Source organism: Littorina saxatilis, linkage group LG1 (genome assembly GCF_037325665.1).
Source record: "Littorina saxatilis isolate snail1 linkage group LG1, US_GU_Lsax_2.0, whole genome shotgun sequence".
NCBI classification, from domain to species: Eukaryota; Metazoa; Mollusca; class Gastropoda; order Littorinimorpha; family Littorinidae; genus Littorina; species Littorina saxatilis.
Window position 1 is genome coordinate 42,987,309 of NC_090245.1, and position 71,802 is coordinate 43,059,110.

The 71,802-nt window shown below is 42.5% G+C and overlaps 4 protein-coding genes across 5 annotated transcripts in view; 3 read left to right on the forward strand and 1 right to left on the reverse strand.

The window, feature by feature from the left end:
• Positions 1 to 8,168: 8,168 nt before the first annotated feature.
• Positions 8,169 to 15,454, forward strand: LOC138964198 (neuronal acetylcholine receptor subunit beta-4-like). Its single transcript, XM_070336127.1, has 5 exons — positions 8,169 to 8,481; positions 9,753 to 9,881; positions 11,860 to 12,144; positions 13,971 to 14,193; positions 15,116 to 15,454. Exons 1-5 carry the CDS (start codon positions 8,338 to 8,340, stop codon positions 15,379 to 15,381), a joined length of 1,047 nt encoding a protein of 348 aa, XP_070192228.1. The 5' UTR covers positions 8,169 to 8,337; the 3' UTR covers positions 15,382 to 15,454.
• An 8,980-nt stretch (positions 15,455 to 24,434) lies between these two features.
• Positions 24,435 to 36,970, forward strand: LOC138950543 (acetylcholine receptor subunit alpha-like). The gene is made up of 6 exons (XM_070322263.1): positions 24,435 to 24,931; positions 27,099 to 27,266; positions 28,671 to 28,799; positions 32,295 to 32,594; positions 35,046 to 35,268; positions 36,021 to 36,970. Exons 1-6 carry the CDS (start codon positions 24,707 to 24,709, stop codon positions 36,269 to 36,271), a joined length of 1,296 nt encoding a protein of 431 aa, XP_070178364.1. The 5' UTR covers positions 24,435 to 24,706; the 3' UTR covers positions 36,272 to 36,970.
• Positions 36,971 to 37,379: 409 nt separating this feature from the next.
• On the reverse strand, positions 37,380 to 60,333 carry LOC138970429 (uncharacterized). The gene is made up of 6 exons (XM_070342884.1): positions 60,218 to 60,333; positions 56,721 to 56,929; positions 45,733 to 45,898; positions 44,904 to 45,130; positions 44,172 to 44,475; positions 37,380 to 41,665 (listed from the first exon to the last, which is right to left on the reverse strand). The coding sequence occupies exons 2-6, from the start codon at positions 56,907 to 56,909 to the stop codon at positions 39,024 to 39,026; spliced, it is 3,528 nt and encodes a 1,175-aa protein (XP_070198985.1). The 5' UTR covers positions 56,910 to 56,929; positions 60,218 to 60,333; the 3' UTR covers positions 37,380 to 39,023.
• Positions 60,334 to 63,935: 3,602 nt separating this feature from the next.
• LOC138970438 (phosphoenolpyruvate carboxykinase [GTP]-like) overlaps positions 63,936 to 71,802 on the forward strand; it is a 19,216-nt gene continuing 11,349 nt past the window's right edge. Inside the window, exons 1-3 of one of the 2 annotated variants that reach the window (XM_070342896.1) lie at positions 63,936 to 64,050; positions 66,159 to 66,334; positions 70,182 to 70,303. In XM_070342896.1, coding sequence (XP_070198997.1) covers positions 66,182 to 66,334; positions 70,182 to 70,303 — 275 coding nt within the window. In that variant the 5' untranslated portion in view covers positions 63,936 to 64,050; positions 66,159 to 66,181. Of the gene's footprint in view, positions 64,051 to 64,700; positions 64,800 to 66,158; positions 66,335 to 70,181; positions 70,304 to 71,802 lie in introns of those variants that run through there. The other variant, XM_070342903.1, reaches the window with a different exon arrangement.

Below are 71,802 nucleotides of genomic sequence, written 5' to 3' on the forward strand. Positions count from 1 at the left end.
TACTTGCGCCCCAACATCAGTGGATACTGCTGCTGCATGTATATGGGTCAAACCGTCTACCAGGCGTGAAGTTATTCTCCCGTGCGGCACAGCTCCTGTTGGTATTCAACATCCTGGTGGGACGCTCGACTCAGCAACCACGACACAGAGAGCTGATTGTTCCAGTTCATCAAGTCAGGTGTCAGTTGTTGCCCATCAAGATCAGACATCTACTTTCAACGGACGATGTTGTTTACAAGATGCTACCCCGTTCTTTGGTGAAATCGTTCATACAAGCGTCGCCTCAAGTAGTTCGCTCTCTAGTGTTACCTCGTGTGAGGATTTTCCTTATGCTTCTTCGTCCACTAGTGACGTGGCTCCCACTATCAATAAATCCTGGGATAGTGATGTTGCAACAACAAGTTCAACCTGGCCGAACTCTGACGTGAATCCGGTGCCAAGTCACTGTGCTACTTTCTCCGAGGTAAGTTCCCTCACTGGTTGTGATTACCAAGATGATGTTGGCGATGTCTCTCCTCAAGGCGCAATTCAACCAACTGAGGCCGTTGTCTCCGCTGAGGTCAGTTCAACAAACTCCTTGCCCACTGGCGGTGATGTCTTGTTGAGTGTAGAAATGACGTCAGCAGAAGCAGTGCCCGGACAGACAGAGGCGACTGTGAGTTCTTCTGCTGACACTGAAACAAATGTCTGTTCATCTGTGACGAGCAGCGTGGATTCAGGCGTCTTCCTATCCGAGAAAGACTACTTTGACCGCCCCGTTGTCTCGTCATCTGACGATTCCAGACCTGTTTCCGAAATATTCGCTTCAAGGAATGAAAGCAAGTTTTCTTTCCACGCAAAGACCCAGAGCCTTGGTTCCGCTGTCCCCGTCTGCAAGTCTGACAGCCTAGTTTGCGATGTGTCCTTTCAAAAGAGTAACAGCTGTGTGGCAATCACAAGTTCTCACAAAGACGATTCGTCGAGGTCAGAATCCGAAGCTGCAGACAACGGTACAGGTGCCCCTTACTCCGTCACTAACAGTCATGTTTCGGGCGACTCTCTGTCTGAGACGAACAATGATATTATTTCTAAGGAGACAAAAGGCTACACTTCTGATGTCAAATGTACGACAGAGCGATCACTTGAAACCACCAGATCTCGCCATGCCTCTCGTGCTGATTGGAGCCTGTCAGCGGGAAGATCTGAAACCACGGCTGACATCCCAATGACGAAGGAAGACTTCTTAATCTCTCTATGGAACTTCTTGTTGCAGTCTCCTTTGACACAAATGAAGAGAACTGGAAGACCAACTTCCATCATCAGAGGACTACCCCAGACACGGGAGCAATTTGATGCGTGTTTACGTTTGATACAGACTTGGGAAACTACCTTCTTCCCCAGAGAATGTCAGCCATTTGAGATTATTGAGGATCCCCCAAAGAACTTTGGCTTGCTTCTCCGGGAAGAGTCTAAATGTCTCGTAAAAGTCGACCCACTCTGTCGGAAATGCTGCACATGTAGCGATGAGGGAAATCCGAATAACCCCCTGTTGATGCCAGAAGACAAGGACAACCAGATAACGTACTACGTGATTATTGGCAACCCTGGAACAGAAGAGGACATAAGGAAAAGCATGTTGCTCATCAACAGACCTTGCACGCAGGTCGTTCTGTCTACCAAGCAGCGACCTTTCCGGATAGCCAGAGTATCCAAAGTCACTTCCACCCAGACAGGAGAAACATCACCACAGCGTGAGAGGTCACCTGGAAAAGACGAGATGGGCGTTGCTTCCTCGCGTAACAGATACGAGGTACGTCAAGAAGAGACGGTTGGACAAGCAAATCTGAGACAAACCTCCATCAACGTCCAGGAAGCAAAGGATGAAGCACCGGAAAACCAAACTGTGTCAGACAATGCAAAACCTCACACTTCACAAACTCACGAGAATGCTTCGGCTCAAACAGATTCTGGTGCATGTCTTAAAGAAAGTAATTCCCACCTCGACAAGAGTGATCTTATCGGCAAGAGGACAACTGAATTCACACTGAAAACCAGCGTCCATCCTGACAACACTGAAATGAGTTCTGATGACGCAAGTGCTTGTTCCAACAGAGTCATTGACGACTCTGAGAAAGACTTGACCCATTTCCAGGAAGTTGAAAAGCATTCGCATGAAGTTGTTGACGAGTTTGGAAAATCACAAACCCGTCCTGACAAAATCTTCGCCAAACCTGAAGACAGCACCGTTCCGATGGAACAGAGTACCAATTGCGATTTTACCCATTATCATGAAAGGGTCATTCGTCCCCTGGACCCGCGTACTCATTCTGATCAAGTCATTTCCTCATGCAACGTTTCCAGAGACGTTGGTGGCAAACAAAGTCAGTGGTCGACAAAAGAATCTGTTTCTTATCCCCAAAAAATGTGTGACACCAAAGAAGAAAGCAAAACACATTTAGAGCTTACAACACTCCCCACACCACTGCAGAACACTTCTGCTCAGGCATGTCCGAGTGAAGGTACCCACCCCAACTTTGTGGAATCTTTTGAGCACAGTGAAATGCACCAACATGTCGGAGGACTGTCAAGCGTCAAGGAAATTAAAGACAACATCTGTGGCACCAAACCTCACAATTTGCTCCTTGGAGATGCACCTCCCAGGAAGAGTAGATTCAATTTCAAAGTAGTCACTGTCGAACCTGAAGCACCGAAGTATATCTACCCACATGCCAACAAGGCAAAACAACTGCCCGCAGGGAAGCTAACCACGCCTGAAGATGGTTGTCAGCTCAAAAGTTCTGCACCTAATGCAACAAGCAACACGGCTGACTTGCAAACTTCTACAGAGGATCTTCGACTTGCATCTGGAATGCAGGCACGACCACCAAGACAGTCTTCTGAAGCTGCGCCTGCATGCACAGAATCTGACTTGTCTTCATCATACGCAGAGAAGACAGAGTCAAATGCAACCTCAAAGGAGGCAGGATCAATCTTGGCACCTTCGGAGAGTACTTCACCAAAAGCAGTACAGCGGGGAACCTCAAATGGCACGGACTTTTCCGACCCGCTTTTGAACAGTGGATTCAAGAACCTCGGATTGAATCTGTTGACTTCAGAAGATGCAGAGAATCTTCCACCACAGTCGCCCACGACACCCTGTACTTTGACAACAATTCAAGAAGAGTCTTACATCGCTTCCCCTGAACCACATAAGCCCACGGAAGATGTGAATGACAATATCTCCCCATCGAAAATATCACGGGAAAACATCACCCGTACGCAGTCAAGTGGAAAGGGACCAGAGGATCTGGAGAAAGCATGTGCTCAACAGATGGACGGTATTGACGAACCAACTTCAGTCAAGTCGACATTAGTTCAGCCCCGAGCAAGCAATACCAGTCGCCTTCCTGTTCTGGTAAAGACAGCTGCACAAAAACCAAGAGATGGACTCCCATCGTCCCAGCTCAGCCAAGCACGCTTACCTACCGATGTAAGTGGTTTCGAAAACTTAACTTCTCAAGCTCAAAATAACACTAACAAAGTCAAGAAAACTGGTCCAGCAGGCTATGTTCCCACTGGCAAAATTAACAAAGTGATGATTATACCTGCTGTCCAAGATGAAACAGAAACGTCAGATTCAACAAATGTTGATCGACTTACTAGAACAGAACAAAAGCAGTCGACCACTACATGCGTCGATGGTATGTTAGTGCCATCACGGCAGCGTATTTGCAATGCACTTTCAAACACAACGGCGATGCCTTTAACACAAACGATCGGTACTAAACAATTTGTTCTTCCTCCAACTATCAATCCAAATTGTCCACAAGACACTAAGGAGCTCACATCTAACGCTTCAGCCACAACAGAATCTCTTCAAAGATTGAAGGGCACTTGCATTGGATCGCAGATTGGTTCTGGTTTTGGGCAAAAGCCTGATGCTGCTGTGAGCAACTCGGTGACAGTGAGCAAAGCAGAATCTTCTGAGAGTATCGATGCTGATAGGCAGAAGCCTGGCATTTTCAAAGATAATTGTATTGCACCAAAGACCACTACAAAACTGTTTCAAAAGTGTGTGCCAGACAGTGTCACGAAGACTGGCACGATATCAACACCCCCAAAACCACAAGGTCCGTGCAGCCTTCCACTGACTAACCCAAAGACAAAGTCAAAACTCACGCCTCTGAAAATACCTAAAACCATACATACATCCGCATTAATTGATTCAGGAAACGCGGGCAGTGCGATCGGTCCGATGCCTCAGCAGAACTGTTTTCCGTCCAAACCTGCGAGTTGTGTCGTTGCCATGGAATCTGGACCCCAACTTCCAAAAGGTGTCCCCAAAGCAGCAAAACCGGAGAGCGCGGTACAACAAAAAAGTGGGCATCTGAAAGCGATGAAGCCCGTTGAAAAGCCTCAAGCGTGTGCCCCAACAGACGATTGCAGTAGTGTTAAAACCAGTCTAATAACCACTCGCTATGCGTGTGGTCTGGGTTCAGTGAGTGCCTCAGCTGCTGTCGCACAAGAATCTCTGCCCCTGAAGGACAGTAGGGGTAAAAATAAGATAAGCGCAATCATTCAAACAAAGGGTTTGCCTGTGAAAAGCACCAGGACTACTGACAAACCAAGCACACAGATTGAGGCTCGCGGAACAGTATCTTTAGCTGGGGCGACGAAAACTAAATCACCACCGTTGCAGAGAGCCCGGGGACCTCAGTATCACAAAGAAATATGCGATGCCACTACCACCAGTCCAACTAGTGCTTCAAAGTGTGATAAGAGCTCAAGAGCGATCTGAAAGTTGTGGAACTGGGACACGATTTAGAAAATTGACAGCGGATAATTATAAGGTCCGAACAACCACAAGTGTGTATATTTGTAGATTTTCTGATGAGTTCGACTGCGCAAGAATGTTGTCGTAATGATATACTTACCTTACATTTTCAAAAATGATATTTATTTCTACGTTAAAAGAGGGACAGTTCTATATTACGTACGAATGACGTTGAGAAAAAACGTTGATTTTTCATACTCATAGGTTCAGACTTAATTTGGCTGACAATTTAAATTTGGTATCTGTCCATTCCTCGTATGACCTCGTTCAGAAGGACGTGGAGTATTTCACACCAAAGTTTATCTACTCCAGTAAAAGAAATAAAATGCAGAAGCATACATTTTTTTCAGCATTCTATTTCGTGAAAACCAGACTGCAAGGTATTTTGGGAGACTCTATTACAGCTGTATGTACCAGTATTAGTTTTGTATCTGGCAAGATGGACTGAATGTTCAGTGAACAAGATTTTACCTTTTGTACATTTATTTATGGGCACTGATCTTTCACTATTTCGTATACATTTTTTGAATACTGCATTATTTAAAGCCTTGAAATGGTAAATGTTTCCTAATTTTCATCATTAACATTTACTTTCGGTGTCATTTTGCGTTTCATTCTGTACCCATTTCGGCGTCACAATTTGAACGCTTTTTCGTAATCTGATTCTTTTTGGCATCTTTTTCGAAACGTTGTACTGCCACTTTTGTTTGAATAGAAAGAAACCGATAACGATGACTTTTTCTGATTCAGATTTCAAGTGTGTAGGATATGTATATATTTCTGATATTTATCTCAATGTACTGAATATAAATCCAAAGACTACGACGACTCTTTAAATATGAGAGAAGTGAGTAAACCTCTAAGACATTGATTTTATTCGATCAAACACACACACACACACACACACACACACACACACACACGCGCACACGCACACGCACACACACGCGCGCACACACACACACACACACACACACACACACTATCTCTCACACAAACACCGGATTGCTGTGGTGAACAGTTGATTCAACGTCTTTTCAACCTAATTGGGTATTCGGGACCGTGTTGTGAATAAAACAACAAGTATTTTGCTGAACATATAGGTGTACAATTTAGACTTCGTTCTTCTGTTAACATGATTATGCTAGTGGCAAAAAAAGTGGAATGAAAATCCTTTGCTGAACATAATTAAGTGCTCTCCAGAATTAATATACGTTTCGTGGGTCTGGTCACGTTAAACTTTATTTATTTAAAAAAAGATTTATACATTTGTACTTGTCCATATCCTCATGGGTTATTTTCAGAATTCTTACACATTTTACTTGCACTGAGTTCAGTGTTCTACTTTTTGAATAAATTTACATTTTGCTATGATAATTTCTTATTGTAATTTGTTTATGCTCTCATTCTCTCTCTCTCTCTCTCTCTCTCTCTCTCTCTCTCTCTCTCTCTCTCTCTCTCTCTCTCTCTCTCTCTCTTTGTGTGTGTGTGTGTGTGTGTGTTTGTGAAGAGTACACCATGTACCATGGAAGAAAAGGCGTGCCCGAAAATGCATCGCTAAAAGTTGTGATTTTGTTTTCACAATCATTTCTCTCGATTTCAAGAATACAATCACACGTCAGCACTCACGACATTACATATTTATTGACTTTTTGGAAAACAGACTAGCTCTTTGGAAATGGAAATGAATTGCTTTCCGGCGAGACGAACAAATACCAGATATCCCAGAAGGGAGGTTAAAACAAATTAAGTTAAGTGATCGCTGTTATCAGTGAGCAAGCCGTGCCAGATTTGGACTGCACGCCAAACAGCAAACCAGAAATGTTTGCCCCGCTAAAAGCTACGAAGCAAAATGCAATGTCAGTCCTACTTTGACGTCTGCAGGTATGCCCATCGGATATGACGCCACATTTACACATCACTCCACTCTTTCGTTTGTGAGGGTTTTTTTCTCGCCCGTTTAGGAGAGTCATAGAACTGTGTGCTGCAATGATAAACGAATGCAGTTTTACCAACGTCAAGCGATTCCCTGTGACTCGACATTCGTGTCGCTGATGATAGCATGGTCTCGCTCGTCTGGAAACGTTTTAGCTGATTAGTCTCAAGACACGGAGCTTCATGCTAAAGGAACGAATATGCCAAACTGAATTCTTAGTTAATCATGTATTGCTGTTTTCAACCAGTGAAATCCCTTGCTTTATCGGTTGAAACATCATTTGACAATTATCGACACGCGATTACACGTGAACACTATTTGCCAACAAGCTTCATCATTTGCCACACCTTGTCACGACCCAAATCCAGACCCCCTTTTTCACTTGTTATGTAGTAATCCGCTCATGTAGCCTTTGCAATCGAAATCAACGTTGCCTTCTGACGAACTGGACGGTCGCATGTTATCAAAATTACCGAAGAGTTACGAACTCCTCTGTGGCTTCTATTGTGCTGTGAAACTTGACATAGAAAGTCAGATTTTCAAAACTTAGAAAAAAAGGCATCATATCGAGCGGACACAACATAACATACACTCCGTAGTCAGTTATTCGCTGCGATCGTGGGTTGGACTGGTCGCCCACGTGTTTTGGTAATGTCACCATAAAGCGGAGCGCAATTCTTATAAATTCTGAGTTATTTCCGAACGTCGTCAATGGAGAACTCCACTGTGACTTCTCTGGTGTTGTGCAACTTGACATTTTAAGTTAGTTGCATATGTTACAGCAGAGAGCATCACACTAAGAATGTTGATACTGCCTCGGCCTCATGTTCATCTCACACACGCTGCAAAAGCCAACAAAATGCGAGCAGTGCCCCTTTGGGTAGTCTTGCTTCTTGCATTGACTGACACAGCTGTAGCAGGCGATGAACCTGTTTACCGGCATCGACTGGAAGCCTTGAGAACAATGTTGCTTAGTAACTACAGCGGAGCCTTTGCCCCATATACTCAAGCTCAGGAATATTTTCCGGTGAACGTCAAGTTCAATCTGATCGCTATTCGCGAGCTCAACTCTGTGGATCAGGTATGCTTTCTTTGTCTTCTTCTACTAATCGTGATGTGTGCTGCGAACACGAAAAACAACAAACACGTTTGATTACTGCCTTACAGCTACTGTTGTTGTTGTTGTTGTTGTTGTTGTTGTTGTTGTTGTTGTTGTTGTTGTTGTTGTTGTTGTTGTTGTTGTTGTTGTTGTTGTTGTTGTTGTTGTTGAAAACATTCTGCAAAATGGTTCAGTAACGCATGACAAAAGCAATCCAATGTCTGGAAATGAGCAATTTTGTTTGAATTCGTTGACAAGTTGAAAAAGATCTTTGATCAGGTACAACTTTAAAAAGCAAAACAAAGCAGAAACCAACGTATTTTCGTCTTCTGCCTATCGTGCACACTGTGCTATGCGTTGTGCATTGAAACTGGTGCTTGCAAAATAACTAGTGACAAACATGAAGATCATTTTATACGACCAATTATTGGGAATAACTTGGTGTGCTTTCGCTGTTTTCGTAAGGTCCTGTCCACACTGGCTTACGTCATGGTGGACTGGAAAGACCCAGACCTGTGGTGGGACCCATCAGCTGTAGGGTCACCCGGCGATGGCGTTGATCATCTGCAGCTCACCTCAAACGACATCTGGACCCCCAAGCTCGTCCTGCTCAACAGAGCAGAGGACGAGCAGGTAGATCAGCATGATGGGCTGTTTGCTTTTCAACTTGTTATTGATTTGGTGTTAAAAGATTACCAAGACCTTCGTCCGTCCGTCTTGGTAGTTTCATGATGATGTGAAAGTTCAAACGTGTCTTAATTCCACTATCTGATGACTTTTTTTTTCCTCATGGCACATCATCATCATCATCATCATCATCATCATCAACATCAACATCAACATCATCATCGTCGTCACTGACTTCGTTTTCATCTCCAGAATGTGTCTGTTGGAGGATTAATTCTGTTTGGTCTATTTCCAGATTGTACTTCTATTCCCAGAACAGCATCACATTCTCAGAATGTCTACTTTGTCTGTTCTGTGTGTAATTATTCTATTAGCGCCCTAGTATAACGTTGTGCTGGAGCTTGCATATGCGTTACTGCGAGATATTTGTTTAAGATAAGACAAGATAAAATAGATTAAAAAAACTTTCATGTCCATTTTCATTTTACACGAACATGGAAATGTTTCTTTTGGCACCACATCGCATTTCTAATAACTCAAAGACACAATGAAAAAAAAGCTTAATCCAGCATAAATACACTACTAAGATCAACTTATTGCATTATCATTAAGTAATGAGCAACATGTAAATATATCACAGTACCACACACACACACACACACACACACACACACACACACACACACACACACACACACACACACACACACACACACACACACACACACACAGAGTATAAACAGCTCAAGTGTACAATTGGAAGATAAAAATGTGTTCTCAGCATTTAAAATGGTTATTGCTGTAGGAATAAAGGAGTTTTTTTTTAAGTCGCCAGCCTGACGGCATTGCTTGAACTTAGAATGAAGATTTAACACTTATTCGATCCACTCCTTTTTGCTAGCTGTATTTGTAACACGCAGTTTCTGTCGTTGGGGATTGATGGATGTCCTTTGTTAATAATAAGGGTATTCATATGGCGCAAATCCTGACATAGTTCTATGCGCTTTACAATGATAATACATGTAATAATAATAATAATAATAATAATAATAATAATAATAATAATAATCCACAAATAAACAAATACACAGTCATGTGTAACATGATGAACATTTGAATAATTTAATTACTCTCCATTACAACACATTACAAAAATTGTTACATCTGCATTAAAAACAAATTAAAAAAAGACGGTTCTTTTAAAGTAATCGTCATTGCTGATCAACTAGGACGATGTATTATTATATAATAATACGTATTTCTACTTTGTTTAACAGATGATCAGCCAGTATGACACCATAAGTGTTCGGAGTGCAGGGCACTGCAGTGCTGAACTACCCATTAGACTGGAGACTACCTGTCAGGTAGACGTCGCCAATTACCCCTTTGACACACAGGTGTGTCAGGTGAGTACACAGTCCACGCAGTCCACTCGAAAATTGTATGGATTTGGAAAACCAGCACTCTTTGTCGTCCAACCATTGGTGGCACGAAATGCCAGATGTGATATGATCAATGATAACCGTTGACAGTTCAGAGATCAGACTCATTTTTGACCTCAATTTAAAGATGCATGCCTTCTCGTGTAAACGCCAATGCACACCACCGCAAATCTGTCCAGGGTAACAGCATTTTATCCTACACACGTGAGAGAGACCATGTCATAACCAAAGCATACACTCACAAGGGGTGGATATCATGCAAATCATGAGGTCGTGTCAAACTAGCCTTGCAAGGACCTAATTGTCCACTATTCATGATGACAAAGTAGCGGAGACACACATCATTCTGGACAAACTGTTGTGCTTGCTGTTTCCTCTGGAGGAATTTTGAGAACTTACGTTACACGTCGCACTATACTTTCTAGACTGACGTCGTTTTGCTCGACGTCAAAAATTCCACCAGGCTTTGGGATACATCGAGGTTCCTTAAAACGCGTCTTCACTTAGGACGCTTCGATTCCGGGACGTTTGTAGCAGAAGGCACGCACGCACAAAATGTAGGATAAACAGAATAATAAATGGCTTGCTGTGTGATACCAGATTTATACTCGTTGTTTTTTCAAATATTGAAAAGCTCGCTTTCACTCGCATTTCAATATTTACAACTCGTGTAAATCTTGTATCAAACAGCAAGTAGTATTTTCTATGGTCTACTGTGGCAGCTTTCTGGGGTTTGTTTAAAATGCATTCATATTTTAGTATATTGTTTATGTGTTTTTGTGTGTGTGTTTTTTCAATTATATTTATTTATTTACTTTTTTCGTTGCTGAACTATCTCCAAGGATCGACACAGCTGTAAGATTCAAAATCAATAGACGTTTTGAGGAAATAACTCTGTCAGGATTGTTAAGTGGTGTGGCAGAGCAAGCGTCCCAGACGGCATCGAGGCAAACTTTTCAAAGCGAGCCAAAGCAACAGCACGCTGCAGACGGGCTTTAACCTGCTATCGCGGTGGACAACTAGCTCTGATTTGTATGTCTTGGAGTGTGTGCTTGATATAATACCCTTTCCTTTCGAAAATATACTCATCGGAGTTCGTGGCAGCAACGACTAGTGGCCCGCAATGATCGGTGACAATATAAGATGTATGGCGGCTTGTTGTCAGACCAGCTTTTTTTGTCAATCCGAGGGAAGCATAACGTCTTTTGTTTCATCTTTATCGACCAAGGCTCTCGGGCAGAATGCAATCCACGCAAAAAATACGCAGAACTGGACAGATAGTACTTGAGAAACTTTTGTAAGCGGATTGTTTGAAGCAGTTGAAATTTGATTTAATATACGTATTACCTCTTAAAATTAACGAAATACCTCCCGATGTTTACCGCTCCTGCGATCGACACCTGCACCAGTAGAAATGGCACAACACAAGAACTATACAAACGATAACCAAACAAAACAACCTGTTCTGGACAGATAATGTGGTGATGTGGCTTTCTTTCATTATGTAAAATTTGCAAAGTTGTGCGTATTCTGATTTTTAGTCGAGTTTTGATTGGTACCTTTCGTTTTTGTCCGGTCGATTTTGGGGGTACCCTTACTTGAGCGGCGGTCACGTGACCCCAGTAAAAGAAATCTTTGTTCCAAAAGGTGTGCCAAATTGCCAAGTGAAGTGCCTTTAATGGTATGGAACGTTTGAATAAAATGATACGGGAATGAATGTTTTGTCGGGGTACGAAATGTATCACAATGTTTTGTTGTTGCTAAGTTTAAATCACTATTATTCACGAGGAACTGATCCTGTAGAGGGTATCAGTACCTAGTAAACTCCCACCCCCTACTTTTGAGCAAACTTGGTGCATAAGGGGGGTGGTCGCTTACAAGGTACTTCACGGCATAACTAAAACACACGTGATCTGAACCATTTCTTGTTGCGGTTTTTCAGGTGATTTTTGGTGCGCTGTACCAAGACAGGCTGAGTCTGTCGGCCCAAGTTCTGGACGCTCCTCTCCACCAGCTCTTCTCGGTGTCCGGAGAATGGGAGATACAGAACATCACCGTCAACCCTCGCGACATCAGTTTTTACAAGTTTGTGGAGTTCAGACTAACCTTAAAACGACGTCCTACATTCTACCTGTTCACCGTCATCTTCCCCATTGTTCTGCTGTCTGTCACGGGGGCCTGTGGCTTTTTGCTGCCTCTAGAGTGCGGAGAGAAAGTGTCTTTTCAGGTAAACGTCTGTCAATGCCCCCTGTGTGTTTAACATTGTTCCGTTCATTCGAAAGCAAATTTTGGAGGTTATAGGAAAGCATGGTTGGTTGGGTGGTTTTTTTGTTCGTCTCTTCAGCCAATTGCTATCCGAGATAACTGCAAGTTTGTTTCTGTTCTTATTTCACATTGCAATCTCCATCCTTAAAACTATTTACATTAATGTCTGTCGCCGTAACAATCAGGTTCTACAAATCTCATGTCTTTTCACATTTTTTACTTCAAATGTTGTTATAGGAAAGCTTATCTTCCACAACTTCACTACCGACGTCATGCTTAGATCATCTTTAAAGTAGCCTATTACAGCCCTGAAAGTGGCGAGTAGTTTACTCGCCATGGCGAGTGGAAACAACTAACTGGCGATTAAAAACGTAAAAATACTCGCAAAATGCGAGTAAAGACACAACCTGCCAGGATTGTACGTTGGCTAGTGAAATATTTGCTTTGGCGAGTAACATTTCAGCATATGTGAGACTTTCAGGGCTGTATTATATGAGCCAATAACTAATGATAATAATGTTAGCCTTTTTTATGATTAGATTTCTAAATCAATTTCTTTGTTACAGATTGCAGCATATATTATTCTCGACCGGCTTCATCATCAAAACCTTTCTTTTTCATCTTTGTGATCGTAGAATATACGAGAAGCGGTATTGCTGTCACATAACACTTCCTTTTTACATTTAGTCAAGTTTTGACTAAATGTTTTAACATAGACAGGGAATCAAGACGAGGGTCCTGGTGTGTGTATGTGTGTGCGTGTGTGTGTGTGTGTGTGTGTGTGTGTGTGTGTGTGTGTGTGTGTGTGTGTCTGTCTGTGTGTCTGTGTATAAAGTGATTCCGAGAAAACTACTGGACCGATCTTCATGAAACTTCACATCAGAGTTCCTGTGTATGATATCCCCACATAATGTTTTTCTTTTCTTCGATAGATATCTTTGATGACGTCATATCCGGCTTTTTGGGGAAGTTGAGGCAGCACTGTCACACCCTCATTTTTCAACCAAATTGATTTAAATTTTGGTCAAGCAATCTTCGACGAAGACCGGACTATCGGATTGCATTTCAGCTTGGAAGTTTAATAATTAGTTAATTAGTTTGCTCATTAAAGATGGCATTAAAATCGAATTTTCAGAAACAGAGTAAACAATGATTGCATTGCATTCCTCATATTCTCCTGATTTAAAAAATATATAGATATGTCATTTTTACTCTAAAAGTGTGCTAAGAATGAAAGAAAATACGTTCAGTAAGTACTACGGACGCGCGCTTCGCGGCGGCGAGCGTGACCCGTCTCGGTCTTCGGTATGGTATAGCCGAGACTATCTGAATGTAGTCTTGGCGATGATTGGTTTGTGGTGTTGATCTTGACTAAATGTTTTTATATCGCTTTACGCGACTTGTTTTGCATTGTTCAAGTAAGGACCGGTGACAGGGCTGGATCTGGTAGGGGGAGGGGGAGGGGGGGTCCTGGGTTCCGGGAGGCGCTTTCCCCCTATCCCAGCTAATGTACCTTTTTCTCACCAAAATACCCCTTTCAAATGCTACATTTCGTAGCTATTACAGGCATCTGAGGGGCACTTTTCATATCGTAGACTATAGTATACTATAGTACTTTTGCTACAGTATTCTATAGTAAAACATTGTTTACCTGAATACTGACAATGACAATGACAATTCTTTATTTGACGAGGGTAATAGAGTAAGCAGTGGTCTGGTTGGTTTTTTTACATCTGGCCCTCCCCCTCGCCCTAAAGAGGGACTCATAAATAATAATACTGTTTACAGGTAGCCATCATGGTGTCCCTCGCCGTGTTCCTCAGTTTCATCAACGACTCCATGCCCAAGACGTCCTCGTCCATTTCCCGCCTGGCCATCTACGTGGATCTGCTGTTGCTGCAGAGTTGTCTATCCTTCCTGGCCACGCTGACTGTGCTTAGGGGGCACCACCTGCGGGAGAGGCTGCGCAACAAAGACAGGGAGAGAAAACACGACTCGGCCATAGAACCTGGTACGTAAGACAAGAGAGATGATAGTTAAAGCTGTGATCTCTCTATGACAATCCGGGGCTAGATGTTTGAAAGATAGGGCGGAGAATGCTGTACAGAATTCTTTACAGCAAAGTCGGCCTGAATTTCGACCTACACTCTACGCATGACCTTGACAGCTTCATTCAACGCTTGACTTTTGCACAGGTAACTTCCTGTTTGCTCGCTCAGGGTTGAGTATACTTTATTTTCAAGAGGGAGTGAGGGGGGAGATAAACGCCTCGACAGAGACTCAAACTCAGGACCTCGAGATTTCTGTACATGCTTCTCAGTCCTGTCTTATCAAACACTTTGCCCCTGATAGTCATAGTTAGACCACAGCTGCTGTAAAGGCCAGCATCACCGGTGCGGGCGTCATGCTCTAGCAACGCTACATTTCTCTCTGTGGCCTTCTACAGAAAGGCTTTGTCTCCTTGAGACGGATGTTCGACTTAAGGCCTCGAAACTTGGACTGTTTTAGATCGTACCATTGAAACGAATGCTTTTTGCAGACGAGTGTGGGGTTTGGAGTTGGAATGTGTGTATTTTTTTGTATTTTGTATTTTTTTTTTGGTGTGGGGGGGGGGGGGGTAGTCAGTCGATGAGTGAGATATATTTTAAACGAAACTGTTTTTATAAAGCCATATTTTGTTAGCTGTCAGCAGACGTTTTGTTATCGAACAGCTGAATTGGCACTAACACAATTTCATTGGACGTAAATAAAGGTCTGAAGACAAGAATTGATTTCTGAATTTGATACCGTGTTATTACCGTACTTCTCTCTGTTTCCTTGTCCTGATAAAATGTGTGACGTCGAATATGACTCCTAGAAATTCCTAAAATATAATTTCTGTTTGTTTTGGTTTTGGTTGATCTTTCTTGTGTGTACTTGTTCACGTTTTATAGCTGACCAGGAGATTGCCAGGGACAAAAGTGCGACTTCCACGAACGAACACGGCTGGCAGAGGGTCAAGGCTCTCGGCAAGCGACTGCTGCAGTGTGTACGTCGCACCGTACGCCGAATGTACTGCTGCTGCTGCTGCATCCCCCCTGGCATGCTGGACACCTTCTTCTTTGTCGTCTTCATGACGTCGTCCTTGTCCAGTCCTGCTTTATTCTTCATGCCAAATATGCCATGGGAGAGCCAGATTCTGAACGTACAACTCATGTAACTCTTTCACTTCTCTTGCTTTTCACCAATGTTTTATGTACACCGAATATAACCGGTGTAGTATCCCGTTTAGTGCCCCCCCCCCCCCCCCCCCCATGAGAAGGGCCCCCAGGGTACCTTTTCAAAGCTAAAAAGGGCCCTCGGGGGACCTTTTCAAAGCTAAAAAGGGCCCCCGGGAGACTTTTCAGACCTATACAGGGCCTCCGGGGAACTTTTAAAGCTCTAAAAAGGTCCGCCTTTACCGATCAAGCCTCGTTTTCGATTGCCCCCCCCACCCCCACCCCCCTCACATCCCAGATGGTCTCCCCTTTGAAATGGTCCTCCTCACCCCCTTTTTGACTGCGGCTCCGCAGTACTACATCTTACTTTGCGTGTTTCATGTGGGTTTTTTCCCCACGTTCAACTCATCTCCACATTTTGTTGTAAAAGAATAAGTTTTATCGCGTTTGTAGTTTTCAATTTCAGCAAACAAGCTGTCGTCCATCTTGAATCAACTTTAAGTTTGGAACAAAGTGACGTCACTATCTGACGTCACAAAGGCGTTGCGAAGCGATCGAAGTCATGGACATGGTCCCCGAGTATAGATCTATGGGTCGAAGTTCATATAATTTTTTCTTGACTCAATTTTCTCTTAGAGGACATCTAGGCCACGTGATGATACAGTGTAATAACTAGTCCGAAATTGCTTTTTTTTTTAAGGTGGGGGACTTTTCGGGGGGGGGGGACTATCTGGGATGCGAGAGGGGGGGGCAAACTTGCTGTAGGGGGGGCCACTCGAAAACGAGACTTGGTCAGTAAAGGCGGACCTTTTTAGAGCTGAAAAATCCCCCGGAGGCCATGTATGGCTCTAAAAAGTCCCCCGGGGGCCCTTTTTAGCTTTGAAAAGGTCCCCTGGAGGCCCTTCTCAGGGGTGGGACGAATCGGGATGTTACACCGGCATGCGACAACCAGAGAGCGACAATCGAATGGCGACAGCGAATCTCGACTTTTGTCTCTCGCCATTTTCAACTCTGTGTTCGTGAAAATCTTATTAATCGATTTGAATCGGTTTGGTACATGTCACTGGATTGCTGTTTTCCTGCACAGTGCAAACTGAGTCAATTGGAAACTGTAGGGAGGAAAGTGTCAGATGTCTTTGCTTTTGGCTGAATACGACGTTCATATTGATGTTAATACGCGTGTAGAAGATATTTTTGTGTTGTCTGTTTTGTTTCTGAAAGTTATTTTGGTCATAATAATATTCACCTGACTGGAGATTGCTACATTTGATATGTAACTTATAATTCAAAGATTGCCACATTTAACAGGTTACTTGTATTTATCATGTAATTCATGATTAAACTACGTTATTCACATATTATTAGTCACAGTCCAAAAAAGCAGACAAGTTAACATTTTCATATGGTTTACTACCACTAAAAAAAAAACCAGAAAAGATCTGAGGGTAGCAATAGGCTATCATACCAGACAGTTGACGAGCTATATACATTACTTCAGGCTCGGCAAATGCTATAGTACATGTTCGTTACAAAATACATTGTTCTGTAGAATTTAGAGATATTTTCCAAACATTTTCAAATAAAGTATTCAGGTGATTTCAGCGTCTGAATGATCGTGCACTGTGTGATGAGCAAATGATTCCACAATGGATCTCTCTATCTGTCTCTCTTTGTCTCTCCGTCACTCTCTCTCTCGGCAGCAGACTATTCCATCATGTCTGCAAGCAGCCGACCTCGTGCAGTTTGGTTTTCTAGCACTTATTTCGTGTGTCTGCCCATTTCACTACACCCCTATAAGCTTTGTCTGATGCTCGCAAGGGAAATGAAAATGAAAGCAAATATTCTCTTCTGTTCAACTGTCAACAAAGCGTGCATTTCATCAATCTTTGTTTGATTTGAACAACAAAATAAATAGCATCGCGCCTCATCAGCGGCTAGGGTGTTTACCCCACGTGAGAAGATTTGTTATCATTTTTCGTTGATTATTTTTAACGACAAAATACAAGATTTAGTGTTCTGTGCTCGGGGCATTTTCTGGAAAAATAATTTCCATTGTTTTACGTTGGAAGTTTTTCTCTCTGGCCAACTGCAGCTTTCGTTACAGTTTTCTGAAATCTTAACCTTACCCCAGTCGAAAGGTACTACAACCAGTCAATTGTGTGTGTGTGTGTGTGTGTATGTGTGTGTGTGTGTGTGTGTGTGTGTGCGTGCGTGCGTGCGTTCGTGCGTGCGCGAAAGTGTGTGCGTGCGCAAAAGTGTGTGCGCGCGCACGCGCGCGCGCGCGTGTGTGTGTGTGTGTGTGTGTGTGTGTGTGTGTGTGTGTGTGTGTGTGTGTGTGTTGTATAGTCTGACATATGTGTGTTATTCATCAGTGTAATATCGTTTTAGTATAATAACTTACTGTTACCTTTCGACTGTTCGGCGACAAACCTCAACGGACTTCAGCCGTCGATTCATTATGTTTTGATCCATGACTCTTCGGAATGGATGTTTGAAGAAGGAATGAAAGCAATCATCCTTATCAGTGCGTCGGGTGCGTTTCATTTTGAACAAAACGCCAAAACTAAAGAGCAAATACCAAATGTTTGTCTCGCTAAAAGCTAAAATGCCGAATGTTTCGCCGTTCCTACGTCGACAAATTACATGGTTTATAGGATAATTACTGTCACGCGTTCTTTGAGTTTCTGTAGTTTTTATATTTAGTCAAGTTTTGACTAAATGCTTTAACATAGAAGGGGAATCGAGACGAGGGTCGTGGTGTATGTATGTGTGTGTGTGTGTGTGTGTGTGTGTGTGTATGTGCGTGTGTGTGTGTGTGTGTGTCTGTCTGTCTGTCTGTCTGTCTGTCTGTCTGTCTGTCTGTCTGTGTGTGTGTGTGTGTGTAGAGCGATTCAGACGAAACTACTGGACCGATATTTATGAAATTTGACATGAGAGTTCCTGGGAATGATATCCCCGGATGTTTTTTTCATTTTTTCGATAAATGTCTTTGATGACGTCATATCTGGCTTTTTGTAAAAGTTGAGGCGGCACTGTCACACCCTCATTTTTCAATCAAATTGATTGAAATTTTGGCCAAGCAATTTTCGACGAAGGCCGGATTTCGGTATTGCATTTCAGCTTGGTGGTTTAAAAATTAATTAATGACTTTGGTAATTAAAAATCTGAAAATTGTAAAAAAAACAAATAATTATAAAACGATCTAAAATTACGTCATCTTATTCTTCATCATTTCCTGATTCCAAAAACATATAAATATGTTATATTTGGATTAAAAACAAGCTCTGAAAATTAAAAATATAAAAATTATGATCAAAATTAAATTTTTGAAATCAATTTTAAAACACTTTCATCTTATTTCTTGTCGGTTCCTGATTCCAAAAACATATAGATATGATATGTTTGGATTAAAAACACGCTCAGAAAGTTAAAACGAAGAGAGGTACAGAAAAGCGTGCTTGTGCAACTACTACCCCGCTCTTCTTGTCAATTTCACTGCCTTTGACACGAGCGGTGGACTGACGATGCTACGAGTATACGGTCTTGCTGAAAAATTGCAGTGCGTTCAGTTTCATTCTGTGAGTTCGACAGCTTGACTAAATGTTGTATTTTCGCCTTACGCGACTTGTTGTTTTGTTGTTGTAGTTTTTAAATTTAGTCAAGTTTTGACTAAATGTTTTAACATAGAGGGGGAATTGAGACGAGGGTCGTGGTGTGTGTGTGTGTGTGTGTGTGTGTGTGTGTCTGTCTGTCTGTCTGTCTGTCTGTCTGTCTGTCTGTGCGTGTGTGTGTGTAGAGCGATCCAGACTAAACTACTGGACCGATCTTTATGAAATTTTACATGAGAGTTCCTGGGAATGTTATCCCCAGATGGTTTTTTTCATTTTGGCGATAAATGTCTTTGATGACGTCATATCCGGCTTTTTGTAAAATTTGAGGCGGCACTGTCACACCCTCATTTTTCAATCAAATTGATTGAAATTTTGGCCAAGCAATCTTCGATGAAGGCCGCACTTTGGTATTGCATTTTAGCTTGGAGGCTTAAAAATTAATTAATGACTTTGGTCATTAAAAATCTGAAAATTGTCATTAAAAATATTGTTTTATAAAACGATCCAAATTTACATTCATCTTATTCTTCATCATTGTCTGATTCCAAAAACATATAAATATGTTATATTCGGATTAAAAACAAGCTCTGAAAATTAAAAATATAAAAATTATGATTAAAATAAAATGTCCGAAATCGATTTAAAAATAATTTCATCTTTTTTCTTGTCGGTTCCTGATTCAAAAAACATATAGATAAGATATGTTTGGATTAAAAACACGCTCAGAAAGTTCAAACGAGGAGAGGTACAGAAAAGCGTGCTATGCAGCACAGCGCAACTACTACCCCGCTCTTCTTGTCAATTTCACTGCCTTTGCCACGAGCGGTGAACTGACGATGCTACGTCGACTATACGGTCTTGCTGAAAAAATTGCAGTGCGTTCAGTTTCATTTTGTGAGTTCGACAGCTTGACTAAATGTAATTTCGCCTTTCGCGACTTGTTTGTTCTTCGGGGATGACTAGCGGAGAGAGGTAGAAACAAGTCGCGGAAGGCGAAAAAGCTGTGGAACTCACAGAATGAAACTGAACGCTCTGCATTTTGTCACAATGACCGTAGTCCGCCGCTCGTGCAAAAGGCAGTAAAATTGACGAGCCTGTTTAGCGCCGTAGTGGTTGCGCTGAGCTGCATAGCACGCTTTTCTGTACCTCTCTTCGTTTTAACTTTCTGAGCGTGTTTTTAATCCAAACATATCATATCTATATGTTTTTGAATCAGGAACCAACAAGAAATAAGGTGAAATTGTTTTTAAATCGATTTCGAAAACTTAATTTTAATCATAATTTTAATATTTTTCATTTTCAGAGCTTGTTTTTAATCCGAATAAAACATATTTATATGTTTTTGGAATCAGAAAATGATGAAGAATAAGATGAACGTAATGTTAGATCGTTTTATAAAAAAATAATTTTAATGACAATTTTCAGATTTTTAATGACCAAAGTCATTAATTAATTTTTAAGCCTCCAAGCTGAAATGCAATACCAAAGTCCGGGCTTCGTCGAAGATTGCTTGGCCAAAAGTTCAATCAATTTTATTGAAAAATGAGAGTGTGACAGTGCCGCCTCAACTTTTACAAAAAGCCGGATATGACGTAATCAAAGACATTTATCCAAAAAATGAAAAAAACCATCTGGGGATATCATACCCAGGAACTTTCATGTACAATTTCATAACGGTCGGTCCAGTAGTTTACTCTGAATCGCTCTACACACACACACACACACACACACACAAACACACATACACACATACACCACGACCCTCGTCTCGATTCCCCCTCTATGTTAAAACATTTAGTCAAAACTTGACTAAATGTAAAAAGACCTTGGCTGTTGTCATCGCCGAGTGGGGTGATATATTTTTATTTTACCTATCTTTCTTTTTATATTTAGTCAAGTTTTGACTAAATATTTTAACATCGAGGGGGAATCGAAACGAGGGTCGTGGTGTATGTGCGTGTGTGTGTGTGTGTGTGTCTGTCTGTGTGTGTGTGTGTGTGTAGAGCGATTCAGACTAAACTACTGGACCGATCTTTATGAAATTTGATATGAGAGTTCCTGGGTATAAAATCCCCGAACGTTTTTTTCATTTTTTTGATAAATGTCTTTGATGACGTCATATCCGGCTTTTCGTGAAAGTTGAGGCGGCACTGTCACGCCCTCATTTTTCAACCAAATTGGTTGAAATTTTGGTCAAGTAATCTTCGACGAAGCCCGGACTTCGGTATTGCATTTTAGCTTGGTGGCTTAAAAATTAATTTATGACTTTGGTCATTAAAAATCTGAAAATTGTAAAAAAAAAAAAAATATTTATAAAACGATCCAAATTTACATTTATCTTATTCTCCATCATTTGCTGATTCCAAAAACATATAAATATGTTATATTCGGATTAAAAACAAGCTCTGAAAATTAAATATATAAAAATTATTATCAAAATTAAATTGTCGGAATCAATTTAAAAACACTTTCATCTTTTTCCTTGTCGGTTTCTGATTCCAAAAACATATAGATATGATATGTTTGGATTAAAAACACGCTCAGAAAGTTAAAACAAAGAGAGGTACAGAAAGGTGTGCTATCCTTCTTAGCGCAACTACTACCCCGCTCTTCTTGTCAATTTCACTGCCTTTGCCATGAGCGGTGGACTGACGATGCTACGAGTATACGGTCTTGCTGAAAAATGGCATTGCGTTCAGTTTCATCCTGTGAGTTCGACAGCTACTTGACTAAATATTGTATTTTCGCCTTACGCGACTTGTTTTTTCTACGGGGGGTGAGTTGCAGCGAGGTAGAATAAAACATGTTTTTTTGTCAGTTTTCATGAACATCAAGTGTCTTTTAAAGACTCAGCATATGAATGTTGAAAAATTCAAAGCTGGACTTATTCTTAAATTTAAAGGTGTGTTGATGCATTGTGAATCAAACCCACGTGATGGCCTGACATCAGGACGACTGCACTAAACACAGAGAGCTCAATCATGACCAATCCTCTCAGGAGGTGCTTCAGTTCTGTTTGATGTTTATATTGCATTTTCATTTCTCCACCGCTGGTGCTTTCCTTTTCAAATTATGCTAACTCTCTGCAGATCAGTCTCGGACAAAATGGGCGTCTGGGTGTTAGATCGTTACAGCAGAGACAGATGCGAAGCGCTGTCGTTATCTTCGCCTACGGCAGGGGCAAATAATCCTCCCACTGGCGCCAAGCTGGCAATTGTTGTGTTTTTAAAGAGTTATAACTGTTTCATTGAAAATCATAGATAATAAAACATGCAAACTGTTAATTATTTGCACTCAAGAGAAATAGAAAATCACAAGAAGAAGATTATTGCATCATTTGGTGATTAGAAGATGAATCCTAAAGTAAGCAATTTCGCTCATTTCTCCTTAAAAACTTTTTATCCACACGCCAGTGTAAGTGCGAGAACCACTTGAGTGAGACTTAAAAGCATCAAATTTAATTACAGCGCGTCAAAAATTATACAAACAGATTAATGTATACACCAGTAATGCACTTACCAGTTAAGGGAAAGTAACGTTGCGCACAAAAGAAAATATTAGCTCCCAAACATTGCCTCCACGCACAATGTAAGGTATGGACTTAAAACAATGGCCGCAAGAACCGAGGGAACCGTGTTTTTGACTCACTTCGGGAACCCAATCCTCTCAAATTCGTTCGTGTGCACACTATTGAAGCAACAGAATATGAATCAAGTTTACTTACCACTGATATCTCTCGTCTGAAGCTGGATATATCCAAAGAAATATGACAGAAAAGCACTTCAAATCGGTGTCAGAGAGCAAGCGAACAACAACGTAGTACGGGATGATGGCTGACAATCGCGCCAGGTCACGCTGACCGAGCGCGGTACCCCAAGAGTTCACGCGAGCGGCCTCCGCTTCGCATCTCTTCAATGTACTGAACTCCAAAAGAAACGCAAGTTAAGAGTTATTTAAGGTTTTGTTAAAATTCATGCACTAAAGGTGGGTTTCAGGGGAAAATTCTGCACGAGCATGAGTTAGCATAGTGTCCTGCACGTAGCCTGTGAAAATCACGTGTGCAGCGCCCAGAGTGCGCTCTCTGCAGCGTGCTGAAGATTGAGACTGTTTTTCGCTCGCGCAGCCCACACAAAAGCTGCCAGACCGGATTTTTTTCGTTAACAGTACTCAGCTCACACAAGGAACAAAAACCTGTCTCCGTCCACTGTCTGAAATCAGCCATTTGTACAGTAGAAGCATGCCAAGACTGAGCGCCATTGACCGGGAGAGAGCAATCGGGCAATTGCAAGCTGGAAATCGCCCAGCTGCCATTGCAAATGTCATGGGCGTGGCAACCTCGACCATCTGTCGTCTGTGGACCCGATTCCAAGCCAGCGGCAGCACCCGGGATGGCGCTAGAAGCGGACGACCTCGTGTGACTACTGCTCGCCAGGACCGGGTCATCTACCCTCAGCACCTGCGCCAACCGTTCCTCCCGGCTACAGAAACCTCCAGGAACACCGTTGGAACCCATGGCGCTCCCATCTCGGGCACCACGACACGACGCCGGCTGTCAGCCAACCACCTGTATTGCAGGCGCCCTGCTCGCCGCACATTGCTTACTGCACAGCACAGGCAGCAGCGACTGCAGTGGGGACATCAACACCTCATCAACACGGCCGCATCAGGGTGTGGCGAAGACGCAACCAGAGGTACGCCGCCAACAACATCCTGCAACACAACGCCTGGGGAGGCCCCAGCGTCATGATCTGGGGTGGGATAGGCCTCAACCGTCTTGTGGGCCCCGTGGTCTTCCAAGGCATCGGCCCTTGGCGCGGAAACGGCGTGAATGCACAGCGGTACATCAACCAGGTCCTGGGACCCACAGTCGTGCCGTACTTCCAACTCCACGGCAACCTTACCTTTCAGCAGGACAACGCTCGCCCCCACACCGCGAGGGCCACCACGGCCTTCCTGGAGCAGAACAACATCAGGGTGATGCCCTGGCCCTCCCTGAGCCCGGATATGAATCCCATTGAACACTTATAGGACATTTTGCAAAGGGAGCTGAATGCCTTCCAGCCGAGGCCAACAACCGCACCCCAGTTGGAGCAGGCCATCAGGCAAATCTGGACCACCATCAACATGGCCACTGTCAACCGCCTGGTGCGCTCCATGAGAGCCAGATGTCAGGCCCTTGTCAACGCCAATGGGGGACACACGCGTTACTGAGCCTGGCGGTGAGAACTTTCTTTCGGTAACGTATTTTTGTTAGTGACAATCAAAGAACATTGCCCCAAGATGCTTTGTACCAATTTTCGTGAAATTCGTTCGATTCGATCTCGTCAAAATGAAATGCCAAAGAATGAGATTAAATTTCTTGAAATTTCAACTTGCGTTTCTTTTGGAGTTCAGTATATGTCTCTGGTTTCAGACTGCGACGAGTGGTGAAAAGTGGTGAAACAGTTTTCCCATAGCGCATAACATGCGCAGTCTCGTGTCAATGATAACTGATTACTAATGCTGCTGAAACACTGCAGTGTGAAAAACCGGATGATTGATAGCACGAAACGAAGGCTGTACAGTTAGATTTCTACAGTCCTCTCCTAACGATAGTGTTGATATTTTGGATGGTTGTACGTACACATGCCTTGACATTTGGCAGAACAAAAATAAAAACACTATAGATCGTGTTGGTGAAACCGTGTTCTTCGTATTTGCCTCCAAAGTCAACAGCATGAGAGCGGTGTCTCTTTTAATGGCCGCCTTGCTGGTCGCGTTGACAAGTACAGCTGAAGCGGACGACGGGGCTGTTTATCGGCACCAACTGGAAGTCTTGAGAACGTGGTTGCTTAGCAACTACAGTGAACGTTTTGTCCCATATAAAAGCGCCGGAGAATCTTTTTCTGTGGTCATTAATTTTAACCTGATCGCTATTCGGGAGCTAAACTCTGCAGAGCAGGTAGGGTTTTCATTCTTTTTGTTAATACGTTGATGCTGATTTATTTTTCTGACAAAATACCTGATACAGTGAACAATTACGCACGCACGCACGCACGCACGCACGCACGCACGCACGCACTCGAACACACACACGCATGCACACACGCACACACGCACGCACACACGCACGCACCCCTGCCCCCCTCACACACACTCACACACACACACACACACACACACACACACACACACACACACACACACACACGCGCGAAAAATTAGAAGCGATATGGTCAACCCAAACTAAGCTTTTCTCAGTCTTTAAGCTTGCAGTCGTTGCCTCTTTTTACATTTAGTCAAGTTTTGACTAAATGTTTTAACATAGAGGGGGAATCGAGACGAGGGTCGTGGTGTGTGTATGTGTGTGTGTGTGTGTCTGTGTGTGTGTGTGTGTGTGTAGAGCGATTCAGACTAAACTACTGGACCGATCTTTATGACATTTTACATGAGAGTTCCTGGGAATAATATTCCCGGATGTTTTTTTCTTTTTTTCGATAAATACCCTGGATGACGTCATATCCGGCTTTTTGTAAAAGTTGAGGCGGCATTGTCACACCCTCATTTTTCCATCAAATTGACTGAAATTTTGGCAAAGCAATCTTCGACAAAGGCCGGACTTTGGTATTGCATTTCAGCTTGGTGGCTTAAAAATAATGAATGAGTTCGGTCATTAAAAATCGGAAACTTGTAATTAAAATTATTGTTTTATTAAACGATCCAAACAATTCCATCTTATTCTTCGTCATTTTCTGATTCCAAAAACATATACATATGTTTTATGTGGATTACAAACAAGCTCTGAAAATTAAAAAGATGAAAATTATGATTAAGATTAATTTTTCGAAATCGATTTTAAAACAATTTCATCTTATTCCTTGTCGGTCCCTGATTCCAAAAACATATAGATATGATATGTTTGGATTAAAGACAAACTGAGTAAGCTAAAAAAAAAAATAGAGATACAGAAAAGCGTGTTATCCTGCTCAGTGCGACCGCTACCGCACTATTGTGGCTTGTCGATTTCACTGTCTTTGCCACGAGCGGTGGACTGACGAAACTACGAGTATGCGGTCTTGGTGAAAAAAGCAGTGCGTTCACTTTCATTCTGTGAGTTCGACAACTTGACTAAATGTTGTTATTTCGCCTTACGCGACTTGTTTACATTTAGTCAAGTTTTGACTAAATGTTTTAACGTAGAGGGGGGAATCGAGACGAGGGTCGTGGTGTATGTGTGTCTGTGTGTCTGTGTGTGTGTGTTTGTATAGCGATTCAGAGAAAACTACTAGACCGATCTTCATTCATTTTTTGATAAATGTCTTTAATGACGTCATATCCGGCTTTTCGTGAAAGTTGAGGCGGCACTGTCACGCTCTCATTTTTCAACCAAATTGGTTTAAATTTTGGTCGAGTAATTTTCGACAAAGCCCGGACTTTGGTATTGCATTTCATCTTGGAGGCTTAAAAATTAATTAATGAGTTTGCTCATTAAAGTTGTCATTAAAATCGATTTTTCGCAAACAGACTTAAAATTGATTGCATCGTATTCTGCATCACATTCTGAATCTAAAAATATATACATATGTCATGTTTACTCTTAAAATGTTATCACAATTAACGAAAATAGATTAATTAGTCTTACGATTAAAATTAAAGAAATCGATCCAAAAATGATTTCATCTTATTCTTTATCATTTCCTGATTAAAAAAACATATAGATATGATAGGTTGTATTCAAAACAAGCTCAGAAAGTTAACAAGAATACAGAAAAGCGCGCTTTCCTGCTTAGCACAATACGCTACCGCGCTACTCTGGCGTGTCAATTACACTGCGTTTTACACGTGGGAGGTGAGCGATTTCCTTCTCGCGGGGATTGACGAAGCTGTATTGTCTTGGTGAAAAAATACAGTGCGTTCAGTTTCATTCCGTGAGTTCGACAGCTTGACTAAATGTAGTAATTTCGCCTTACGCGACTTGTTTCTTTGTGTACTTGAGTGCTACAAGGTAAGACTGCGCGACAGGGAATGAACCAACATTATCAGCTTTTAACTTACCGTTTTCTTCGTTACATATCTTATCGTTTTAACTCACTTTGCCTATTGAGTGTTACATGGATGAGATCATGCAGGTTCTGTCCACACTGGCGTACATGACGGTGTACTGGGTAGACCCAGACCTAGTGTGGGACCCATCAGAGGCGGGGTCACCTGGCGAAGGCGTGAAGATTCTGCAGCTCACCTCCGACGACATCTGGACCCCCAAGATCGTCCTGCTCAACAGGGCGGAGGAAAACCAGGTACGGCCGGGACTGGATGTTTAAATTGTCGTCAGTTGTTTTTTTCATATTTAATTTTCACTGGTTAAAGGCGTCAAAGGATTCACTTTTCTCAGGGACAATTTTTCCAGATATTTCCAGATATTTGGTCTGTGTCATCTGTTGGTTTATGCAGTGCCGTTGTTTTGTCAGTGATTCTAATTTCTTTCTGTTCTATCGTCTTTCTTTTTCGTTTTTGTGTGTACTTGTCTTTTAGTGCCTGAAGAAGACCAATAGGTCGAAACGTCGCCGTTATTTGTTCCATGTTCGTCATTTTAACGTAAGTACAGTTTGTTTGTTTGTTTGTTCGTTTATGGGCTGAAACTCCCACGGCTTTTACGTGTATGACCGTTTTTACCCCGCCATTTAGGCAGCCATACGCCGCTTTCGGAGGAAGCATGCTGGGTATTTTCGTGTTTCTATAACCCACCGAACTCTGACATGGATTACAGGATCTTTTTCGTGCGCACTTGGTCTTGTGCTTGCGTGTACACACGGGGGTGTTCGGACACCGAGGAGAGTCTGCACACAAAGTTGACTCTGAGAAATAAATCTCTCGCCGAACGTGGGGACGAACTCACGCTGACAGCAGCCGACTGGATACAAATCCAGCGCGCTACCGACTGAGCTACATCCCCGCCCTTGTAAGTACAGTGATTTTTGGTCTTTTTGTTTATCAGATATCGGCAGAAAGTGACGGCTGAATTTTCAACTGACTTTTCAACAGTACTGTACCTACGAATTGTGGAGATAAAAACAGTGCAAATAGTATGGTTCATATCATGAATTGGCTGTGGGTGGAGTGGATCGGAGGATGGGGATGAGGAGGAGTTTGTTGCATTCACTAGGTGTTCGTTCGTTTACTCGTTTGTGCCTTCGTCAATATGTACTCAAATCGCATGATTAGCTCAGAAGATACGAAATTAATCTTTTCCTTCACGAAAACCACTGACCCCACAAAATAAAGGCAGTATCTCAGTTCCTAGAAGACCAAAATAACCCAGATTTGCTTCACGCACCCTTCAAACCCGACCACACCCCCTGTGACTGTTGGTTGTTCCCCGTCTTAAAGAACAGACTCGATGCCAGGAACTTTCATCGCATCAGGGTCTCATAACATCTGTTTAATCAGAGCTCTAATTAAGCCATCCCCAAAAAGGACTATTGGAAAGTCTTTCTTGACTGTCTCAGGCGCTTGCAACGTTGCATCTAAGCTAAGTAAGAGGAGAGTATATATTTCTAACTTCTAAGGAATGCTATTATCTGGTCCAAAATACTTCAAATAGTTTGAAATCTGATAATTTTATAATTTTGTTTGGATCATACATCGTAGTTACAAGCCAAAGCTAAACGTAATGCTTGCTATATCATCTTTTTATCATACAGGTAATCCAACAGTATGACGTGGTAACTGTTGTGAGTCCGGGCTACTGCACTGCCGAGCTGCCCATCAGACTGGACACCACCTGCCAGGAGGACGTCACAAAGTACCCATTCGACACACAGGTGTGTCAAGTAAGTACACATCCACCCACACGCGGTGGATATGCATTAGGATCTGACAGGAGGATGTTGCACAAAGGTTCTCCTCAATCTATACCACGCGAGGGACGAAGTATCAGCGCATATCACAGCACTTCTGCAACCCAACACACTCAGGTAGTATTGATAGACTTGTGAGCCAGGCGAAAGCACAGCGACCATTAAATAACTTTATACAACTCCTGCAATGCAACCGAGGGGTGGATTAAATCTAGTTGATTATTTTTAGACAAGTGAGAAATTAGAACGAACTACTTTGATTAAACCCAAAAATCACACGTGGATTATTCGAAGTAAGAATAAAGAGGGCTAAAAAATAATCAACACTAGAATACGTACACTGTTGACTCATGGGTTTTATGAATTTTCTTCTCTTATTCTTTTATAATTATTAATTAATGACCTATATGTGCTGATGACCAATTTAATTTCCTTTGTTGGATCAATAAAATGTTATGAGTTATGAGTTAAGTTATGAGTTAATTTATTTTTAGAACATTTGAAACCCAGACGATTGGACCCTGTTGCGGAAGAATACGTACACTGTTGACTCAAAACTGAAACAACAATGGCTGACGTGTGTTAAAGACAAACTTCACTCAGACGCCAGCATGTGGTCTGCTTCCATCTTTTATTCAGCTAAAGTTCTCCTCCCCTTTCATACCATTCAAGGATAGGCCATTTACTGATAACGGTCAAAGGGAGCTAATCTACAACTGCCACATCTCTCTTTTCATAATGGAATTGAAACAGTTAAACAAATAAAGAATAATTAAATTTAAACATAATACTTGTTAGAACCTGCACTTAACAATTTCAAATTAAAATGTTAACCCACTGCTTTCCTTCATTAAAATAAGAAAAAAATTAGCACTTTAAACATGAAAAGAAAAACTTGCTTTGCAGTTAAACATAAGTAAACACTTTTCTTTAGCTTGTAATACTAAAATAAAATAAAAATTAACGAACAAACAAAGTTTCATTCATCCTGTTCAATTTTCACTTCCTGAAATTGTTTGGTGTGAATGAAAATGTTTGTATGTCTGTATGTGTAAGTAATGTCAATACTTGAAAATACAATGTTTTGTTTATGCAAGGAAAAAAAAAAAAAGTCCAATTTCCTTGAAAATTGTTTTAAACGCGAGCGTTTTTAGTTCACTTGTTGTTTCTTCATGCCAATTAATCCTCTTTATACCGTGCTGGTAGCCTGACTTCACGACCTGAACGAGTGACTGTCACAGATTGTTCTTGAGATTTGACAGGCTGATTTGACTGGTCCTCTTGGATAGGAACTTGGTCAGTATCTTTGACACTTTCATGCTGGGAATGCTCGGTATCAGGTTGCACACTTGTCTCAGGGGCGCGCCTCAGCATGACACTGTTTCTGCGAAATGTGGCACCCTCTGGAGTGCGAACCACATAAGAACGTGGTGTTGGCGCTGCTGCTACAACGGTGGCTGGTCTCCACGTGCTGTCAGGTCTGGTCTGCATACGGACATTGTCCCCGGGGTGCAAGGTTGGGCGTGGCTGAGGTCTCGCTGACTTGTTGTAATCGCTTACTTGTCGTTCACGTGTTTTGGCTTTGGCACGCTGAACAACAGTCTGATCTGGTACGCAGGGAGTGAGGTGAGCGTCAGTTACTGGAAGTGTTGTTCTCAGTCTGCGGTTCATCAGGAGCTGTGCTGGTGAAAAACTGTCTGGAAATGGCGTGTTTCTGTACTGAAGCAGTGCTATGTAGGGGTCTTGTCCACTGGCCTGCGCTTTCTTGAGCATGTCCTTCATTGTCTGAACACTTCTCTCGGCCAACCCGTTTGCTTGCGGGTATCTTGGGCTAGACGTTGTATGCTGAAAACCCCATGTTTCTGCAAATTTGGCAAATGCAGAACAACTAAACTGAGGTCCATTGTCACTGATTAACTGCTTCGGAATCCCATACCGTGCAAAATGAGATTTCAGTTGTGTGATGATGTCTGGTCCTGTTGTGCCTTGTAGAAGTCCAACCTCAAAATACTTGCTATAGTAGTCAACAAGTATCAAAAATTGTTTTCCGTTGAAATCAAGGATATCAGTTCCCAGTTTCTCCCAAGGCAAGGACGGTTCTTCATGGGGAATCAATGGTTCTTTCTGTTGAGCATTTTGAAACTCGCCACAAACTGAACAATTAGCTACAGTCTGCTTTATCTGACTTGACATGCCTGGCCAGAAAATCACTTCTTTGGCTGCTGCCAAACTTTTGTCTCTCCCAAGATGACCTTCATGTACTCGCATCAGCATTTCTCTTCGAAGTGCATTTGGGACGATTATTTGTTCTCCCACTTCTGACACCATGTTAAAGACAAACTTCACTCAGACGCCAGCATGTGGTCTGCTTCCATCTTTTATTCAGCTCAAGTTCTCCTCTCCTTTCATACCATTCAAGGATAGGCCATTTACTGATAACGGTCAAAGGGAGCTAATCTACAACTGCCACAACGTGTATGCCTAGTCGACAGACAATGCCATTTGCTTTGTGTGTGTTTTTGTTGTTGCTTACTGTACATGACATACATTACGTGTAAAATCCAGTTCTTTAACAGGCAACAAACCTTGCAAATTTCCAGAAGCTGCAATCTGAAGCGACCTATCTCTGATTCTAGCAGACGATCTCTCCAATGTTTAACACAAAATCAGCAAACTCTCCTGTCACATAGAACGTCCATTATATAGTGCAATGTCGAAATGAAGTTACCGGTCTGAAACATTTAGTCGTTTCTTCTGAGACAATCCTTGTTCTCTTATCATCTACAGATTTACCGCAGTCTTCACCACGCGAATTCACGACAGTCAGACTTTCGAACATGTATACAATCTACGTAGGCAAGTATGATACGTCATGACGTCATAGGATTCCTAGCATATTGACGTAATGCTAAACATCCGGTTATCCCGAGTTTTCTCCGTAATACATGTCCGTGGGTTTTTCAATGTTCGGTTATTTCCGTGGCTTCATGCGAAAAGGGAACCGTCGTCTGCAATCAACGACATGGACCATTCTGGTCCTTGCTGCTGACAAAAACATGATTTTAACACAGAATGTAATGTCAGAATAGCTATATAAACGCTATTGTGTTTTAATCGTAGCAATGGGGTCCGATATTTAGACCAGACAAGTATAATGCCGACGAGTCGAAGACTAAGAATAAAGTAAAAGAATAGGGACTATTTGAATGACGCGCATTTGACACTCTGAGTGATTAGGCTGAAATGAAATTGCCTACAAAATGTCGTCTGCATGACTGCATGTTCGACCCGTGTTGGTCGTTGTATAAATAGCTTAAACAATGACAACTCGTTGATTACTGGAAAATAAACCACTCGTGGGTATTTGCAGCCGCTTGGTAATTCACGAGTGTGCTCTATATGACCAACTTTAGCTCTCTTCTACTGTGTTTGCATCTCACCAACCTGAATTTTTCGTGCGTTTTTCAGATCATCTTTGGTTCATTTTACTACTATGACGGGCTCAACGTCTCTGCAACAGTTATTGACGTCCCTCTTAACCAGCTCTTCAAAGTGTCTGGGGAATGGGAAGTCATGGACATTACTGTCAACCCTCGCAACATCAGCAAAGACATCATTACCTACAAGTTCGTAGAGTTCAACGTCACCTTGCGGCGGCGTTTCCTCTTCTACCTGTTCACCGTCATCTTCCCCATGGTTGTGCTGTCTGTCACGGGGGCCTGTGGCTTTCTGCTGCCTCTGGAATGCGGAGAGAAAGTGTCTTTTCAGGTAAAAGTCTGCCGTTGCAAAGCGTCTGTTCGAAAGTTGAATTGTTCACTTGTAAGTTTGATGGGTAGTATCGGTTAGTGTCATGGAGTCTTTCTTTTGGTGGTTTCACACAATCGGATGAATTCTATATACGTGAGAAAGACCACCCATGTAATAACTAAACCATGTCTTAACACGTGTGTATATCATGCAAATGAGATCAACGGGTCAGGCTATGAGGTCAACGGGTGAAGCATATACACATGCGCAGCCTGACGGCGTCGTTATACCATCATCAACGGATCTCGTGTGGAAGAAAACTCTGTCACATGACAAGTTCAGAATTGCAGGTAATCACAATGCCATGCTAGTGTTATTAACTCCAGCAAAGCATTGCGAGTAGACAAAGAAAATACTGATTTATCGTGTCTGTCTCATGTTTGTATATCACTCTTATGGCTACAAGTAGCATAGAGAATCACCAAAATGGCAATCCTCAGTTTTTCAAAAGACCCCTTAACCGAGTCATCTTCGCTATTGTGTAATGCGTGAGAAACAATGTTCACTCTCGTTCACATGTCGCAAAGTACTTCTTCTTCGTCGTCGTCGTCGTTCGCTCAGACAGGCACTCCGGTCCTCCTGGCAAATGCTGCTGTACGTCGAAGGGTTTCCACAAGGCCGTAGAGCTTGTCCTACACTGGTGGTCAGCAGGCCTAATTCTGCTCTTAGGGTTTGATGGGTTGGACATTTCTGCAGGTTATGTTCCACTGTCATGATTCAATTGGTGCACACTGGCACGCAGAGTATTCTCAACCGTATCAGGACAATTCCCCCCCGGACATACCCCCCCTGGAGTTTTCCCCCCCCCCCCGAAAATCCCCCCCTGGACAACTCCCCCCTAGGACAACCCCCCCCCCCCCCTAGGATAACTCCCCCCGGGTAAATTTCTTCCCTAGACAATACCCCCCTAGGACAACCTCCCCCTCCCCACACCAATACCCCCCCCCCCCCCCGTCTCCCCTTCCCACCCCCCAAAAAAAATCAATTTCACAAGTGATTATTATTGTTAACTTTCTTCCCTTTCTGCGGATCATAGAAATCATCAGTGAGCATTCATCAGTATTTTAGAACTCAGATTGCTGCCCTGGGTTTTGCTCATCAGTGAGTATAAATTAGTATTTTAAAGCTCAGAGGTGTTATATAAAATGGATTATTGGCTCACGTAAGTGTAGCCTATGCGATGCTAACTTTTGTCTGTCTGTGCGTGTGTATGTGTGTGTGTATGTGATAGAAACTTTAACATTTGACTGAACACCGAAATACTAATTTTACCTGGTTATTATCCCAGCAACAGCTTCAAAGTATTGAAGCAATGATCAACATTTCGTCGGCACGTATGTAGTTAAAGTGTGTATCCAAAGAAAACGGGTGGTGGGGGGTTTTGGGGGGGGTAAAAACAGCTGACTGGTTTGTGTCGTGTGTGGTATGTAGACCAGGTCAGGGGTCAAGGTTAGGTCAGATCGCGTGAAGGATTGTGGTATAGGTACAGTTATCACTGAGCTGCAGTTCGCCGATTCGGAGAAGACAATTTCACATTGTTCGGTTTCGTAGCTCCAGAAAAATAGATAAAGAAGATACCAAAGGAGATTTCCTACAGATTAATCTGCACAGCGTGTTTCCAGTGTCTGCGCGAGGAAGCGCTGTCGAAAGCGCAGTGTCGATCTGGCCATCTGGCAGTCGTGTCCCCGAGTAAGTAGGCTACAGACAGACAGATCTAGATCTAGTGTCACCTATGCTTACTGTGTGTGTGTATGTGTGACGGAGTGATTGAGTTTGTGTTACTGTTTGTCGATTTCTTACGGGAGCCTTGAACGCTTCGCCTCTTGTTTTACTTAGACCTTGCTTCAGGATAGTAAACAATGGAGTTTAGTTTGACAACAAGAGGTGCTCGCTGCATTTTGTTTGAAAATCATGTCTACGTAAAACAAAAAGACTTAACCAAAAATGTTAGCTCACATGCGCCTTACTCTTCAAGTGTGATAACAACGATGATTGAAGAAACTATGATGAAATGAATACCCAGGGGGGTATTGTCCGGGGGGGGGAATAGACCCGGGGGGGAGAAGTCCCAGGGGGGAAATGTCCAGGGGGGGATTGTCTGGGGGAAAAAGTCCAGGGGGGTGAAGTCCGGGGGGGGGGGGAGGGGGGGGATTGTCCTAGAACACAATAGATCGAATTCTCTGAAAACACTTAACCCGGAACCTTTGAAACACAAAGAAAGAAATACATTTAATGGCGGAATTTTCTGAAGATGAGGTGCCTTAGGCGAGAGTTACCACTGTCCTGTTCTCAGTCTTATTATGGTTACTTGGTAAACTCTTGAGAGGTGGTAGAAGCTGTTTCTGCTGTTGTAGTGAGGATGTTGTTCGATCCCCCTTGTTTTCTGTGTCTAATAAGGTCTCCTGGTTACAGGTAGCCATCATGGTGTCCCTCGCGGTGTTCCTCACTTTTGTCAACGACGCCATGCCCAAGACATCATTGTCCATTTCCCGCCTGGCCATCTACGTGGATCTGCTCTTGCTGCAGAGTTGTCTGTCCTTCCTGGCCACGCTGACTGTGCTCAGGGGGCACCACCTGCGTCAGAGGCAGAACCAGAAAGACAGGGAACAATGTCGCAAGCCGGAGAAAGAACCGGGTATGTCAAAGGGAGCGGTAACAGCAAGTATTTAAGCCTACAAAAGTGTGAACTGTTTAAAGGGAAAGCGACATGAGAAGACATCTTGAAACTTGAAGCCAAAGTTGCATCACACACACACACACACACACACACACACACACACACACACACACAAAAACAAACAGTTTAGGGCTCGTGATCAGCTTTGATGATGTCACTAACACTCGCTTTGTTCGGATTTCTCACACAAACTTCACAAAATGGCGGCCTCCATGTAAGAACATTCAAGAATGAGCCGTGCCAACCCAATTTTCCGATAGCCACAATATAAAAAAAAAATTCTTCGGTCAACCATAGAAGGGATATCTATGGGTCAACTATGTAAGTACGACACCGCTAGGAGGGTGACATAGAGAAGGGCGGGAGGAATGTGAAGGATGAATACATGAGAGATTGTTTTTAAATGTACCAAGACTTTACTGAGATGCGTGAATGGATGCAGGAAAAGAAAGGGGGTATCACGAATGGTGAGAATCGGTCACCAGAAGCGAAAAATTACTTTCATATAAAAGTAGGTAAAGGTAACTGGTTTTATGGAGCTCTACTTGTGACATTTCTATTACTATATGGCTCTTATTCCGTCTTTTAAATTCTTGCTGTATAAAACGCCATATGGAAAGGACTGCTTGGAGAGAGAGGGAGGGGGGGGGGCGGGAAACATCAATTTGCTTGCTGTCTTGTTCACCATGGTTGTTTCTTTCTCTCTACAGTTGAGCAGGACATCGACAGGCCGAACAGCGTGACTATCCCAGATGAGCAAAAGTGGCAGACAGTGAAGGCCCATGGCAGAGACCTGCTGCGGTGTGTATGCAGCGCCATACGACGCATGTACTGCTGCTGCTGCTGCGTCCCTCGCACCCTCGACACCTTCTTCTTTGTCGTCTTCATGGCGGCGTCCTTGTTGTGTCCATTCCTCTTTGTGCTGCCCAAGCTGCCCTGGGAAGAACTGAACACCCAGTGACTGAGTCTCTTTCTACACGATGACACAAATTAGCTGTCACCGTGTCAGAAGGCTTGCCCTGATCCTCCAGACATGCCCAACCTTTGTGGACCAGAGAAAGGAGTTCTGACCAGAGATGGTGAACCTAAAGGAGAAACGGGGGGGTCCAGCGGAACCCCTGCGGCGAACTGCATACTTCATCTCATCAACAACCTTGACAGTCTAGCATGTCGATGGGAACGCAGAAAAAGAAAAAGAATTCCATAATCTATAATGTGAATGTATTAAGTAACCTACTATAGCCTTGGTGTTTGGGTGTGTGTGTGGTTTTTGTTTTACAGTCTTCTTCAAAAAAAAGAAACTCGTTGATGCCCGGGGAGTTCATTTTTGAACGCGACATATGTGTTGCGATTATCCTTCTGGCAGTTCTGATTTACCACATCGATGATCGCTCTCTTTCGGTCTGAAACTGTCGCAGACATTAAATGTATTTATTTTCCTTGTGCTTCAAAGGTGCCGGGTTAAGTGTTTTCAGAGGAGTCGGTCAAAATGTTGAAGCTCGATCTTCTCCATTGAAGACCATCTATGCTTCGGCAAGCTTGGAGTCATCCCAGTCACTGACATGCAAAGATGAGTCACAACATCAGTTATTTTTGTCTGCTGTCTTGTTTGTCTACCTGAAAGGCCGTGAATGTTTGGTATTGTTCTGAATTAAACGATCCAATAATGTCACCATGTTTGCCTTGCCGTTATCTTGAGTGTGTTTCCATTATTTACAGCACACACACACACACACACACACACACACACACACACACACACACACACACACGTGCAGACACTTACAATGACACACCAACTAACTGACACACTACAATATCACGAACATCACGTTCAGTCTGAGTCTGAGTCTGAGTCTGAGCCTCTCTCTCTCTCTCTCTCTCTCTCTCTCTCTCTCTCTCTCTCTCTCTCTCTCTCTCTCTCTCTCTCTCTCTCTCTCTCTCTCTCTCTCTCTCTCTCTCTCTCGCTCTCTCTCTCTCTCGCTCTCTCTCTCTCTCTCCCTCAATAACAGCAAAGTTGTTGAATTCAGCAAGGCATGCATGCTTGAATAAAACTTCGAGAGGAAAACAAGGCTTTACATGTTTATTGAAGGTACTGAGAAGTTGCTCTCGAAAATCAGAGACTCTGTTTCTGCAGCACAACGTATGCTGCATAACTCGTTCCTACAGGTTTCTTCACAAGTCTACACCCACTAGAACACCATACAAAATGTGTTTTGTTCCACAGTCTAAGCTCTACGAAAAGTTCACAGAAGTTAAACAGATACAAATTGTCCAGGTTTCATAAATTCTTTTCCCACAAAGTCAATATTTGTATCACTTTAACTTTTGTTCATAAAGCTTAAAACATTTATCAGAATGTCTTAATCACTTCTGCAAAAGTTCAAATCATTCTCATGAATAGTTTTGAAATTATCTTGTCATCCGTGAACTAACATGTTTCGATTCATCTCTTTGCTTATTTTCCATTTAATAATGTTTACTAAGTCAATCTAAAAGAAAATTTTGTTGTTGATAATATACTATTATCTTCATACATTGAAGCAGATGCACAACAACTTTCCAAACAAACAGTTCTGTTTCATGACTGTTGTGGTCAAATGACTTGAAGATAAAAATGGTCTATTTTCATGATTCACAAGGTAGCTCCTAGCCCTAAGAAACGTTTAAAAAAAACTTTTCCAGGTCTCGGTGAGCTTAGGCATACCAAAGGTCATCCTCTCTGTTTATGTAGTTGCATGAACACAGGTTAAAATAAACGGTCAAAGTATAGATGCTTTTGATGTTTTTTTTAGGTGATTGCCAGCATCATGACATTGACGATCTTCGCAATGGATCAGATTAATTTCGAAGACAGACTCAAAATGATTCAGACATAACAAAAATGATGCTTCTATAAATACACATCGTCCCATTCATCTGTTTCCATTGCAAGCAAATAATTATGTCTCATTTCAAAAACGATGTTGAAAATCCAAAACGTTCAATGTCTCTGCTAATACTTTCTTTCTTTCTTTATTTGGTGTTTAACGTCGTTTTCAACCACGAAGGGTTATATCGCGACGGCTCTGCTAATACAAACATATAACCAAGTACAAACAATTGAAAAAGTATTTATATAAATACATGTAACAACAACCGAACAAAACACAATAATCAAGAAGCACAAACAACCAAAGAGACTCAGAAGTGTTTTTTTCAGCAAACATATTATGCTGGCTTGCATATTTATACAGAAGCGCCCACATGTCTGTCTGTCTTTGCGTTGTGGTGACTACGATCACTCTGTGTCATCAGAGAGAGCAAGCAACAAAGGTTCGTTCGTTCTTCAGTTGAGAAATACATCGACAAACAACAATTAAAAAATTAAAAATAAATCAACAACGAGCATCAGGGCCAAACGTTGCCAGCTTTGCAAAACTTCACATGTAAAACTATTAAAAAAAATAGTTTGCACTGCAAGACTTTGATGATATGCAAGAACCCGTTTTTCAAACAGGGCCAAAAAAATATAAAAACAAGACTTGTGCAGTATCAAAACAGGTAGCAATCAATCACGAAAGACTGTTCAATTTATGTTTTAACACGTTTCCTATTTTTATTTTCCAAAGGTTCGCCAAGGCTGTCAGTTGCAAACAACTTGGAATGGGCTGATACATGAGCTGCAGGACCACCAGCTTTTAGGTTCCAGTGCAGGAAAGATCCGCAAGGGCTCAGGTATGTCCAAAGCTGAGTATGAGCTTCCCATCAATGATTAAATTAGACCCCTCGGCCTCTGGTTCTGCAAGCTGTCGGTATCGTGGAATCGTCGGTTCTGCATCTCCCTCGGTACTCTGTGCCAGCGGTTTTCCTGTCGGAGAAGTATCTGTGGAACCAAGGAGACCCAGGTTTTCTTCAACAAACCGGTTTTCCAGCAACTGATCATTCTCGGCAAACCTGACCCCTTCGCCGACCGCCACTTGCTCCTCTGCTACAATTCTGACTATTTCGACCATGACGTCATCGATCTGTTGGTAATCCATGGCGTAGCTGTCGCAGATCTCTAGGAGCGTCATGTCGGACAGGCGCAGCGAGGCTCGAGAAAGACTGACGGCGGCGGAGGGCGGGATCACCGAGTGCTGCAGCAGGAGTTCTCTGAGACGTGGTAGGTACATCAACGCTTCAGCCACCAGTTCCGCTCCAGCTGCTCGGATGTTGTTCTGGCGCAGGTTGAGGTGCCTGAGGTAGCGGAACACTCCACGCTTGGCTGCCTCCTTCAGGTGTTCCATGCTGTCGTCGCCCAGGTGGTTGTCCTGCAGTACCAGATTGGTCAGGCCGCGGAGCTGGGTGTCCAGAGAGAGCATCTTCTGCAGGAAGCCGGTGTGTCCCAGCCTGCACTGCCACAGGCCCAGGAAGTCCCACAGCCGCGATACTTCCAGCGCTTTGATCAGCTTGTCCGAGACGTCGTAACCGTCTGCTTCTATCGGACACTGACCGATCTCCAGGTGCTGCATACGACCGCACCTGGTCAGGTGCGTGAGGAAGGAGGCCAGGCCTTGGGGCGAGTACTGACCGCTGCGGAGCGAGACCTTGGTGAGCTGAGTGTGGTTCTTGATCACCAGCGACAGGTGCTGAAGACCCGAGTCCTGCAGGCTGCAGTTGCTCAGATTCAGCACGTGCAGGTTGCGTGATGACGTCAGCATGGCCCCCAGCACGAAGGCGGCGCCGGCGTCCAGCTGACAGCGGGGCAGCCGCAGCACGCGCAGCGAGCCACGTGACGCTACAGCCGGGGTCAGCTCGGAGAGACCCGCGGTGGTGATGGGGTTCTGTTCCAAGGTCAGCTCGTGCAGGTCCGGCAGGGCGCTCAACTGTTGGACGAGCTCCGGCATCTGTTCGTCGCGCAGCCCCAGGAAGCTCAGGTCCAGGCCCTGAAGCCGCTTGAGGTGGGAGAACTTGGGCAGAACACTGCCTCGAGAGCCGCTGAAAGTGATCTCGCTGAGGATAAGCATTTTCATAGACTTCATGGGCAAGCTGTTGAGGATACGTTGCAGGTCATCCGGGGACACTGTGCAGCCAGTCAGGTCGAGATGGGAGAGCGACTCGAGACCAGGCATGGCATCCAGAATACACTCCACGTGCTGCCCCTGAAGAATATTCTTACACAACTTTAGTGCAGGTTGGCCAACTGCAGTTTGGCTCCCGGCAGAGCCGCCCCGGAAAGATGGCAATGCCCTGAGTGCGGCGAAACCGTTGAAGTATACCAGGTTACACGCGGCAACATTGAAAAGCTGTACACAGCCGAGGACGACTCTGAACGGATTGACGCCAAGGTTCGCCAACTTACCGGATAGGTCTATTGTATGGCTAGCTGACTGTACCTGTTCAACCATGTCTTTCAGTGTCGACTTCTCTTCGTTGGACACAGGGACGAGCATGATGTCAGGGAGAGCATTTGGTTCATCTGAGGCCAGAAGATCTCTTGCTATGCGCTTCCACTCCTGCCCGAAGGTAACCCAAGACCTGTTGAAAAGTGGTGCAATAATTTGGCGTGGAAGATACCTGAAAAACGCCATGTACATCTCCACTACCGCTATAGGATGGTGTCTGTTCGATAACACTTGAGGGAGCCCTGTGGTCGTGATGGTCTCTCGGGGAAGTGAAGAGAGCTTGGAAAGCCTTCCAAAATGCTCGTCGGCTCTTACACCAGAAGAAAACTGTTCGCTGGGTAAGGACAAAATGAGCGCAAGGTCGAGCAAGTGAAGAATCGCAAAGGAAGATCCGTACTGTAGTGCTTCATAAATGAAGCCTGAAGGTGGTACCCAAGATTTAGAATGTGTCGAGCATGTCAAGGCAAAGTCCGCCACAAAGGGGGAGCTAAACCCGTAAGACTTCTTCTCGTCGGCCAGTTCAAGTGGGATCATGAGCTTAGCCCGCACAAGTCTCTCCACGCGTTCTGCTAGAGGACTCTGCGGTAATGCTTCAACAACAAGCTTTGAAGATGGCAGCGGAGACACGGGTTTCCCTCCAGTCGCAGTGCCTTGTAAGGGCTCCGGTTCTTGTTCTTGAGTGCCAATATTTCTCAGCATCTCCAGCGTGACTTCTGCCAGGTCCTCCTCGTGCTGGCTGCTGAGCTCGAAGAACTGACGACATGTTGCCATGGTTTCTGTTAGGCCAATGTCAAGTGGAGACGCGACGAAAACGGTGGCTACCCTTTCTGCAAGGTGTGGGTGTTCCTCCAGAAGCCAGTCGACGAAAGCGAACAGAAGTTTAGGAAGACGTTCAATACGGTCTTCTGATGGCGTGTGTCTGGCGTGTCCTTCCTTTGCTGCCGTTCTGCGAAGAAGCGCTTCTGCTGGACACTTTGGCTCTGCCTTCTCTGTTGAACAAACAAAACAAAACCATGTGAGCGGTAGATTCAGGCTGGAGGTTGGTTTCTAATAACTTCTGATACCAAAATACGCTTACTTTTTAAGTATCAACGTTTCATTTGTGAAGCTTGCGCGCGATTTGAGGCATATAGGTTTGCCGTTGCCTCTAGGAAGTATGGTGGTTTTTGTTTAAATCCCACTATGACGATTAGTATTGTGCAACTTTGTTTTGGGGTCTCCCACCCTCCCAATGGAAGTAGCTAACGTCGATCTGTCGGATCAAGCTCAGATTTAGGATGATCACTTTGCCATTGTAAAATCCTGTATCAATTTACCTAATCTTGCTCGGCAAAAAAGGTTATATCCTAATTTGATTGAAAGATGTTATTATTATATTGTCTCAAACAGCACGTCTAAACTTGAAGTGAACTGATAACACTTGAGTGTGTCTGATTGTACACGACGTAGGCCTATCTGATCAAGCAACCAATACAACAGACAGCGCTCTGAAAAGTGTACAGAACCGTTCTGGTGTGTTGGTTTCCAAGGAGAATACAAAGAAGGAAGCTAGCACAACACCGGGCAAAATCAAAGCGGAACACACCATTCGGGTTTTTTCTTCACAGCTAACAACTGAGTCATGCCGAGTTAGCATTTGTTCCCTACACGATACACGGAAGCCAACCAGATACACGTGGAAAGTGTATTGCACGGAGTTAACACAGCTCACAAACCAGAGAACAGTTGACTTCGTGAATCGGAGCTAGTTTAGCAGCACAATTGACGACTGTCCATCGAGGAGAAAGGTCTCGATGTTAATCGCGCGGGAGGATAAAATGCCCGAAGAGAATGCAGTAGAAGGTTCCAGCCCTTACTTGTGTTTTCGGAGACGCGATCGTCAAAGCACTTTAACCCCTTCACTGCCCACCCCGTACTAGGTACGTGGTCATTTTCGGTTTGTCGTACGCCCATAACCGTACCTAGTACGGGGGATTTGCATCAGCAACATTTCAGGACATTTCTGAAAACTAAATGGGAGGTAACCACTGTCCAAGTACTTGTAGGGGTTCTAAACACAGTTCTTTCCCATTGACCGTTCGGATAAGTTAGTACCACGTGGTGAAAATTTTGTTGGAAGTGTAGAACCGACTATATGATTCACAATGGCGGCCGAAAGTCGGACCTCAACTCGTAGACCTGTTTTCAAGCGATACAGTGTTCTGGAAGCTCTACAAGAAGTGATTTATGGATTACCACACAGAAGAATACTGTTATGGGCTGTAATGTGAGTACCTGATGTTTGACACCAGTTTTAGCAGTGTTTTGTGTGGTTTTACGTGCTGCAATGTGTGTGTGTAAGTCCGGAAACTGTAATTTTTGACAAAAATGGTCATAATATCAATTTTTACTATAACAATCACTAAGTCCAATGATCATGTCATCACATAATAGCCAAGGGTATAAGTAAAACACATGCTAAAGATCTAAGAGATATGATTGAGCAGTGAACAGATTAGTGAACCTACCGAAGAAAGCGAAATTTTGCCCTGGCACACAGCAATGCCAAAATGCTGTTATACTGTGGCAGTGAAGGGGTTAACAGGTAACTTTAATAGGCATTCGAATATCGATATTTTGTGTATCGCGTAAGCTGAACCGATTAACATTGCAGAAACTAGTTCGTAGAGGACAGATTGTAAAAACAAGATGTCCGCTCTTCATGTTTGTGCAGTGCGTCCAGTAACCTGTCCATAAGAAGAAGATTGGGGCCAGATGCTGGAGAAGAAGAAGAATCTGAGAAGCCGCCGAATATCTTATTTCTATGGATCAGTTTAGCTGAAGTTCGACGGGACTTTCACGAAGCTAGCCGTGAAGTTACAGTCCGGATAGTTGGAACCGAGAGGTCACAGGACGAAGTGAACTGGTTTGGTCGAGATCGCCAGTCGGAGAATTAAGTACACCGCTACTTTTTTCAAGTGAAGGACATATCGGCAGTTTTTGTGTGTGCTCTAGCTGAGCAAAGCCATGTTCAGGAGAACCTATTTAATTAAGATATAATTAGTGTTTAGCATCTAGATCAGATGGTTGCCGCAGTCTGGTCAGAATCATAACTGTGAACAGTGACTGTATTTTTTTCTACTTACACACTTGCCGTGTGTTGGTATTGTACTGTGGATACCGTGTGCCTGTGATTTCACGGACTGTGTGTGTGTTTTTTCTGTCTACCTCACGGGTAGCGATTTTGATACACTCAGGGTAATATTATGGTTAGTTTGTGCACGGGATTTTCAAACCTGTCTTCAAACCTGTGAGTACCCTGTTTTGAATATATAACCCTGATATCTTTCTATTCATGATTGTGTGTATATGTGTGTATGTATCATAACTGTATCCTTGAATTTACCCAATACAGTGGAGGGAACTTATAATTGGAGTTGTTGTTTGTTGCCCAATGATAGCATATTAGCGCATTTACATTCATTCACAAAAACCCAGACCATTATGTGCCCTTACCTTCAGTGACCTTGAGGTACGTTTCACAGTGAACTAGGGCATCGCTTCTGACGGTGACCCTCAGACCAATGTGGTGCCATTTCAGGCCGTACGACTTGGCTTGGGTCTGCAACCATTCACGACGTTCTGACGTCAGCACTGCACGTGCTATAGTCTCGTGCAAAGCCTCGCTGTCCGCCAAACGTCGGAATTCACAAAGATCAGGTGACGTGGCGAAAGACAGACGCATCTCAAGGCAGCCGACAGCGTACTGCGTGGTAACAACAGATGCTATTCGTTCGTAATACTCTGTCAGTATCTTCACCTGAAAAGCAGCAGGTACAAATATTTTCAAGGTTGACAGTTCTGCCTGTGTACACTCATACAAACAGAAGCGCGCTTTAGACACACACACACACACACACACACACACACACACACACACACACACGAACACACACACACGCACACACACACAGGCACACACACACTAATACACACGCATAATGACACACACATAGCCTACACATTATGTCACACACATACACACACACACTCACGAACGCTTGCATGTGTACTCTCCAGAGTGAGAGAGACTGAGACAGAGAAACAGAGAGACAGAGACAGACAGACAGAGAGAGAGAGAGACAGGGGACAGACAGACAGACAAAAACGACAGACAGATAAAGAGAGAAGTGATAGATATGAAGACCCCCCAAAAAGGCAAACGTTTAAATAGTTCAGTTCACGTACATCCGCAACAGATCTGGCAATGCCCGTAAAGAAATGCTTGGTGATGTCCGCTATAACGACATTCTGGTAAGTCCTCAGCTCTTGTTGATTGAGTTCCCCGGGTTGTCTGCCACCCAGCATCGTTACTGCTGCAGCACTCGGAACTGCCGAAGTAGTGAAGGGTTCGGCGTCCACTTCCATTTCCGTATCGTCTTCGTCAGCGAGTTCGATTTCCATTGGCACTTGCCCTGCAGTTCACAAATAATAACAATATAACATTTAAAAAGCGCTTCCGACAGCTCGAAGCGCTTTACAAGTTCAATCTAACAACAACAGTATGCTTACAAATAAAACAATTTGCATTAGTAATGCCTCAAAAATATGGATGGATTCGTCAAACAACCAGTTGCATTCCATACATGTTCAATGACGTTCTGATCGTGTGTGTGTCCCCAATCTGAGAACGCTGATCGAGCGAAATAGACTAGAAGATGACTGAATGCTCGATATGTTAGTACGTGATGAAGGTAGGACTGCAAACATCTAAACTCATAAGAACAAGAAATGCTAAGGGAGGGAGAGAGAGAGAGAGAGAGAGAGAGAGAGAGAGAGAGAGAGAGAGAGAGAGGGAGAGAGAGATTGAGAGCTACACTCAGAGAGAGACAGAGAGAGCGAGAGAGGGGGGTGGGGTGTGGCTACACTCACAAAACAATTAACGCTGAGAGAGAGGATAGCAGACAGTAAGAGAGAGACAGAGAGAGAGAGAGAGAGTGAGAGAGAGTGGCGGATGGGGGAAGAAGCGAGTGAGAGAGACAGAGAGAGAGAGAGAGAGCTAGGAATATGGTCGTACGTCTAAGGTGATCGATCTTGTCTGCAAGATCTTCGAGGCGGACCTGGCGGTGTCGAAGTCCTGCCTGAAGCCGCGGAATCCAGTCGCTGCGTTGTGTGATCAGCGACAGAAGAAGGCTGGCCGCAACCTGTCGACCGCTGGACATCTGTACGGTGGCCACTCTGTCCTGAAACATCATCATCATCATCATCATCATCATCATCATCATCATCATCATCATCGTCGTCGTCGTCGTCGTCGTCTTCAGCGTCATCTTCATCGCCCTCATCATCATTATCATCATCCTCATCATAATCATCATCGTCGTCGTCGTCATCAGTCATTATCATCATCGTGGTCGTCGTCTTTATCACGTTTTCTTTTGGGGGTTTTCTGAGGTGTCATTTAAACTCACTTAATTGCCCACGCAAATTCAACGTTTTCTAATCTGGTGGTGTTTTTGGTTTTTTAACTCGATCACATGGCTTCGCCTTCTCGAAACTGTCAGGCGAAATGTCCTCGAGCTCTTGTGACTAATATCCCATTTAGTTTCAACTATAATAAAGCAGTAACGTATGTTTAAAAGAGGTTTTATTTTCGAATCATAAGAAAGCTAGGATCTCTCTCTACAATTACAACTGTCAGTTGGTTCAACTCAAGTGCAGCAAGTTAGGGAACATAGATTATTGGGTGTTACCATTGATCAAGAGTTGAAATGGCAAACTCATTTGAGTAATATTTGCAAACTAGTATCAAAAAATGTGTACCTGTTATCAAAATTAAGGCATTACGCAGATTCTGCAGCACTCAAAATGTTCTATTACGCCCACATAATGCCTCATATAAACTTCGCATCGACACTTTGGGATAACTGCAGTGATGTTCATTTAAAATGACTCAATTCCCTGCATCGCCGAGCTGCAAAACTTATTCTGCATGATTTGAATATGTCCACGGATGATAAACTAAAGCTCCTGAATTTCCTCCCCTTGAAAGATCAGTTGACGTTAAACAAGGCTGTGTTCATGTATAAAATTCTAAATGACGACTGTCCTAAATATTTGCAATCACATTTTAAACATGCCACAAAAAGATATGGGTCCCAAAAAATCATCCCTCCTATACCTCGCATAGACCTCTACAAATCGAGCTTAGCCTTCTCGGGAGCGTTTCTCTGGAACTCCTTCCCCCAACAGATAAGAAATGCAACTTCAGTGAAAATGTTTAAGAGACAGTCACGTTCACACATCATTCGTGAATGAAATGTCTTGTTCGATTGTTATTTTGTTAAACATTTTGTACTAGTGTTAACGGATGTGTAGCTGATCGGAGCAATTTTATTCCCAAATGAAAGGTATAACTATGTCCATGTAATTTTGTCATTTTTGAGTTCTCCTTATGTAATTCCTTAAATGCACATTGTGTTGCATTCCATACAATGTATTTCTGTATTTTATATGATTGAATTTATATTTTTTTTTATGTGCGTCTGTCTTTATGTGTTGTATAAAGGACAGGTTGAAAGAATAGGCTTTGCCTAAAACCTTTATCCGTTTGTAATAAAGTTCTGAGTCTGAGTCTCTCTCTCTCTCTGTCTCTCTCTCTGTCTCTCTCTGTCTCTCTCTGTCTCTCTCTCTCTCTCTCTCTCTCTCTCTCTCTCTCTCTCTCTCTCTCTCTCTCTCTCTCTCTCTCTCTCTCTCTCTCTCTCTCTCTCTCTCTCTCTCTCTCTCTCTCTCTCTCTCGGTAATAAAGTTTTCGAGTTCGAGTTCTCTCTCTCATATACAACCATGTGAAGGGCATATGGGAACAGAGTGGCCTGTCCAAAGAAAAGCTGGTTACAGGTGGTACCCTTCCTTACCCTCCATGGCTGCTTGAAGCCCCAAATCTGATCATGGACTATGGAGACGGTCTCAAAAAGGCTGATGACCCATTGCTGCTAGCCACAGTTGCAAAAGACAAGATCGATCAACGATTTAAAAGTTACCTACAGGTCTTCACAGATGGTTCGGTCCTGCAGTCAGGGGAGGTTGGATGTGCCTTGTCGATCCCTGGACTTGATATAACACGAAAATACAAGCTAAACAAGGGGATCAGCAGCCGCATCTACTAGGACAAGGTAGTCTGTCAGTGTGGCAAGACTGGACATCTCACACACGTGTTTGAAGGTTGTGACACTCTCAAGGAAGAGATGTCTAGTCTCATCCGCTACAGATGGAAGAATGCCCTCAGTCTGGGAGACTTTCTCCGCCCACACCCATCACTCGGAGAGAAACCGATGATGGTCTTGGTCACCAATCTGTTCACCTCAACTGTTGCGAGCTGGTTCTAGTGTGCTTGCAGCAGACCCAGCACAGCACAGATCCACTTTTGGAATCTTAAGCTAGATGTGTCTCAAGACTCACATTTTGTAGTCCTGGCATCCTGAAAGGCAGAGGCCCTAACCTACAGGTTTGCTTCCATACCAAAAACGACTCCAGACACGGGAACTTGGGAGCAGAGGCAACATCTCCGCTTGAACCTCAGAAACCAAATGTGCCTCCAGACACACAGATCCCTTAGACGGCCGAGGCTGTGGCCTCTAATGTTCTCTTGTACCGAACCGCCTCCTGACTCTGCATCAGATTGCTTGCGCTGGCATCTGCTTACATAGACCCACATTTAGTCACCACCGAGTGGTAGACACAGACGACATTTGGTAGCACTGACTGCCAGCTTCACGGTAATGCGTACCCATAGCGCGGCTCTGCTTGGGTGGGAATCATCTGAGCAAAACACTATGTGTTACTACATACCCCCCGCCCTCCATGGAACTTCTTGACTCCAACATATTGGGTGGGGAGTTTGCCCAGTCGGTAGAGGCGCTGGCTTTAAAACCGGTTGTCACTTTCAGCGTGGGTTCAACTCCCAAGTTCGGCGCGGGATGTATGTCCCAGAGTCAACTTTGTGCAGACTCTCCTCGGTGTCCGAACACCCCCGTGTGCACGCATGCGCACGATAAAGATCCCAGGGTCACAGCGAAAGCCTCAGACCTTGGAAACACGAATACATGCATGCAAAAATATGAAGCCCGGGTGTCCGTTCGGTCAACAGCCAACTAAGTAACCATTTCAGCACTGACCCAAGACGACCCAGCCCGGTCCCTAGCCCATTTCAGGTCTCCTCTAGCAGCCGGCAGCCAGCTGTCTACATCCCCCCCCCCCTCTCTCTCTCTCTGTCTCTCTCTCTGTCTCTCTGTATTCATAAATTGAAATCACAAGATTCATTCTCTATCCCAACTATTGCCGTACATGAAGTTGGAAAATTTATAGAAAACCTTCAGAATAATAAATCCATGGGGCCTGACAAAATCCCCCCGTCGTTGCTTAAATTAGCCCTACCGTACATAGTGGAATCCCTAACGTATGTGTATAATCTTTGCATTGAACAAAATATGTTTCCATTTAAAACAGCAAAGGTCGTTCCACTTCCTAAACATAAAGATGTGTCTGACCCTTATAACTTCAGGCCAATTTTTTTGCTTCCTATTTTATCAAAGCCTTTAGTGAAGCACATCCAGAAGAATCTTCTGAACTACATGGAAAGGTGCAAATTATTTCACAACTTTCAATCTGGTTTTCGTCCGAAACATTCCTGTAGTACAGCTCTTTCATCACTATGTGATAACTGGCTATCGGCAATTAATCGTTCGGACATATCAGGGGCTGTATTTCTTGATTTTAAGAAAGCTTTTGATCTTGTAGATCACACATTACTTTTACATAAACTCGCATTGTACGTGAACAATCCCGCAACGTGTTCATTCTTTAAATCATATCTTGTCAACAGAACACAGTATGTTTCTATAAACGGTAAAACCTCTCCCAAAGGATGTTTAAAGAGTGGAGTCCCCCAGGGGTCAGTTTTAGTTCTTTATTACATGTACACTGCTCAAAATAAGTCAAGGACCAAACCTCCAAACACAAATTGCGCAAAACCCGATCAACCAAAAACATGGAACTTGTAATATGTTTTGGTCAAATCATTCAACAACAATCATGCCAAAGTGCATTGAATTCCATTCATAAACAATTGAGTTACTGTCTCTTAAGTGAAGGGGGGGTCAAAATCAAAAGTCGCAAGTCTTTGCAGATTGTCAATTCCAATGTTTCACCGGTTCCCAAAGTTCAATAATGGGTATAACCCCCACGATTCTGGCGGCACTCGTTGCAGCGACCCCTCATTGAGTGGACAATGTTTGCCAGATCAGCCTGGGGAATGGCCTGCCACTCTTGCTGAAAAAGAACGAGCAGCTGTTGGAGGTTTGCAGGTGGAGCATGATTCTCGCGAACACGACGGCCCAACATGTCCCACGCATGCTCGATAGGGTTCATGTCGGGACTGTTGGCTGGCCAATCCATCCTGTTGATCTGTACCTGTTGCAGGAAGGCGTCCACAAGCCGTGCTCGATGTGGGGGAGCATTATCGTCATGTAGCACTGCATGGGGCCCAATCTGACGCAGCATGGGCAGGACTTGGGGCCTGAGGATCTGGTCCCTGTAGACAAGGGCATTCAAGTTGCCCCGTACATGGTACAGTGGGGTCCTGTGGTGCTCGCTGATCCCAGTCCACACCATCACTGACCCTCCCCGGTAGGCTCTTCTCTCCCTCACGCATGCAGAGACCATGCGTTCTCCTGGACGCCTCCAGACCCTGGTCCTACCATCATCATGCTCCAGACTAAATCGAGATTCATCGGAAAACAGTACCTGGGCCCACTGCTGTCGATTCCATCTCAAATGGCGGGTGGACCAGGCCAGTCTTGCCATCATGTGACGTGGCGTCAGTAAAATGCGGCCAAGTTGACGCCTTGCGTGCAGCGTCTGGTCATGAAGGCGGTTGCGGACGGTCTGCTCGTTGATGTCAGTGTTGGTTGCCACCCCAAGCCTTCGTCTGACGGTGCTGGCAGTGGTCGTCCTGGTCTGCAACGCCTGGCGTGTGATGTAGTGGTCTTGACGTTGTGTGGTGCTTCGAGGGCGCCCAGACCGGGGTCTGGTTTCCACACTTCCAGTGGCCAGAAAGCGCTGCCGCAGCCTCACAATGATGGAATGGGAGCAGCCAAGTCTTGCAGCAATCTCTTGGAGCCGGATACCCTCTTGAACCCAGGCTAGAGCTCGTCCGCGGTCGACAAGGTTCAGATGAAGTCTTGGGGGCATGGTTGTTTGGTGGCCTGCTGTGATTTTGCCTAGGCTTATAAAGCATTTCTGTTGACGACAGTTCACTCTCAGAGGACCAATGGTTCACGTGTAAAAGATTGATTAGGGCAAAATCACCTGTGCTGAGCTCTGCAGGAGGGTTACTTTCACGTGCGTTTTTCGCAATATTGCGGATTCTTTGCTCGCCTGCACAGAGATACAGGCAAAGTCTGAGTACCGGTTTTTGCTGTCACAGCAAAGGCAGGGAAGCTGTCAAGACGACCACAAAGCGTAGTGGGTCATTGTCGCCGATTTGTGTGATTTTTGCACAATCAACGTTGGGATCGAAAAATGGCTTTTGGTCCTTAACTTTTTTTGGGCAGTGTATTATGTGGAATTTATGTTGCGATTTTCCATCATCATTATCAACATCATCATCATCATTATCATCATCAATCATCATCATCATCATCATCATCATCATCATCATCATCATCATCATCATCATCATTTACACCATATAATCATTGTAAGCATTAGTGTAAACGTTGGTATTGTGTGAATTTTACCGTCGATCACTTTACATGTGTAACCTCAATTAACATGTTGCATGTTTCGCTTTTGATTTGTCTGTTGCTTACTTTGTCATTTTGTGTTTATTTGCTTGTTTGCTTACTTGTCGATTGTTTGCTGGGTCGTTCGCTTAATTTGTTTATTTGTCATGTTGCTTTACTTGTTTATCATTTATTAGACATTTGTATTGGAAGTAAGGTGTACTACGTTGCAAGCCCCTGGAGCAATTTTTTTATTCGTGCTTTTGTGAACAAGAAACAATTGACAAGTGGCTCTATCCCATCTACCCCCTTCCCCCGTCGCGATATAACCTTCGTGGTTGAAAACGACGTTAAACACCAAATAAAGAAAGTAAGAAAGATTGGAAGTAAAGACCGGTTGTAAGAAAAGGCGTCGCCTTAAACCTCTGTCTCTGTCTCTGTCTCTGTCTCTGTCTCTCTCTCTCTCTCTCTCTCTCTCTCTCTCTCTCTCTCTCTCTCTCTCTCTCTCTCTCTCTCTCTCTCTATCTATCTCTCTCTCCTTGTGAAGCTTGGTTATCTAAGTTTGATAGGAAAGAAGCAGTACAGTTTTTGTTTTCATATATGACATCTTCGGCCTTTCAAAATCTTTTGTGGATTTTGAAAAAATGTATTATTTATTTACTGATTATGATGTTCTTATGGCTAAAGCTAAAAATGTGTCCAGTCAAGAGAGAAATTCTGGTGGACTTTTCATTTTGTTCAGATATTCATATCTCCCTTTCTTTGACATGTGAAAGTAAAATGTATGAATATTGTAGTTTTGCAATTATGTAAATCCTTGTTTAGATTGGATAAAAAATATATTGTCCATATGCATGTATGCTCCACGTACGGTGCGACAGTAAAGCTTTGGATTGTAAACGGACATGGATATGGATTAGAGACTCTTGAGCAATGCATTGTTGATTTGCAGGAACAATTTCATGATTTGTATAAGATTATTTATGGTGACCTGAATGCTCGGACCGGAAAACTGAATTATGAACCACGTGAACACTTTGATTTTGTCAATGAATTCTTGGTTGTTGTTTTTTTTTTGGTTGTTTTTTTTTTTTTTTTTCCGACCTCAGTTGCATGCAAGGCTGCTTCAACCCATCTTTTTTTGCCTCTTTCGTCTTTTTTTTTTTTTTTTTTTTTTCTTTCTTTTTGGGCGGTGAGCATATCCTTCTTCATTGGTCTTTTTTTTTAATGAAATTTTAATTTTGTTTTCTTTTACATTACAGGTTACATTTCCATTAGATTACTTTTTAATTCAACAACAATTTAACTAATGTCTGCGTGTATGTGCGTGTGTGTGTGTGTGTGTGTGTGTGTGTGTGTGTGTGTGTGTGTGTGTGTGTGTGTGTGTGTGTGTGTGTGTGTGTGTGTGTGTGTGTGTGCGTGTGTGTGTGTGTGTGTGTTGTTGTTGTTGTTCCCATATTTCTGTTATATAATACATTTTCAGCGGGACAATACATAACAGGTTAATTAATCCAACGCTCCATAGACAAAGGCGAGAATTTACAAATTACCAATTACAGTACTAGTTTTCAGCACAGCATCATACAGCGCATATATAAATAACTTTACATTAACAGCACAATACTACTAGTTATCTATATTCTTATACACAGTTCAATTTTACTAGAAATTTCGAACTCGAGCTTGGTTCTGAAATAAGATCTTCATGTTAGTTTTTGGATTTCCGTACTTAAACTGGCTTATGCACATTTTCGATATCAATATAAGGTGATTAATTATGAAGGTTTTCTCTCTGGGGATATCACGTGTTAAATACCCAAAAAGAGCCTCTTCGCAGCTTAACTTTATATTTTTGCCTGTACATTTAAATATGTGCCCTTGACATTCCTGCCATATGGGTTGCACTGCTCTACACTGCCAAAAAAAGTGCTCGATGAAGTCGGTTTCGTTACAATACTGACAAAGATTTGTTTGACGAATTCCCATCTTATGTAGCAAAATATTGGTGGGATATATATTGTGTAAAATTTTCCAATGCAATAGACGAAGACGGGTTTCTGTGAATCAATGAACTCTTGTTGATCAGAAGGCGGATTATGATCCTTTTGTAAGAAAGTCATCTAATGTGCAAACAAATGTGTTTGGTAGACAATTGCTTGAAGTGTGCAACATGTTTGATTGTGTCATTTTGAATGGTTTGTGGAAAAGGCGATTTGATGATTCGTTTACGTTCATTTCCAATTCCGGTTCTAGTGTTTTTGATTATTTTCTGATTTTAGCTGAATTGTCTACAGACACTTTTGTACTGCCTTTTAGAATGAAGTCACTGGTTGATTCAACCCACCTTCCAATTTGTATGAAAAAAAAAGAAAAAAGTTGAGATTTTAGGAAAAAGAAAGAAAGAAAAGGACAATTATGTGAAGAAAATAATTTGGGATAAAGAGAAAGAAAGCATTTTTGGGCAAAATGTGTGTTTTTCTTCTGTTATGACGGTTGTTGATTATGATGTAGATTGTGCAGTGAAGCTGTTCTGTGATTTTCTTTTGCAAGCAAGTGAGTGCATGCAGAGACATGTTTTTGTTGAAGATGAATGTAAAAAGTCAGTGTGGTTTGACCATGAATGTAAACAAGCCAAGGATGATGCCCTTTTTGCAGTACATGTATATCAACAAAGTTTTTTTACACTCTGATAGACTGTTGTACGTTGAAGCACGCAAACATTATAAGAATTTGAATCGAAGAAAGAAATCGAGTTATAAACGAGCAAATAGTAACTGATTGTTGTCATTTGAAAAGAATTGTCATTTGTTTTAGAAGGAAATGAGAGGGATTGGATGTGTGAGTGGGAGAAAGAGTGTGAGTGACACTATTTCAAACATTGAGTGGCTCAATCATTTTAAACAAGCTTTTAACCCCGATTATGTTCAACTTGATGAACAAGATGTGAACGATGTGAGTTTGGTAAATAATGTTATAGTATCAGAATTAGATTGTCCCATATCTCCTCGGGAGACAATAGAGGCTGTACGGAACCTCAAGAAAGGTCAAGCATGTGGAACAGCCGGATGGGATAATGGCAGAAATGATTCATTTGTGTGGAGATGTTTCTGTGCAGTTTATGACAAGGTTGTTTTATATTCTTTTCAATGAAGGAATGTATCCTGCTGATTGGTGTAAAGCAATAATCGTACCGGTGCTTAAGAAAGGCGAATACGATAAAGTCGAAAATTATACAGGCATTTCACTGGGCTTTTTTTTTTTTAGTAAATGTTATACATCTGTACTTAATAGACGACTTAATTGGGCTGAAAGTAATGGGAAAATTGAGCGATGTTCAAGCGGGATTTAAAAATAGGTAATTCCACAGTGTACGGCCACATTTTTACACTGAATGCCATAATTATTGAGAAGTGTTTAGGAAAAAGAGGTGGCAAATTTTATGTTTGTTTTGTAAACCTAAAGCAAGCTTTTGACTCTGGATAACGGAGACACCTTTTCGAGATTATGTGTGAGAAGGGGGTATCAGGAAAGTTTATGAATGCCTTTGTTGCAGTTTATAATTCTGTTATTTCTCGTATCAGGGTGCATAATGAATCAACCAAATTTGGTGATTGCCCAACTGGTTTGAGACATTAGGGTTGTGTTTTGAGTCCTTTGTTATTTTCCATATATTTATCAACGAGATTGCTTTATTTGTGCAAGAAAATGGTGTTGCCTGGATTTATTGAAATTGTTCTACTGCTTTTTGCTGATGATATTGTTTTGTTTTAAGATTCTCCAGGAGGGCTACAAAATCAAGTTAATACATTAAACACAATTTGTAAAGATTTATGTTTGTATATAAATGTTGAGAAACCCAAGGTCATGGTTTTCAGAAAAGGAGGTTTTCTGGGCAGAACAGAAACATGTTTTGTTTTTTATGGAAAGCAATAGGATGTTGTGAACGAATATAATTATTTGGGTATTACATTCACAACAAAAATGAGTTTGATAAAGGGTGTTGATGCTTTGGCAGTACGAGGAAAACGTGCAGCTTTTGAATGTGAAAAGTGTTTATTGAAATTGAATGACATTTCAAAGACCACCCTTTTAAACTCTTTGATTCTCAGGTGCAGCCGGTTTGGTTGTATGCCTCAGAGATTTGGGGCCTCTACAGATTAGCAAGTATAGAAAAAGTGCACACTTTTGTTTGTAAACGTTATTTAAATTTGTCATTAAAAGTAGCCAATGCATTTGTTTATGGAGAAACAGTTCGGTAAGATGTATTCGTTATTGGTTAAAAGTTGGTCAGATGAATAGTTCACGTTTACCGAAGCAAGCATATTTAATGTTGTATAGTATGGATAAAAAGGGTAAGACCTGCTGGGTTTCACATGTGCGTAACCATCTTTGTAAATTAGGGTTCGGATATGCCTGCTTTTTTCAGTCTGTTGCATGGTTCTGAGAAGATATTTGTTTCTTTATTGAAGCAAATATTGATTGATGTAAATGTACAGGTGAGGTATGGTTTTATTGAAGGAAAAGATATTGCAAAGTCATGATATTTTGGGATGTAAACCTTCAAACTTATGACACGTTTTAAAACATTTTCCGGAAGATTGCTTATGATCTCAACAAATATTTGTAACGATTCGAAATTTTACCGGACGTACGTCTCGAATGTCGACTTCAGCTCCTAGAAGTTTCCAATCAATCCATGTAGGCATTGCTGAAATAAAGCGCTTTTTGTCATGGTACTCCTCAAAATGGACGCACAATCCTCTCGTTTTCTACTGCTCATGCGTTCCACACCTGCATTAGTAGAAATGACATAACACAAGAGATATGCAAGATAGCAAAACAAACCAACCTGTTCTGGATAGATAAATGATTTTTCTTTCTTCTCGTGTGTAAAAATTGCCAAGCTGCGCCTATTCTGATTTTTTTTTCGAGTTTTTAATTGGTACCTGACGTTATTGTCAGGTCGATTTGGGTGGTACCCTTACTTCGGTGGCGGTCACGTGATATTTAAAACAGAAATCTTTGATCCGAAAAGTGTGCAAGGTAGCCAAGTGAAGGGCCTTTAATGGCATATAAAGTTTGAATAAAATGTTTAAGTCTGGGTACGAAAATGGGTGCAATAATTGTTTTGCTCAGTTTAGTTTAAGAGATATTTGCAATTAAACGCCCTTCTGGGTGCACACGGACCCATGACCACCGGCGAAGGTTAAAAGAATGTTTGCGTGCGAACGGAAGTTTGTATTCTTTCCCTGAAGGTCAAAATCGAGGTCAAAATGTTACCTACCTCGTCAGACGCTGTGAGCAGGTCGGGCGGGAGAAACAGCATCACGGTCCTGGGGTCCTGCACGCGGTCAACGAATTCAGCCTGGATCAATCTGGCGATCGGGTCATCGCAGGCAAGTCCTTTCGTGCTGACCCCTAACACTGGGAGCAGGGACGCTGGCAAACCAGTCATGGTTGCCATGGTGGCCATTGTTTCTCGCTAATGCTCGGCTGGGGGGAAAAAACAATAAAAGAAATGTTGTACCTAACACACAGAGCGCATCCGGGTTGGCAAACCAGTCATTGTTGCCATGGTGGCCATGGTTTCTCGCTAATGCACTGCTGGGGGAAAAACACAATAAAAGAAACTTCGTACGTTACACACAGAGCGCATCAATGGTTGGAAGGAGAAGAAGAAACAAAAGCATTCATAAAAATGTAACATCAGTATGTGGTTCTGTCGAGCAACTAATAGTCTCCGTGCATGCAAGTGTTCTGCGCGAACTTAGAATCCGGTTTCATTCTAGAATGGACCGGGTCCAGGTTGGAATTCTAACCCTGCGCAAGTACAGGGGTGCCATTCTAGAATGAAACCCTTGAATAAAGGGGGCCGTAATGTTTGTAGGTAAGACAGAGTTGTCTTCCCTTGAATTATCTCCACCTGCACCTTCCCTTTGATAAAATGGGGCTGATTTGTCTACCCCTGAAAAAAATCCTTTGGCGATCTTGCGAATGTCATGTCATGTCAAGAAAGTTGACACTCCTGAGTACGCAATAAACAAAGGCAGACCATAGCAAGGGGGACTACCAGGGCAGTATTGTTTGCAGGGCAGTTGTTTTTGTGATGAGAGCCGGTTGCGGCCGCTTGCAATGTCAGCGCTGTCTCCCTCTCGGAAATGTCCGGTTTTTTGACAATTTTTTTTACAGACAGACAGACAGACGGTCAGACCGACTAACCGACAGACAGACCAACAGAAGGACAGAGTGAGTTATAGAGCTGTTGTCACAGGTTTAAAAAAAAGTTGACATTATATCTTCACAATTCAGAAGACCAACTTCATGTATATGAATAAGATTAAAAGTTACAAGCGAGATCGGCAAAACACTGTCAGTCCGGAAATTTCCGTTCGTAGCGATCAGTGCTGAGTGTCTCTCAAAATCTTAATCACTTTCAGAACATCACAATCCCAATTCACGATGTCTTTGAGTAAAGTGTAAAAAACCGGAGAGAAAAAAAAAACCAACCAAACACACAAAAAACAAAAACAAACAGAAAATCCACATTTGTGGCTTTGGCTGTGTGATAGTCTAACTGAAATGACTATTCCAACTTGGACCCAAATTCCAACCTTGCGCACGGCCGATTCTAGAATGGACCAGCAACAAGGGTTTCATTCTAGAATGGCACCCCTGTACTTGCGCAGGGTTAGAATTCCAACCTGGACCCGGTCCATTCTAGAATGAAACCGGATTCTAAGTTCGCGCAGAACATCAGCATCTCAACATCACATGGGAACAATTTGTCTATCAGTCAGCCAATCAGTCAGTTAAGTAGCCAGCAAGCAAATCAAGAAGTCAATCAATCTTTTTGACTATGAAAGAAAATTTAAGCAAATAATGAAACCACCTCACGCTTAATAATTAAATCAAATAATGGTGATGCATAAGCATGTGCACACCGTGAAGGGCGATGTCACCACCAGAGAACAAAACCTCACAAACTTCAGTAAATAGCTACTACGTACTATAACCAGAATAACCTTTACCGAGTGCAACAGCCACAGACTGAGACAGAAACACAGACTGGGACAGAAGCACAGACACACACAACACACACACAGACACATACAGACTCAGACATATATACTGCCACGTTACACTGAGTGAGGAAAAAAAGGTAAGGAAAAAAAATTAAAGGCAATAGAGGACATTATCAGTGATTCACTGCATAAAAGAGTAGTCAAAGAGTAAGGAAGTCTCTTTAAAGTTTGTACATTTAGTCAAGTTTTGACTGACGAGGGTGGTGTGTGTGTGTGCATGTGCGTGTGTGTGTGTGTGTGTGTGTGTGTGTGTGTGTGTGTGTGTGTGTGTGTGTGTGTGTGTTCATTTTAACTGCCTGAGCTTGTTTTAATCCAAACATAACATTTCAATATGTTGTTGAAATCAGGAAGCGACAAAGAATAAGATGAAATAATTTTTGGATCGATTCCTAAAATTTTAATTTTAATTAGAATTTTGAGATTTTCAATGACCAAACTCCAAGCTGAAATGCAATCCCATAGTCCGGGCTTCGTCGAAGATTACTTGGCAAAAATGTCAATCAATTTGATCCATACAAAAAAAATGGGCATGACAGTACCGCCTCAACTTTCACAAAAACCTGGATATGACGTAATTAAAGACATTATCAACAAAAGTGTGTTGAGGATATCATGTGGAAAAATTTGTATGAACAATTTCATAAAGATTGGTCCTGTAGTTTCCTCGCGAGCTACACACACACACACACACACGCACGCACGCACACACACACACACCACGACATACCACGACCCTCGTCTCCATTCAGCCTGTACAAAACGGTGAAACCATAGGCGCCAGACACACGCTCAAAACAGCGTCGTCCTCCACGCCGCGGCGCGATCTTTCATTGACTTTGTATGTCGTATTTGAAAAGTAGCCAGTACATAAAGCACAGGTGCTGATGTTCTCTTTTTCTAATCTGTGCCGGCACGCGGGACAAATGAAAGAAGGCGGCATTCACAACTGTGACGAGCTCGAGATTATGATTTTGAACAGTCAATGATGTTCCTATGGCAAAACCAAAATAAACTTTTGACAACCGAAGGGTACTATATAATTATATTGCTATTTCATATGTTACGTGGATTTCCATTGGTCAATTGGGCAAAACTGAGCTCAGTGCAAAAGTGATATCGACGACATTTCCGTCGATATCAGTTTTGATATCGACGACCTCTTTATTGCTTCCCCACTTCAAAAACAAAAACACCTAAATTTAAAAACAAACAAATATATATGAAAATGTAATGATCCCAGAATTTAGTTGAGCAAGTGACTAAAGACTTTTTGAAAGAAAAGACATTTTGAAAAACTGAAAAGTACAAGAAAAGAGTGAACAAAAAGAAATAATAATCAGAGGGAGGAATATGGAACAGCCAAAACTGAGACAAATACTTTTGCAATTTCTTCACGGTAAATACAAAATGTCCAGAGAATTAGCAATATATCTAACATTGACTGACTGTGTGATATCTTCTGCTATTGGTCTGTTTCGACTTGCAGGCCTATATGATTGTATTGGCAATACACGGCTGGCAAAGATATCTGTTCAGTCAGCAATGTCAGCAATGTCACCTATACTAGTGTCACACGCTGATGTTGGGTCTGCACGACTGACACAGCCTACATGACTGCGATTACTATATGTCGTGAAGAAGTGTGACAACCTCAGCAGTAGGCTAATCTGTTAAAAGCGTAATACTGAAGAAAACTTACCCGAACTGTTGGTGACAGTGAATTTCAGAGTCTTCTATCGCTTCAGCTTCTCCGAGAAAGCTCAAACATTCTCAAGCCGTAGATTTCACTGAAGTTCCGGGAAGAAGTCGTCCGACACGCCACACGGTATGTGGCACCAAAAATAGAAAATGGGAATTCCCCTAAACAGCCCTGTCGTCCACCTTGGCCTGACGCGTGTTTCTTTCCGGCGAGACTCGCTCGCGGCTAGCCGCTCGCGGAGCTAGGAGGCGAGAGTGTAACTATATGAAACGTTTTGATGGCTAGCTACGCGAGAATTAAACACCATTGGTTGATACCGAAAAGATCGTCTGCACTGGTCGGTAAACAGCCAAGGACAGCCAATCGGATTGGTAGCTGCAAGGCCACCATTTTTTCTCGCGTAGCCGAGCAACCCCAAAGCTACCTAGCCTCCGCTTGTTTTATTCTAGCTTTCCTAGCGGCGAGAATTGCCCAAGAAACGGAGCTTCCTCGCCCCACTCGCCAATTCTCGCTTGGGGAGTGATATTCATGTACAAGAAAATTGTTGGTTGATTAAAATCAACATGGCCGAAGCAATGTTTTCATAAAACAAGCGGTATTGTACGGGCACATGTTGAATTTAGGTTACATGTGTGGCAGAGTATTTGAAAATCCGTAGGCATAAAAACATCATGCAAAGAAGAGTAATAGGTCCTTGTTGTGAATATAGTCAAGTGCGTGTCCGATAGACAAGGACAATAAATAGTAGAGCATAGTGCAATTTCATGTTGGCATCTTCTCCACTGAAAGCTATAACGTATAACCCAAAGACTGAAGATCAAAGTGCTTTACCGTCGGGCACTTCTGACCCGAATCACCCCCCTCCTGCTAGGTACACGTGCACTCAAGTTAACCTCTGCTTTGACCTGTGTACCAGGAGTCGGATGAGAGAGAGCGAGAGCGAGAGACACACACACACATAGACAGACTCGAAGACAGAAGCAGAGAGACTCAGAGGGAGACACAGACAAAGACATACATACAGAGCTAGAGAGAGAGAGAGAGAGAGAGAGAGAGAGAGAGAGAGAGAGAGAGAGAGAGAGAGAGAGAGAGAGAGAGAGAGAGAGAAAAATAAATCCCTGCGCCTTGAATATGTGCGCGATATAAATTGCATAAAATTAAAATAAAAAAATAAAATAATAAATCCCTGCGCTTAGAACTGTACCCGCCGGTGTAACACTGACGAGACAAGAGGCGAAGCCATCAAGGCTCACGTAAGAAATCGACAAACAGTAACACAAACTCAATCACTCCGTCACACACACACACACACACACACACACACACACACACACACACACACACACACACACACACACACACGCACGCACACACACACACACACACACACACACACACACACACACACACACACACACACACACAGAAAGAGCATAGGTGAAACTGTGCAAGAAAGCGAGACACTAGATCTAGATCTGTCTGTCTGCATGTAGCCTACTTACAAGGACACGACTGCCAACCAGTCTCGGCGCGCTCAAAATAATAATGACCGAGACTTTCAGTACTTCCTTCGCGTGACGTCTAACCCTCTTACGTCATAATGTGACGTCAATGTAATGTGACGTCTTCAAATGTTAGAGTTTCTACCACAGACATACACACGCACAGACGCACGCACGCACGCACGCACAGACAGACAAAGTTACGATCGCATAGGCTACACTTACGTGAGCCAAAAATTACTGCCCACGAGATTTCTCTACTCCGGAGTAAACATTTCGTACGAAAAAGTTACTCCCTTTACGAAAAAAGCACTCCCCCATTGCACGAGAAAATTACTCCCCAAGACAGGTGAGCTCCGAGTAAACATTTTGTACAAAAATGTTACTCCCCTGACGAATAAATAACGAATAAATTACTTCACCCCAACACGAGCAATTTAACTTCCCATGCCAGGTGTACGAAATTTTTACTCCCTTGTCCCCTGTTAGTCTTGGTGGTGGAAGGGGTGGAGGGAGGGTAGCGCGACATTCGTGTGCGCGAGATCACGTATGGCATTATCCCTTCGCCCGCATCCCATTTTTGAATACGAGATTTTTACTGGGAGTAAAAAAATTGGGGAGTAAAAATTTCGTGGAGGGAGTAATTTTTTCGTGCCTTGGGGAGTTCTTTTCTCGTACGAAAAGTGTACTCGGAGTAAGAATTTCGTACGAAATATTTACTCCGGAGTACATTTTTCGTGGAGTCCGGTGTGACGTTTTCATCTTCCGCCGTGTTGATATTTCGCTTCTCGGCCTCGTTGATCTAGTATAATATAAACTCTACATTGAACACAAAAAAAACACCCTTCGATAGTACTGATGAGCGACCTTGTGTGCCTTACATTCATGGGGCCAAATTTGTTCAACCAATTTGTTTTATTTAACTTGGAAATTTGATTCATCCTAAAATGTCAGTTTTCCTTCTTACTCTAGGGACGTAACCACTCAGTACACGTTTTCGAAGAATTCGATTTTGGGGGTGAAATCTATTAAATTTTACCACCAATTTTCTTCACATGCAAGAAACTGACATGCTTTTCGTCCATAAATAATCTCACTTCTTAATTTTACCAGGAAACAACATTTCAGTCTTGAGTATATGTCGAGGGGGAAATATGTACACAGGTGAAAGATGAAATCGTGACACCGGGTCACTACTAGTCTGGATAAAGTAGAATTATGAAAGAGAGAGAGAGAGAGAGAGAGAGAGAGAGAGAGAGAGAGAGAGAGAGAGAATATAACTTTTTTTTTAGGGCCAGACAGAATAGGCTAAGCAATGCAAACATGATGCTTTTTTTTCACTCAGTGACTGATCCGGCCCCCGCCCATTGAGGGTAACTCAATAACAAGAAGAAATACTACAATACACTTTACAGAATTAACAGTCCAACATTTCAAGAGAGAGAGAGAGACTAGTGAGAGACAATGACAATGACAATGACAATGACAATGACAATTCTTTATTTTACGAGGGTAACAGAATAAGCATTGGTATACTTTTTTGCATCTGGCCCTCGCCCTAAAGAGGGACTAAATCTACTATAATAACTACTACTACATACTTACATAATTAGTAAAACAGAGAAAGAGAGAGAGAGCCTGAGGAGAGAGATGATTAATAATACTGTACTACTACTACTACTACTACTAATGATGATAATGATGATAATGATAATAGTAAAATAGATAATCATGTACATAAATCACTTAATTGATTAGATAATACTGAACCAAGTTGATTCACACCATGACATTACGCAAATCACGTTGTTCATATTGTTTTTGAATGGCCAAATTAGGACAAAACTCGAGGGCAACATTTTTTCTCCTAGAAATAACACAACTTAGTTCCTTTGACTTGAATATCATTTATACAAATTATATATATGTATGAGCCTCTTGTAGATACGAGTATACGTCATGGTCAGTCCCATTATGGGGCCCACGCCTCTGCTACAGTGCGCCTTCGAAGACGGCCCATGTATGAAAAACATGTTCTAAATGGACTCATTCACACGTGCAAATGGACAGAAGGTCTCCCCCCGACAACCCCCCCCCCCCCCCCCCCCCCCCCCCAAAAAAAAAAATGTGCAAAAGGCTTTTTGTGTGAAATGGTACTGCTGACCCTGGCCTCGCTTGCAAACTCGGAGGGCAATGACATCACACTATGTGACCAATCGTAGCGAAGTTTGCACACTTTTCCGGTTTCCGACGCTACGCCGAGAACTTGGCCCGTGTTATTACAGACGCTGTTCGCTCGACATTTGTTTCGACGGTGCAAATTTCTGTGAGGTATGCGTACAGTTTTATTTTTCCATAAACGATTAAAATCTTTATTCAGTGAAACCTGCAACTAGTTTATTGTGTTGGGTATTTATGCGTTGTAAACTTATCTTGTCGCATAGGCCTTGTGCAACAGAGGCCCAGTTGTACGTTATGCTTTTGTCGTCCACGCCCCATTTTCTTGTCGTCGCTTGACAAGGTGTGCAATTGTGCGTTCAGTTGCACTTTGTGCGCCAGTGGCATATTGTAAGCACTATGTTGCTTCCATATGGCGTATTTATATCATTCCTGGCAGTGCCGGTTTTGACGCCGATTTTTATATTAGAGGTGAAGGCCGTTCGGCGAATGCATTGACCTTGCGTGTTGTCAAATGCTTACTGCGCATTTCGTGCGTAATGAAAGTATTTTAACTTATACAGCCTTTTATACTTCTTGCAAGATCAAAATGATGTTTATTACCCAACGGAGCGAGTGCATACTTTTCCAAATCGCTTGGTGTTGCTCACTCAGCTTTGTTGTGATTGTGCTTGCCGAAGTAAAGTATTCGGAGGTCGTGACCAGACAAAGGCAAGGCCACGCACCGGTGATCCGGAGTGACCTTGGAACCTGACGTTTACAAACATTGCTATTGTGCGACGTCTGACACTTTGGCGCTAGGGCAACTATACTGGTGCACGGAGTGTTATTCTGTTGTCTGGCTTTGTCTGGAAGTGATGCAGTGTTAATCTTTCAAGACTCAGTTAACTGTTTTATTACATGTATGTAGCCTATGTCATTTATTCACTCAGACAGTGGGCTACTTTCATTTTGACATAATTATAAGCAGATGCACTCCTTGGGTGTGCATGTGTGTATATTTGTGTGTGTGCATTTATACATTTGCGCTCACATAATTATGCACTTTAATTATTGCTGAAGTACGTGTCACACTTGCGTTAATACGTTTCACAGCTTATGCATCGCCATATGGGATGTGCTTATGAAATCGCGGTCTCACTTGCGTTACGATTCATAACGCGGTTCAACATTACCACTTTTGCTTACTCACTCCCACGTGAAAATTGCCAATTTCGAAGAAGAAACTAGTCTCGGCCCGCTCTAAATAACAATGACCAAGACTTTTTGTAATTCCTTCGCGTGACGTCGAATCCTATTACGCCATAATGTGACGTCTTCAAGACATAACCCTGACTTTATTCCTGGATTACTGCGTCCCATGGATACATTTCAGAAAACGATCACCACATATCCTTCAGAATCCAAACATAATGTGAGTATTCTTCTAGGGATAATCACATTTTCTGTCGGATTAACGCGGTTGTCCGACAATGGTGCTAGAGGAGAGCAACACTGCAATCGGGCAATTCCCCGTGCGAAGACGAACAATCAGTTGACTGGTATCTCCTTCGTGAAATCCGATTGTGTTGGATTTCTGTATTTCACTGGTTTAACCAGGGCAGTCGACCGTCTGTGTTTTTGTGTTGTGAAATTGGCCCCTGGCCTCTCCTGATTGGTCAACTTGCTCCGCGTTATGAAATCTACATAGAGAAATAGAACTGGTCCAAAGCTTATGATTGACATAAGCTCGTGCGCAAAGGTGATTGCATTTAAGCGTAAGGCAAGTGTGACACCCTGCATAACGCAAATGTGACAGGGCCTTAACCCTTTCGCTGCCAATCAAAACTTCCTGACTGCCAGGGAATATTGGAGTTCGGGGTGTAATAATTCACAAAAAATTCTAGCTCCAAACTGGCAGTAGGTAGAAAAGTAAAACCTATGTTATTTTTAAAAGAAATTCAACCAAGAATCTGTTTTTAGTATCTAATCATGGAAATAATGCACAAGTGCAGGACGGGTATACCCGTCCTAAGGCAGTCAAGGGGTTAAATAGCAATGCAACAGCTCAGTTTGTTCTGTTTTTTTCCTGTTTGTAAACATGGGGAACTAAACAGCCGAACTTCTTCATGATTCATTGATTAGGGGAACCTTACATGAAGAACTGCACCCAAGAATAAGAGGATCTGTTTATTTTTGATTGTGTTCATTGTTGAATTTTTCTTAGATAATAATTTACTGTCGAGAATGTTAAAAAGATTGTGTTTTGGGTGTGTTTCCAGACTCCATAGAAAAAACAGCCACCATGACGACGGCTAATATGTACCCGGACATCAAGGAGGAAGACCTGGTCACAGAGGTCCATGAAATCGTCCTTCAGAAAGTTGGACATGTTCCTGTTGCTAAGGGCGACTTCATGAAGATGCCCAAGTCTGTCAGGATCTTTGTCAGCCATTGTGTAAGTTGCTCAAACTTGAGAACAGTACAATGGAACCTCCCTGTTAAAACCCGCCAATTTAAGAATCCCGTCCTTTTGAGACCCTGTTATATAAAACTTTCTGATCATAACTATAGTAAACTGACCCCTATTTTAAGACTTCATCCTTTTTAACACCTGATTTTCTCAGATTTGTTTAGGTCTGAAAAGAGGACTTCCACTGTATATAGATTAGGCAAAAAATAAAATAGGTGTGGTTAAGGTAACATAGCCCAAAAAAAATAGGGTAGGAAGGTGGGCAATCACTTTTTTTTTTAAACTTTTTTTTCTAATGTGTACAAATTAAACCTACTTGATAGGGAAATAAGTGTGCGACTCGAGCGCTTTCGCTTTCATTGCGTTTTCTGCACTGTTTTTTGTTTTTTTTGTTTTTTTGTTTTGACAAATGTAACAAGTCGCGTAAGGCGAAAATACAATATTTAGTCAAGTAGCTGTCGAACTCACAGAATGAAACTGAATGCAATGCAACGCAGCAAGACCGTATACTCGTAGTCCACCGCTCACGGCATAGGCAGTGAAATTGACAAGAAGAGCGGGGTAGTAGTTGCGCTAAGAAGGATAGCACGCTTTTCTGTACCTCTCTTTGTTTTAACTTTCTGAGCGTGTTTTTAATCCAAACATATCATATCTATATGTTTTTGGAATCAGGAACCGACAAGGAAAAAGATGAAAGTGTTTTTAAATTGATTTGGACAATTTAATTTTGATAATAATTTTTATATATTTAATTTTCAGAGCTTGTTTTTAATCCGAATATAACATATTTATATGTTTTTGGAATCAGCAAATGATGGAGAATAAGATAAACGTAAATTTGGATCGTTTTATAAATTTTTATTTTTTTTTACAATTTTCAGATTTTTAATGACCAAAGTCATTAATTAATTTTTAAGCCACCAAGCTGAAATGCAATACCGAAGTCCGGGCTTCGTCGAAGATTACTTGACCAAAATTTCAACCAATTTGGTTGAAAAATGAGGGCGTGACAGTGCCGCCTCAACTTTCACGAAAAGCCGGATATGACGTCATCAAAGACATTTATCAAAAAAATGAAAAAAACGTATGGGGATTTCATACCCAGGAACTCTCATGTCAAATTTCATAAAGATCGGTCCAGTAGTTTAGTCTGAATCGCTCTACACACACACACGCACACACGCACACACGCACATACACCACGACCCTCGTTTCGATTCCCCCTCGATGTTAAAATATTTAGTCAAAACTTGACTAAATATGATAAAAAGTTATAGGGTCGGCCCCTAAAAATAGGGTAGGTCGGGTTACCGTAACCACAATTATTTTTTTTTTAGGCCTTACACCCTTAGAACCAGCCTAAAGTGTCACCAGATTGCAGGTGGCCTGTCCTGAAGGATATATTTTGATAAATTAATAGATGAGGGGACAGCAGAAAGTGCCCTTTCTTGTGAATTGTCATCTTTTCGGTGGGGCCTCATCACAGGTACTACTGTATTCTATTAGTACCCTACCATGCTGTTTACTTGAGTGTGTCCTCATAGGAAAGGGCAGAGAGAACTTGCATATATCCTGGTTTTTAGATGCCTTTGCCTTGTTCACATCTAGAACTTTTCAAAGTGCTGTTCTTCTCACTCTCAGAACATGTGTGCACTATAATCCAAGCTTTCAGTAAAAAAAAACCATTAGCTGGTTGCTGAAAGAGACAGGCATGAATTTTGCATGAAATATGGAGTGACCAACAGCTTTTCTGCTTCAGTAGTACAGTGGAAACTCCCTTTTAAGGCCTCCAAAATGCAAAACAAGTCGCGTAAGGCAAAAATACAACATTTAGTCAAGCTCAGTCGAACTCACAGAATGAAACTGAACGCATTGCATTTTTTCCGCAAGACCGTATACTCGTAGCATCGTCTGTCCACCGCTCGTGGCAAAGGCAGTGAAATTAACAATACAGAAAAGCGCGGGAGCGGTTGCGCTGAGGAGGATAGCCCGCTTTTCTATATCTCTATTCTTTTTAACTCTCTGAATGTGTTTTTAAGACCGGCTCGGTTGGCCTAGTGGTAAGGCGTCCGCCCCGTGATCGGGAGGTCGTGGGTTCGAACCCCGGCCGGGTCATACCTAAGACTTTAAAATTGGCAATCTAGTGGCTGCTCCGCCTGGCGTCTGGCATTATGGGGTTAGTGCTAGGACTGGTTGGTCCGGTGTCAGAATAATGTGACTGGGTGAGACATGAAGCCTGTTTTGTGTGGCGCACGTTATATGTCAAAGCAGCACCGCCCTGATATGGCCCTTCGTGGTCGGCTGGGCGTTAAGCAAACAAACAAACGTGTTTTTAATCCAAACATATATCTATATGTTTTTGGAATCGGGAACGGACCAGGAATAAGATGAAATTGTTTTTAAATCGATTTCGGAAATTTAATTTTGCTCATAATTTTTATATTTTTCATTTTCAGAGCTTGTTTTTAATCCGAATATAACATAATTATATGTTTTTGGAATCAGAAAATGATGAAGAATACCATAAACGTAATTTTGGATCGTTTTATAAAAAAATAATTTTAATTACAATTTTCAGATTTTTAAGCCTCCAAGCGGAAATGCAATACCAAAGTCCGGCCTTCGTCGAAGATTGCTTTGCCAAATTTTCAATCAATTTTATTGAAAAATGAGGGTGTGACAGTGCTGCCTCAACTTTTACAAAAAGCCGGATATGACGTCATCAAAGACATTTATGGAAAAAATGAAAAAACGTCTGGGGATATCATACCCAGGAACTCTCATGAAAAATTTCATAAAGATCGGTCCAGTAGTTTACTCTGAATCGCTCTACACACACACACATACACCACGACCCTCGTCTCGATTCCCCCCTCTATGTTAACTCATTCGCTGCGCAGCTAAATTTCCCCTGTGTTCCCTGCCAACGCGCGATTTAGAGCCATTTTGAAAAAAATATTAAAAATCAACAACACAAGATAACCTTACATACCTTATGTTTTTGCAAAGTTTGAAACTTACTCTTTTAGAAAATATATGAAACATTTGAAAGTACATACCTTTTGTTGTCTTCATATCCACGCAAAATATCCAATTTGAAGCAAAACAAAAAAACTTTCTACGTCATGGGTTCATCATACACAATGTCATGATCGACACTTGCATTGCCCGAATCATCACCCAAATGATCGTCCATTGGCACAAAATCGTCACCAGAATCTAAAATATCATCTCCACTATCATCATCACTGAGGTCAAGATCAGAACCGTACTGAATAACACGTTCTAGCACTCTTTTCAAGTTACTACGTCTCAGCAGAACGATCCGCCATCTTGGAAAAGTCAAAACACGTGGGTCGCACACCGTCAACAAAATTTTTATTAATCCCAACAATTTAAGGGAAGGAACTGTTTACAGTGAATGGTACCACTGTAGACAGGTAGAAGTTCATTGCAGGGGTTGTTTCCCTTGGTCAGCAGGACCGTTTACACCGTTAAAAATTCGTGATATCCGTCGGAACTCAAGTGCCGGCACGCAGCCAACGCTAAACACAGGTGTCGGAATTCCAGTTCCGACGCGCAGCGAATGAGTTAAAACATTGAGTCAAAACTTGACTAAATGTAAAAAGCAGGTCTTAAAAGGGATAAATTCACAGAGGTTATGAACAAAAAGTCTGAGAAAACAGGGTCTTATAAGGGAGGGATTCTTTAAGTTCGTGGGTCTTAAAATGGGGGTTTCCAAATTGTAGTGTCTGCACTGACTTGTTGGGAGTGTTACTGAGCATTTGGCATTTGTTTGATATACATGCGGGTTGCATCATTTTGCCTGTAGATTCAACTGATGAAGCCTCGTGGTGTGTACATCTGTGATGGATCTGAGGCAGAAGCCCAGGAGATCATTCATAAACTTGAAGAGCGTGGTACACTGACCCGCCTGACCAAGTACAAGAACAGGTTTGTAAACATATATATAATACTCTTCTGCATAAGATATGTTTTTGAACGTTGATATGATTTCCTTTTAAAACTTTATATGATTGGATCTTAAAAAATCTGTCAAATTTGAATGTGTGAATGTTTGAATGTTTTTAATTTATTTGTCTGTAAAATCAAATCTAGTATGGTAAGGTTCACATTCTAGTTTGTTTTGTTCGAGGGTATCTTTTATTTTGTGTCCTGATATCACAAATAGGTTCGTTCAAATATTTAAGAAGAATGTGAATGATTTGCAAAACTGTGCCCATGCACATGCATTGTTCAGGTATTGTATCACCTGTATCAAGTTGAATAATCTTGCGGATGGAGCTAGCTGTATAAGGAACCCTTTGTTACTGTGGCTCAAAGTCAAACTCCTTACAGGTCGTAAGAAAGAAATCTTTCTTTCTTTATTTGGTGATTAACGTCGTTTTCAACCGTTCAAGGTTATATCACGACGGGGAAAAAGGGGGGGGGGGGGGGGGGGGATAGAGCCACTTGTCAATTGTTTCTTGTTCACAAAAGCACTAATCAAAAATTTGCTCCAGGGGCTTGCAACGTAGTACAATATATTACCTTACTGGGAGAATGCAAGTTTCCAGTACAAAGGACTTAACATTTCTTACATACAGGGTTCATACGCTCCTTGAATCTCCTTGAATCTCCTTGAATTTTCAACCCCCCTTTTCAAGGACCTTGAATCTCCTTGAATTTGGAGAAAATGGTCATTCTTGTGTTTAACCTCCTTGAACCTCCTTGAATTCTGAAGTGCAGGCAAAAAAAAAAAAAAGTTAATATTAAAGTTTTTCAGCAATTTATATCGATTGTGTGCGTGTTGTGTGCAAGTCGTGTGTCGTCTGCCATCGTGCGAAGGGAAGTTGAAACCGATTACTTCCCCTTCATCCGGGTAGCTTTTAGCGCCATTTCTGAAGAAGCAGTGTGTCGATTCATTGTGACAGCGTTTCAAGCCATCGCCGGTCGAAAATCGTAGTCATGCCGGGTGGAAAGTGCTTTTAAAAATTTTTTAATTTAAAAAAGTAAATAAATGTTTTTGTTTTACTTTACGTTTCTGGTTTGAGCTTTGAATGCATGGTTGATGAAAGTTTTTCCACGTGTACACCTATGCAATTTGACCTCCTTGAACTCCTTGAAAACTCCTTGAATACTCCTTGAATTTCACTGTCAGGTGTCTGTATGAACCCTGTACATACTGATTGACTAAAATCTTCACAAACATTGACTATATTCTATACAAGAAACACTTAACAAGGGTAAAAGGAGAAACAGAATCCGTTAGTCGCCTCTTACGACATGCTGGGGAGCATCGGGTAAATTCTTCCCCCTAACCTGCGGGGGGTCAAGAAAGAAATACATAACATCTGTAAGGACATCTGCAATGGAGGAATACTTTTCCTGGTTTTGAGGCGTCTTCTCACGATAGGTACCAATACCATGGCAGGAGCAGGACCTGGGATTTT

Excerpts from the sequence above, each read along its gene's own strand:
- LOC138950543 (XM_070322263.1), top strand. The coding sequence starts at position 24,707 with ATGAGAGCGGTGTCTCTTTTAATGGCCGCCTTGCTGGTCGCGTTGACA. Across the intron at positions 24,932-27,098 it reads AGCTAAACTCTGCAGAGCAG|GTTCTGTCCACACTGGCGTA; the intron begins GTAGGGTTTTCA and ends GAGATCATGCAG. Across the intron at positions 28,800-32,294 it reads TCGACACACAGGTGTGTCAA|ATCATCTTTGGTTCATTTTA; the intron begins GTAAGTACACAT and ends TGCGTTTTTCAG.
- LOC138964198 (XM_070336127.1), top strand. The coding sequence starts at position 8,338 with ATGGTGGACTGGAAAGACCCAGACCTGTGGTGGGACCCATCAGCTGTA. Across the intron at positions 8,482-9,752 it reads ACAGAGCAGAGGACGAGCAG|ATGATCAGCCAGTATGACAC; the intron begins GTAGATCAGCAT and ends TTTGTTTAACAG. Across the intron at positions 12,145-13,970 it reads GAGAGAAAGTGTCTTTTCAG|GTAGCCATCATGGTGTCCCT; the intron begins GTAAACGTCTGT and ends TACTGTTTACAG.
- LOC138970429 (XM_070342884.1), bottom strand. The coding sequence starts at position 56,909 with ATGGCCACCATGGCAACCATGACTGGTTTGCCAGCGTCCCTGCTCCCA. Across the intron at positions 45,131-45,732 it reads CAAGATCGATCACCTTAGAC|GGCAAGTGCCAATGGAAATC; the intron begins GTACGACCATAT and ends TGTGAACTGCAG. Across the intron at positions 44,476-44,903 it reads TTGCCAGATCTGTTGCGGAT|GTGAAGATACTGACAGAGTA; the intron begins GTACGTGAACTG and ends GCTGCTTTTCAG.